This window comes from Anthonomus grandis, chromosome 1 (genome assembly GCF_022605725.1).
Source record: "Anthonomus grandis grandis chromosome 1, icAntGran1.3, whole genome shotgun sequence".
In the NCBI taxonomy this organism is placed as follows: Eukaryota; Metazoa; Arthropoda; class Insecta; order Coleoptera; family Curculionidae; genus Anthonomus; species Anthonomus grandis.
The window spans coordinates 38,662,096-38,732,332 of record NC_065546.1 but is presented as its reverse complement, the minus strand read 5'-3'; the positions used below and the strand labels follow the sequence as shown (position 1 = coordinate 38,732,332).

Genomic DNA, 70,237 nt, shown 5'->3' with positions numbered 1-70,237 from the left:
CACATCTCGTGAGAGTATTTTCTTTAAACCCAAAAATAGCTATAGAAACCCCTATCAGCGGCTTATTCTTATCACCTACATTACGAAAACACCGATTTATAACGAAATTCGACCAGAACAAGTGGAATTATAGCTCTTTGAAAATTCGGAAAAAAGTCAATTTTCGACCCCGTTTTTGAGCCCAAAAATGGGCCACAAAAATGCGAGATCTCAGCTAATATGGGAGCTACGACCTTGCGGATGGCCTCGTTGGATTCAGAAGGACGAAACTAAGACAAAACCGTTGGAATTTTTCCGATAGCTCCCATAGAAGCCGAGATATAGGCCTTCAAAGTTTGGGTTTTTTCAATTTTCGGGTATACCCCCCCCCGTATCGAATTTTTCACCAAAAATTGATTTTTTTCGAATTTAAATTAACTATACCAGTGGCTTGTTCCCATCACCTACAACACGAAAACACTGGGTTATAACGGAATTCGACCAGAACAAGTGGAATTATAGCTCTTTGAAAATTCGCAAAAAAGTCAATTTTCGACCCCGTTTTTGAGCCCAAAAATGGGCCACAAAAATGCGACATCTCAGCTAATATGGGAGCTACGACCTTGCGGATGGCCTCGTTGGATTCAGAAGAACGAAACTAAGACAAAGCCGTTGGAATTTTCCCGATAGCTCCCACAGAAGCCGAGATATAGGCCTTCAAAGTTTGGGTTTTTTTATTTTTCGGGTATACCCCCCCCCCGTATAGAATTTTTCACCAAAAATTGATTTTTTTCGAATTTGAATTAACTATACCAGTGGCTTGTTCCCATCACCTACAACACGAAAACACTGGGTTATAACGGAATTCGACCAGAACAAGTGGAATTATAGCTCTTTGAAAATTCGCAAAAAAGTCAATTTTCGACCCGGTTTTTGAGCCCAAAAATGGGCCACAAAAATGCGAGATCTCAGCTAATATGGGAGCTACGACCTTGCGGATGTCCTCGTTGGATTCAGAAGAACGAAACTAAGACAAAGCCGTTGGAATTTTCCCGATAGCTCCCACAGAAGCCGAGATATAGGCCTTCAAAGTTTGGGTTTTTTTATTTTTCGGGTATACCCCCCCCGTATCGAATTTTTCACCAAAAATTGATTTTTTTCGAATTTGAATTAACTATACCAGTGGCTTGTTCCCATCACCTACAACACGAAAACACTGGGTTATAACGGAATTCGACCAGAACAAGTGGAATTTTAGCTCTTTGAAAATTCGCAAAAAAGTCAATTTTCGACCCCGTTTTTGAGCCCAAAAATGGGCCACAAAAATGCGAGATCTCAGCTAATATGGGAGCTACGACCTTGCGGATGTCCTCGTTGGATTCAGAAGAACGAAACTAAGACAAAGCCGATGGAATTTTCCCGATAGCTCCCACAGAAGCCGAGATATAGGCCTTCAAAGTTTGGGTTTTTTTATTTTTCGGGTATACCCCCCCCGTATCGAATTTTTCACCAAAAATTGATTTTTTTCGAATTTGAATTAACTATACCAGCGGCTTGTTCCCATCACCTACAACACGAAAACACTGGGTTATAATGAATTTCGATAAAAACTAAGGGAATTATAGCACTTTGAAAATGCGAAAAATCGATTTTCTTTAAATCCAAAAATAGCTATAGAAACTTTGAAAATTCGCAAAAAAGTCAATTTTCGACCCCGTTTTTGAGCCCAAAAATGGGCCACAAAAATGCGAGATCTCAGCTAATATGGGAGCTACGACCTTGCGGATGGCCTCGTTGGATTCAGAAGAACGAAACTAAGACAAAGCCGTTGGAACTTTTCCGATAGCTTCCATAGAAGCCGAGATATAGGCCTTCAAAGTTTGGGTTTTTTCAATTTTCGGGTATACCCCCCCGTATCGAATTTTTCACCAAAAATTGATTTTTTTCGAATTTGAATTATCTATACCAGCGGCTTGTTCCCATCACCTACAACACGAAAACACTGGGTTATAATGAATTTCGATAAAAACTAAGGGAATTATAGCACTTTGAAAATGCGAAAAATCGAGTTTCTTTAAACCCAAAAATAGCTATAGAAACTTTGAAAATTCGCAAAAAAGTCAATTTTCGACCCCGTTTTTGAGCCCAAAAATGGGCCACAAAAATGCGAGATCTCAGCTAATATGGGAGCTACGACCTTGCGGATGGCCTCGTTGGATTCAGAAGAACGAAACTAAGACAAAGCCGTTGGAATTTTCCCGATAGCTTCCATAGAAGCCAAGATATAGGCCTTCAAAGTTTGGGTTTTTTCAATTTTCGGGTATACCCCCCCGTATCGAATTTTTCACCAAAAATTGATTTTTTTCGAATTTGAATTATCTATACCAGCGGCTTGTTCCCATCACCTACAACACGAAAACACTGGGTTATAATGAATTTCGATAAAAACTAAGGGAATTATAGCACTTTGAAAATGCGAAAAATCGATTTTCTTTAAACCCAAAAATAGCTATAGAAACCCCTATCAGCGGCTTATTTCCATCACCTACGTTACGAAAACACCGGGTTATAACGAAATTCGACCAGAACAAGTGGAATTATGGCTCTTTGAAAATTCGGAAAAAAGTCAATTTTCGACCCCGTTTTTGAGCCCAAAAATGGGCCACAAAAATGCGAGATCTCAGCTAATATAGTAGCTACGACCTTGCGGATGGCCTCGTTGGATTCAGAAGGACGAAACTAAGACAAAGCCGTTGGAATTTTACCGATAGCTCCCATAGAAGCCGAGATATAGGCCTTCAAAGTTTGGGTTTTTTCATTTTTCGGGTATACCCCCCCATATGGAATTTTTCACCAAAAATTGATTTTTTTCGAATTTAAATTAACTATACCAGCGGCTTGTTCCCATCACCTACAACACGAAAACACTGGGTTATAATGAATTTCGATAAAAACTAAGGGAATTATAGCACTTTGAAAATGCGAAATATCGATTTTCTTTAAACCCAAAAATAGCTATAGAAACCCCTATCAGCGGCTTATTTCCATAACCTACATTACGAAAACACCGGGTTATAACGTAATTCGACCAGAACAAGTGGAATTATAGCTCTTTGAAAATACGCAAAAAAGTCAATTTTCGACCCCGTTTTTGAGCCCAAAAATGGGCCACAAAAATGCGAGATCTCAGCTAATATGGGAGCTACGACCTTGCGGATGTCCTCGTTGGATTCAGAAGAACGAAACTAAGACAAAGCCGATGGAATTTTCCCGATAGCTCCCACAGAAGCCGAGATATAGGCCTTCAAAGTTTGGGTTTTTTCAATTTTCGGGTATACCCCCCCGTATCGAATTTTTCACCAAAAATTGATTTTTTTCGAATTTGAATTATCTATACCAGCGGCTTGTTCCCATCACCTACAACACGAAAACACTGGGTTATAATGAATTTCGATAAAAACTAAGGGAATTATAGCACTTTGAAAATGCGAAAAATCGAGTTTCTTTAAACCCAAAAATAGCTATAGAAACTTTGAAAATTCGCAAAAAAGTCAATTTTCGACCCCGTTTTTGAGCCCAAAAATGGGCCACAAAAATGCGAGATCTCAGCTAATATGGGAGCTACGACCTTGCGGATGGCCTCGTTGGATTCAGAAGAACGAAACTAAGACAAAGCCGTTGGAATTTTCCCGATAGCTTCCATAGAAGCCAAGATATAGGCCTTCAAAGTTTGGGTTTTTTCAATTTTCGGGTATACCCCCCCGTATCGAATTTTTCACCAAAAATTGATTTTTTTCGAATTTGAATTATCTATACCAGCGGCTTGTTCCCATCACCTACAACACGAAAACACTGGGTTATAATGAATTTCGATAAAAACTAAGGGAATTATAGCACTTTGAAAATGCGAAAAATCGATTTTCTTTAAACCCAAAAATAGCTATAGAAACCCCTATCAGCGGCTTATTTCCATCACCTACGTTACGAAAACACCGGGTTATAACGAAATTCGACCAGAACAAGTGGAATTATGGCTCTTTGAAAATTCGGAAAAAAGTCAATTTTCGACCCCGTTTTTGAGCCCAAAAATGGGCCACAAAAATGCGAGATCTCAGCTAATATAGTAGCTACGACCTTGCGGATGGCCTCGTTGGATTCAGAAGGACGAAACTAAGACAAAGCCGTTGGAATTTTACCGATAGCTCCCATAGAAGCCGAGATATAGGCCTTCAAAGTTTGGGTTTTTTCATTTTTCGGGTATACCCCCCCATATGGAATTTTTCACCAAAAATTGATTTTTTTCGAATTTAAATTAACTATACCAGCGGCTTGTTCCCATCACCTACAACACGAAAACACTGGGTTATAATGAATTTCGATAAAAACTAAGGGAATTATAGCACTTTGAAAATGCGAAATATCGATTTTCTTTAAACCCAAAAATAGCTATAGAAACCCCTATCAGCGGCTTATTTCCATAACCTACATTACGAAAACACCGGGTTATAACGTAATTCGACCAGAACAAGTGGAATTATAGCTCTTTGAAAATACGCAAAAAAGTCAATTTTCGACCCCGTTTTTGAGCCCAAAAATGGGCCACAAAAATGCAAGATCTCAGTTAATATGGGAGCTACAACCTTGCGGATGGCCTCGTTGGATTCAGAAGAATGAAACTAAGACAAAGCCGTTGGAATTTTCCCGATAGCTCCCATAGAAGCCGAGATATAGGCCTTTAAAGTTTGGGTTTTTTCATTTTTCGGGTATACCCCCCCGTATCGAATTTTTCACCAAAAATTGATTTTTTTCGAATTTGAATTAACTATACCAGCGGCTTGTTCCCATCACCTACAACACGAAAACACTGGGTTATAATGAATTTCGATAAAAACTAAGGGAATTATAGCACTTTGAAAATGCGAAAAATCGATTTTCTTTAAACCCAAAAATAGCTATAGAAACCCCTATCAGCGGCCTATTTCCATCACCTACATTACGAAAACACCGGGTTATAACGAAATTCGACCAGAACAAGTGGAATTATGGCTCTTTGAAAATTCGGAAAAAAGTCAATTTTCGACCCCGTTTTTGAGCCCAAAAATGGGCCACAAAAATGCGAGATCTCAGCTAATATGGGAGCTACGACCTTGCGGATGGCCTCGTTAGATTCAGAAGAACGAAACTAAGACAAAGCCGTTGGAATTTTCCCGATAGCTCCCATAGAAGCCGAGATATAGGCCTTCAAAGTTTGGGTTTTTTCATTTTTCGGGTATACCCCCCCGTATCGAATTTTTCACCAAAAATTGATTTTTTTCGAATTTGAATTAACTATACCAGCGGCTTGTTCCCATCACCTACAACACGAAAACACTGGGTTATAATGAATTTCGATAAAAACTAAGGGAATTATAGCACTTTGAAAATGCGAAAAATCGATTTCCTTTAAACCCAAAAATAGCTATAGAAACCCCTATCAGCGGCTTATTTCCATCACCTACATTACGAAAACACCGGATTATAACGGAATTCGACCAGAACAAGTGGAATTATAGCTCTTTGAAAATTCGGAAAAAAGTCAATTTTCGACCCCGTTTTTGAGCCCAAAAATGGGCCACAAAAATGCGAGATCTCAGCTAATATGGGAGCTACGACCTTGCGGATAGCCTCGTTGGATTCAGAAGGACGAAACTAAGACAAAACCGTTGGAATTTTCCCGATAGCTCCCACAGAAGCCGAGATATAGGCCTTCAAAGTTTGGGTTTTTTCATTTTTCGGGTATACCCCCCCGTATCGAATTTTTCACCAAAAATTGATTTTTTTCGAATTTGAACTAACTATACCAGCGGCTTGTTCCCATCACCTACAACACGAAAACACCGGGTTATAATGAGTTTTGAGAAAAACTAAGGGAATTATAGCACTTTGAAAATGCGAAATATCGATTTTCTTTAAACCCAAAAATAGCTATAGAAACCCCTATCAGCGGCTTATTCCCATCACCTATATTACGAAAACACCGATTTATAACGAAATTCGACCAGAACAAGTGGAATTATAGCTCTTTGAAAATTCGGAAAAAAGTCAATTTTCGACCTTGTTTTTGAGCCCAAAAATGGGCCACAAAAATGCGAGATCTCAGCTAATATGGGAGCTACGACCTTGCGGATGGCCTCGTTGGATTCAGAAGGACGAAACTAAGATAAAACCGTTGGAATTTTCCCGATAGCTCCCACAGAAGCCGAGATATAGGCCTTCAAAGTTTGGGTTTTATCATTTTTCGGGTATACCCCCCCGTATCGAATTTTTCACCAAAAATTGATTTTTTTCGAATTTGAACTAACTATACCAGCGGCTTGTTCCCATCACCTACAACACGAAAACACCGGGTTATAATGAGTTTCGAGAAAAACTAAGGGAATTATAGCACTTTGAAAATGCGAAATATCGATTTTCTTTAAACCCAAAAATAGCTATAGAAACCCCTATCAGCGGCTTATTCCCATCACCTATATTACGAAAACACCGATTTATAACGAAATTCGACCAGAACAAGTGGAATTATAGCTCTTTGAAAATTCGGAAAAAAGTCAATTTTCGACCCCGTTTTTGAGCCCAAAAATGGGCCACAAAAATGCGAGATCTCAGCTAATATGGGAGCTACGACCTTGCGGATGGTCTCGTTGGATTCAGAAGGACGAAACTAAGACAAAACCGTTGGAATTTTCCCGATAGCTCCCATAGAAGCCGAGATATAGGCCTTCAAAGTTTGGGTTTTTTCATTTTTCGGGTATACCCCCCCGTATCGAATTTTTCACCAAAAATTGATTTTTTTCGAATTTGAATTAACTATACCAGCGGCTTGTTCCCATCACCTACAACACGAAAACACCGGGTTATAATGAGTTTCGAGAAAAACTAAGGGAATTATAGCACTTTGAAAATGCGAAATATCGATTTTCTTTAAACCCAAAAATAGCTATAGAAACCCCTATAAGCGGCTTATTCCCGTCACCTATATTACGAAAACACCGATTTATAACGAAATTCGACCAGAACAAGTGGAATTATAGCTCTTTGAAAATTCGGAAAAAAGTCAATTTTCGACCCCGTTTTTGAGCCCAAAAATGGGCCACAAAAATGCGAGATCTCAGCTAATATGGGAGCTACGACCTTGCGGATGGTCTCGTTGGATTCAGAAGGACGAAACTAAGACAAAACCGTTGGAATTTTCCCGATAGCTCCCATAGAAGCCGAGATATAGGCCTTCAAAGTTTGGGTTTTTTCATTTTTCGGGTATACCCCCCCGTATCGAATTTTTCACCAAAAATTGATTTTTTTCGAATTTGAACTAACTATACCAGCGGCTTGTTCCCATCACCTATAACACGAAAACACCGGGTTATAATGAGTTTCGAGAAAAACTAAGGGAATTATAGCACTTTGAAAATGCGAAATATCGATTTTCTTTAAACCCAAAAATAGCTATAGAAACCCCTATCAGCGGCTTATTCCCATCACCTATATTACGAAAACACCGATTTATATCGAAATTCGACCAGAACAAGTGGAATTATAGCTCTTTGAAAATTCGGAAAAAAGTCAATTTTCGACCTTGTTTTTGAGCCCAAAAATGGGCCACAAAAATGCGAGATCTCAGCTAATATGGGAGCTACGACCTTGCGGATAGCCTCGTTGGATTCAGAAGGACGAAACTAAGACAAAACCGTTGGAATTTTCCCGATAGCTCCCATAGAAGCCGAGATATAGGCTTTCAAAGTTTGGGTTTTTTCATTTTTCGGGTATACGCCCCCGTATCGAATTTTTCACCAAAAATTGATTTTTTTCGAATTTGAACTAACTATACCAGCGGCTTGTTCCCATCACCTACAACACGAAAACACTGGGTTATAATGAGTTTCGAGAAAAACTAAGGGAATTATAGCACTTTGAAAATGCGAAATATCGATTTTCTTTAAACCCAAAAATAGCTATAGAAACCCCTATCAGCGGCTTATTCCCATCACCTACATTACGAAAACACCGATTTATAACGAAATTCGACCAGAACAAGTGGAATTATAGCTCTTTAAAAATTCGGAAAAAAGTCAATTTTGGACCCCGTTTTTGAGCCCAAAAATGGGCCACAAAAATGCGAGATCTCAGCTAATATGGGAGCTACGACCTTGCGGATGGCCTCGTTGGATTCAGAAGGACGAAACTAAGACAAAACCGTTGGAATTTTCCCGACAGCTCCCATAGAAGCCGAGATATAGGCCTTCAAAATTTGGGTTTTTTCATTTTTCAGGTATACCCCCCCGTATCGAATTTTTCACCAAAAATTGATTTTTTTCGAATTTGAACTAACTATACCAGCGGCTTGTTCCCATCACCTACAACACGAAAACACCGATTTATAACGAAATTCGACCAGAACAAGTGGAATTATAGCTCTTTGAAAATTCGGAAAAAAGTCAATTTTCGACCCCGTTTTTGAGCCCAAAAATGGGCCACAGAAATGCAAGATCTCAGCTAATATGGGAGCTACGACCTTGCGGATGGCCTCGTTGGATTCAGAAGGACGAAACTAATATAAAACCGTTGGAATTTTCCCGATAGCTCCCATAGAAGCCGAGATATAGGCTTTCAAAGTTTGGGTTTTTTCATTTTTCGGGTATACCCTCCGTATCGAATTTTTCACCAAAAATTGATTTTTTTCGAATTTGAATTAACTATACCAGCGGCTTGTTCCCATCACCTACAACACGAAAACACCGGGTTATAATGAGTTTCGAGAAAAACTAAGGGAATTATAGCACTTTGAATATGCGAAATATCGATTTTCTTTAAACCCAAAAATAGCTATAGAAACCCCTATCAGCGGCTTATTCCCATCACCTACATTACGAAAACACCGATTTATAACGAAATTCGACCAGAACAAGTGGAATTATAGCTCTTTGAAAATTCGGAAAAAAGTCAATTTTCGACCCCGTTTTTGAGCCCAAAAATGGGCCACAAAAATGCAAGATCTCAGCTAATATGGGAGCTACGACCTTGCGGATGGCCTCGTTGGATTCAGAAGGACGAAACTAATATAAAACCGTTGGAATTTTCCCGATAGCTCCCATAGAAGCCGAGATATAGGCTTTCAAAGTTTGGGTTTTTTCATTTTTCGGGTATACCCTCCGTATCGAATTTTTCACCAAAAATTGATTTTTTTCGAATTTGAATTAACTATACCAGCGGCTTGTTCCCATCACCTACAACACGAAAACACCGGGTTATAATGAGTTTCGAGAAAAACTAAGGGAATTATAGCACTTTGAATATGCGAAATATCGATTTTCTTTAAACCCAAAAATAGCTATAGAAACCCCTATCAGCGGCTTATTCCCATCACCTACATTACGAAAACACCGATTTATAACGAAATTCGACCAGAACAAGTGGAATTATAGCTCTTTGAAAATTCGGAAAAAAGTCAATTTTCGACCCCGTTTTTGAGCCCAAAAATGGGCCACAAAAATGCAAGATCTCAGCTAATATGGGAGCTACGACCTTGCGGATGGCCTCGTTGGATTCAGAAGGACGAAACTAATATAAAACCGTTGGAATTTTCCCGATAGCTCCCATAGAAGCCGAGATATAGGCTTTCAAAGTTTGGGTTTTTTCATTTTTCGGGTATACCCCCCCGTATCGAATTTTTCACCAAAAATTGATTTTTTTCGAATTTGAATTAACTATACCAGCGGCTTGTTCCCATCACCTACAACACGAAAACACCGGGTTATAATGAGTTTCGAGAAAAACTAAGGGAATTATAGCACTTTGAATATGCGAAATATCGATTTTCTTTAAACCCAAAAATAGCTATAGAAACCCCTATCAGCGGCTTATTCCCATCACCTACATTACGAAAACACCGATTTATAACGAAATTCGACCAGAACAAGTGGAATTATAGCTCTTTGAAAATTCGGAAAAAAGTCAATTTTCGACCCCGTTTTTGAGCCCAAAAATGGGCCACAAAAATGCAAGATCTCAGCTAATATGGGAGCTACGACCTTGCGGATGGCCTCGTTGGATTCAGAAGGACGAAACTAAGACAAAACCGTTGGAATTTTCCCGATAGCTCCCATAGAAGCCGAGATATAGGCCTTCAAAGTTTGGGTTTTTTCATTTTTCAGGTATACCCCCCCGTATCGAATTTTTCACCAAAAATTGATTTTTTTCGAATTTAAACTAACTATACCAGCGGCTTGTTCCCATCACCTACAACACGAAAACACCGGGTTATAATGAGTTTCGAGAAAAACTAAGGGAATTATAGCACTTTGAAAATGCGAAATATCGATTTTCTTTAAACCCCAAAATAGCTATAGAAACCCCTATCAGCGGCTTATTCCCATCACCTACATTACGAAAACACCGGGTTATAACGAAATTCGACCAGAACAAGTGGAATTATAGCTCTTTGAAAATTCGGAAAAAAGTCAATTTTGGACCCCGTTTTTGAGCCCAAAAATGGGCCACAAAAATGCGAGATCTCAGCTAATATGGGAGCTACGACCTTGCGGATGGCCTCGTTGGATTCAGAAGGACGAAACTAAGACAGAACCGTTGGAATTTTCCCGATAGCTCCCATAGAAGCCGAGATATAGGCTTTCAAAGTTTGGGTTTTTTCATTTTTCAGGTATACCCCCCCGTATCGAATTTTTCACCAAAAATTGACTTTTTTCGAATTTGAACTAACTATACCAGCGGCTTGTTCCCATCACCTACAACACGAAAACACCGGGTTATAATGAGTTTCGAGAAAAACTAAGGGAATTATAGCACTTTGAAAATGCGAAATATCGATTTTCTTTAAACCCAAAAATAGCTATAGAAACCCCTATCAGCGGCTTATTCCCATCACCTACATTACGAAAACACCGATTTATAACGAAATTCGACCAGAACAAGTGGAATTATAGCTCTTTGAAAATTCGGAAAAAAGTCAATTTTCGACCCCGTTTTTGAGCCCAAAAATGGGCCACAAAAATGCAAGATCTCAGCTAATATGGGAGCTACGACCTTGCGGATGGCCTCGTTGGATTCAGAAGGACGAAACTAAGACAAAACCGTTGGAATTTTCCCGATAGCTCCCATAGAAGCCGAGATATAGGCCTTCAAAGTTTGGGTTTTTTCATTTTTCGGGTATACCCCCCCGTATCGAATTTTTCACCAAAAATTGATTTTTTTCAAATTTGAATTAACTATACCAGCGGCTTGTTCCCATCACCTATAACACGAAAACACTGGGTTATAATGAATTTCGATAAAAACTAAGGGAATTATAGCACTTTGAAAATGCGAAAAATCGATTTTCTTTAAACCCAAAAATAGCTATAGAAACCCCTATCAGCGGCTTATTTCCATCACCTACATTACGAAAACACCGGGTTATAATGGAATTCGACCAGAACAAGTGGAATTATGGCTCTTTGAAATTTCGCAAAAAAGTCAATTTTCGACCCCGTTTTTGAGCCCAAAAATGGGCCACAAAAATGCAAGATCTCAGTTAATATGGGAGCTACGACCTTGCGGATGGCCTCGTTGGATTCAGAAGGACGAAACTAAGACAAGGCCGTTGGAATTTTTCCGATAGCTCCCATAGAAGCAGAGATATAGGCCTTCAAAGTTTGGGTTTTTTCATTTTTCGGGTATACCCCCCCGTATCGAATTTTTCACCAAAAATTGATTTTTTTCGAATTTGAATTAACTATACCAGCGGCTTGTTCCCATCACCTACAACACGAAAACACTGGGTTATAATAATTATAGCACTTTGAAAATGCGAAAAATCGATTTTCTTTAAACCCAAAAATAGCTATAGAAACCCCTATCAGCGACTTATTCTCATCACCTACAACACGAAAACACCGGGTTATAACGGAATTCGACCAGAACAAGTGGAATTATAGCTCTTTGAAAATTCGCAAAAAAGTCAATTTTCGACCCCGTTTTTGAGCCCAAAAATGGGCCACAAAAATGCGAGATCTCAGCTAATATGGGAGCTACGACCTTGCGGATGGCCTCGTTGGATTCAGAAGAACGAAACTAAGACAAAGCCGTTGGAATTTTCCCGATAGCTCCCATAGAAGCCGAGATATAGGCCTTCAAAGTTTGGGTTTTTTCATTTTTCGGGTATACCCCCCCGTATCGAATTTTTCACCAAAAATTGATTTTTTTCGAATTTTAATTAACTATACCAGCGGCTTGTTCCCATCACCTACAACACGAAAACACTGGGTTATAATGAATTTCGATAAAAACTAAGGGAATTATAGCAATTTGAAATTTCGCAAAAAAGTCAATTTTCGACCCCGTTTTTGAGCCCAAAAATGGGCCACAAAAATGCAAGATCTCAGTTAATATGGGAGCTACGGCCTTGCGGATGGCCTCGTTGGATTCAGAAGGACGAAGCTAAGACAAAGCCGTTGGAATTTTCCCGATAGCTCCCATAGAAGCCGAGATATAGGCCTTCAAAGTTTGGGTTTTTTCATTTTTCGGGTATACCCTTTCGTATCGAATTTTTCACCAAAAATTGATTTTTTTCGAATTTGAATTAACTATACCAGCGGCTTGTTCCCATCACCTACAACACGAAAACACTGGGTTATAATGAATTTCGATAAAAACTAAGGGAATTATAGCACTTTGAAAATGCGAAAAATCGATTTTCTTTAAACCCAAAAATAGCTATAGAAACCCCTATCAGCGACTTATTCTCATCACCTACATTACGAAAACAACGGGTTATAACGGAATTCGACCAGAACAAGTGGAATTATAGCTCTTTGAAAATTCGCAAAAAAGTCAATTTTTTACCCCGTTTTTGAGCCCAAAAATGGGCCACAAAAATGCGAGATCTCAGCTAATATGGGAGCTACGACCTTGCATATGGCCTCGTTGGATTCAGAAGGACGAAACTAAGACAAAGCCGTTGGAATTTTCCCGATAGCTCCCATAGAAGCCGAGATATAGGCCTTCAAAGTTTGGGTTTTTTCATTTTTCGGGTATACCCCCCCGTATCGAATTTTTCACCAAAAATTGATTTTTTTCGAATTTGAATTAACTATACCAGCGGCTTGTTCCCATCACCTACAACACGAAAACACTGGGTTATAATGAATTTTGATAAAAACTGAGGGAATTATAGCACTTTGAAAATGCGAAAAATCGATTTTCTTTAAACCCAAAAATAGCTATAGAAACCCCTATCAGCGACTTATTCTCATCACCTACATTACGAAAACAACGGGTTATAACGGAATTCGACCAGAACAAGTGGAATTATAGCTCTTTGAAAATTCGCAAAAAAGTCAATTTTTTACCCCGTTTTTGAGCCCAAAAATGGGCCACAAAAATGCGAGATCTCAGCTAATATGGGAGCTACGACCTTGCATATGGCCTCGTTGGATTCAGAAGGGCGAAAAACCCGAAACCCGGTGGATTCATGGATAACCGAATTCAAGAATTCGGAAAACTTTGGCAACTCGTACGCCCACCGGCGATGATTTTCATTGCAATAAGTACGTAGAAGACGAGACAATTCTCTCATGTACCTCTCGACAGGATTGGCCTGAGGATGGCGAACGGAACAGAACACCGCAGTTACCCCTAAGGGTAGAAGAGTATCCTTCCAAGATTTGGCGGTAAATTGAGTACCATGATCAGTCAAAATTTGTTGAACTACCCCATGCTTAGGAAAATATTCGAGCAGCAAGCGATTTAGGATAGCTCTAGTAGTGGCCTTTCTAAGAGGATACAATGTAATAAATTTAGAAAAAACGTCGACGATTACGCAAACATAAGTTACACCTCCTCGAGACCTCGGTAGCGGCCCATAAAGATCAAGAGAAATTAACTCATTAACTTTATTAGCGATGATTGATTGTAAAGGAGGCCTCGCCAGAATAGAAACTTTTGTTCTTTGACAGATGTCACATTTCTTCACAACGCTTTTAATTTCTTTATACATATTTTTCCACTATACATCCCACCGTAGCAATGTCCAAGTCTTATACACACCAAAATGCCCCAGAGTTTCATGATAATGCTGGATAAAAGCTTCCTGTAAAACTGATGGTATGCACAAAACGTACGGATCATCGAAAGCTTTACGGATGAACAACAGATCCCCATGCATTACGTATTGCTTAATTAAATTACCCTTTTGCAAGGATCTAATAATCTCACCGAAAACAGGATCACTCAATTGAAGTTTACTCAAATCTCTCAGTTGACTCGTAAATTCCCCAGAACAACAGAGGGAGGACATCAGTCTAAGTCGCTTGCTCGATGGAGTCGGTAACCTGGAATGAGGGTATCGAGACAAAGTATCTGCAATTATATTTTCAGAGCCCTTAACATAATGAATCGTATAATCAAACTCTTGCAGAGCAAGAGCCCATCGAGAAATTCGTGGAGTGAGCAGCCGACAAGACTGGATGTATACTAATGCTTTGTTATCTGTGAAAACCTGGAAATGCCTTCCCAAAAGGAATATCCTCCACTTATGTACTGCCCAAACGATAGCTAATACCTCTTTCTCACAAGAACTGTAATTTTTTTCTCTGTCTAGCAAAAGACGACTTGCATAAGCAATAACCTTTCTTTTGCCCTCGATATTTTGGAAAAGCTGTGCCCCCAATCCTACGTCACTGGCATCAGTTTGAACGCAATATTCAAAATCTTCGTGGGGATGATATAAGAGCACATAGTTGGTTTTTTGTTTTAATTTTAAAAACGAAATTTCTTGCTCTTCTTTCCAGTTCCACTTAGAGGACTTACGTAATAACTGCGTAAGTGGTTCTGCCAGTGTAGAAAATTGAGCGCAAAACGCTCTATCGAAATTACAGAGTCCCAAAAAAGACTGTACCTCTTTTTTATTATTTGGTCGCGGAAAAAATTCGATTGCCTCAACTCGATTTATCTGGCTTTATTCCTTCGGTGGTTAAAGTATATCCCAAAAACGATAAACATTCGGGTACAAAAGAACATTTCTTAAACTTAAGTGTAAACCCGGCGTTCGCTAATCTTTCAAAAATTTCGCTCAAATGTTCCATGTGTTCCTCAAAAGTCCTCGAAAAAACAAGAAGATCATCTAAGTAATTTACACAAAATTCCGCGCATGAATCCCCTATTACTTTTGAAATCGCTCTTGAAAAAGACCCTACGGCAGTACAAATACCAAAAGGTAAGACATTAAACACGTAAGTTTTATTTCCTACTAAAAACCCAGTATATTTTTTACTATTTTCAGATAAAGGAATTTGCCAATAACCCGCCGATAAATCCAAACAAGTTTTAAATTTCGCGCCAGAAAACAATTTTAAAATTTCATCTATAGGACGCGGCATTTCATGATCCTTCACCATATGTGTATTCAAATGGCGAGCATCCAAGCATACTCGGACATTCCCGTCAGATTTGACTACACAGCAGCGGACTCACGTAAGCGGTAGCGGCCCTCTCAATAATACCCCAGCTTACCATTTTATCGATTTCACGAAACACCGCTTCGCGATGCGCCATTGGTATCGGGTACTGTTTAATTTTAAACGGGGTTTCATCAAATAATTTTATTTCGTGTGTATAAAAGTTTGTTCTACCGGGGATATCCGAAAATATGTGTTTAAATTTATTTAAAATATTATTCAGGCTTTTGTGTGTCGAAAATATAATTCAAAGAATCTATGAACTCGGTATTGAAAGAAATGTTTCTTTCACTAATAACAACATTGTTATCTTTAAAACTATTTTTGCGTACAGCGACCGGTCGAATATTTAACAATTCTCTTGGCACTAGTTATATGTATAATTTTGACGACCTGTATATTTAAATATGCTTATTAATTAATTATTTATCTTATGCTTTATATTCAATTTATTATGCTTTGTAATCACTTTAAGCTTATATATTCTCATGTAACCTATTGTTAAACAACTCTTTGCTCGTATGTCTTGTAAGTCGGTCACACCCTGTCATAATAAAAGTTTTTTAAAACACCCTCGTGTTGGAAACTTATTTAACTGGCGCAGTCGGTAGGATCGGGGCAGTTTTGGCAATAAAAATTCACGTCATCGAGACGATTATTGCTTCAGAACGTGAGTTTCAACTCTTCAGCACCGAGACGAACTCCTGGCAGCTGTGGTTGGCAAGCAAGCAGCAGAGTGTTCACCCGATAGGAAGAAGACCGAAAAGTACCAAACGGTAAGTGCCCAATTCCTATCAACCCTTTTCATTTTCTCCGTTTGAGCAGGTGAAAAGTTCTGTTAATTTCTCCGATTGAGCAATTAATAGTCTAGTATTAAGTTTTATTTTATTTTTATTGATTTTATAAATTGGAAACGATATATTCCAAATCGATATTGAATTGCACATTTTATTTAGCATATTTAAATTTTGACGATTTTAATTTGAATTTTAGATTTAAGATATAATAGTTAAAGAAAACATTTCTAGTCAAAATAATATTTTATGAATACTAATTTTGAAGATATTGATAGTTTAATCAATACATTTTCACAAACATTAAGATTAAATCAAGAAACTATAAGTGAAAGTATTGAAACATCAAATCAATTCACAATGCCTGAAACAAATGCTTCAAGTAATGTTAATTATACTTTATTAAAAATGTATGTAGACACTATTCTACCATACAACGGAAATCCAAATACCTTAAATAGCTTTATTTCCGCCGCTGATTTCTTATTTGCAACTTATGGAAATGAAAATGACGTAGTATTAAAAAATTATTTGATACGCACGATTCGCATGAAGTTAATTGAAAGAGCTCAAATTCTAGTAGGTTGTAGATTAGAACTAGTAACATGGCTTCAAATTAAAAACGCTTTATTTGACTGTTTTGGCGACAAAAGAAACTTAGAGTGTTTAGAACAGGATCTTTTTATGGCAACCCCTTATAAAAATGAACCTTCTTTACAATTTGGAAAACGTTTACAAGTTTTAAGAAGTTTATTAGCACAAAAAATCAATGGTTACCCATCTACTCAAATGGATGAAGGTACCAAATTAATTCATTTAAGACAATATGATAACGTATGCTTAAGAACCTTTATACGCGGACTACCAAATCCTTTACAAAGTATAATTCGACTCAAAAGTCCAGACTGTATAGAAAATGCTATGACAATGATTGTAGAAGAAGAAAATTTCCAATATACCCAAAATTTAATTAGACCGACACCTATTCATAACAAACAACAACCCCAACAAAAACCAAATCATAATCATACTAGACAACAGTACCAACCCAATAATATTAATTATCATAGATCAAATAATCAAAACTATAATCCAAATTATAACCCTAATTATAACAATTACAATCCAAACCCAAATAATTATAGTAACCAACAATATCTAAACCAAATACACAATAATCAAAGATTTAATACTAATCCTGAATTTCCTAGAGGCCCAGTAGATATTAGACCTCGACAATTACCTCAAAGACCATTACCAACAAATAGACAAGTTTTTGGCCCTCCTCAAAATGTATTTAAACCTACAGGAGCAATTCCTAAAAATCAACCAGAACCTATGTCTACAAGGACAAGTTATACTATGCCTTCTCAAAAGAGTTTTCAAAACAAAAATAATAACAATAACAATCAAAATCATTTCAGACAAACAGGTCCAAGAAACTTTATATCTGAAGAACTATACCAATTTGAAAATAAACGAGAAATTAATCCTAACGAAGAAGAATATTATGCTGATAATATTCAAAATGACTATTATTCTGATAATATGTCTAATCAAGATCAATATTATTCTGGTAATAATGATCAAGAACATAATAACCACTATGAAACATATAATTGTAACGATAATCCCGAATACGACCCCAATTATGATTATTCATCATTTAATGATTTAACATTAAATGAAAATCATAATGAGAATGAAAATTTTCAGATAACCAGCCTTTCAGAAATTCACAAATGATTTTCGATATGAATGTAGAAACAATTAATAGCCTACCATACTTACAAATAAAACAACCCCCTATTAAACTTTTAATTGATACAGGATGTTCTCATTCTCTACTAAGACCATCAATCGCAGAAAAACACTATCCAGACAAAATATATCAATTTTCCTCTACCTTAAAAACTGGCGTAGGAGAGAAAGAAATTTTATTTAAAGCTGATATTCCAGCTTTTCCCGAATTTAAAACAAATAAAAATATTTCATTTATCTTATACGACTTTCATAATTATTTCGATGGTATATTAGGATTAAATGACTTAAAGAACTTTGGGTTTAATATAGATTTAATTAACGAAAGACTAATCAGCAAAAATAATTCATTAACCTTATTTTATCGACAACCCGAGCGTGAGAAATATAAAATTACTGTTAATGCATACGAAGTATTAAGTGCCAAGATTCCAGTAGCACATGATGACATGGATATAATTTTACCAGAGACAACAATAGGTAACTTATACTTTCCTGAGACACTAACAACAGCACGACATGGATTCGCACGCGTTGACATTTTTAATTATACTGATAAGAATATTCAAATTGAGTTAAATGAACCACTTAGAGGTCATATTTTACCTAATTTCCATAAAGAAAATTTTGAATTTTTTCATATAGAAGATTTGAAAAATAAACCTTATAATGTAAATAAATCGATACCTAATTTTGATATAAATAATTTAATCCGACATGAACATCTTAACCCTGAAGAAAAAAGTAAACTTTTTAAAATAATAAAAGAATTTTCAGATATTTTTCACAAAGAAAATGACAAATTAACCTTTACTAATAAAATAAAGCACGAGATTAAAACCACCGACGAAATCCCCATACATACAAAGTCTTATAGATACCCCTTTATACATAAACAAGAAGTACAAAGACAAATAAATAAAATGTTAGACGACGGTATTATTAGACCAAGCTCAAGCCCATGGAGTAGTCCAATTTGGATTGTTAGTAAAAAATTAGACTCCAGCGGAAAACAAAAATGGAGAATAGTAAACGACTACCGAAATGTAAATTCCAAAACTATAGACGATCGTTACCCTTTACCCAATATTAACGATATCTTAGATAAATTAGGACGGTGTACTTATTTCTCAACAATTGATCTATCATCCGGCTTTCATCAAATAGAAATGTCTCCTAATTCAATTGAAAAAACCGCTTTTACAGTAGAAAATGGACACTACGAATATGTTCGAATGCCATTTGGTTTAAAAAACCAAAACGCCGGCAACCTTTCAAAGAATAATGGATAATATTCTAAGAGATATACAAGGAAAGTTTTGCTTAGTTTATATGGACGACATTATCGTGTTCTCTACAAGCCTTGAAGAACACATAAAACACCTAAAATACGTTTTCGAAAAACTTAGAGACGCAAAATTAAAAATTCAAATAGACAAATCCGAATTCCTTAGAATCGAAGTAGAATTTTTAGGACACGTAATAACTAGAAATGGCATAAAACCAAACCCCAAGAAAATTGACGCAATACAAAAATTTCCAATTCCAAAAACAGCAAAAGAAATAAAATCTTTTCTAGGATTGCTAGGTTATTACCGAAGATTTATAAAAGGATTCGCTAAATTAACTAAACCATTTACAAAATGTCTAAAAAAGGGAGCTACAATAAATTTGACACCAGAATACGTTGAAGCTTTTAATATATGTAAAAACATACTATGCAACGACCCAATACTTCAATATCCTAACTTTGAGAAACCATTCTTACTTACGACAGATGCTTCCAATGTTGCTATAGGAGCTGTACTTAGCCAAGGAACAATAGGCTCAGATCTACCTATTGCTTACACATCTAGGACACTAAACCCCGCAGAACTTAATTATTCAACAATAGAAAAGGAACTCCTTGCTATTGTTTGGGCAACTAAATACTTTCGACCATATCTTTTTGGAAGAAAATTTACTATCATCACTGACCACAAACCTTTACAATATTTATTTAATATGAAAGAACCAAATTCACGTCTCGTAAGATGGAGACTTAAATTAGAGGAATTTGACTATGATGTAAAATATAAAAAGGGAACCCAAAATACTAACGCAGACGCACTATCCCGCATAGAGATTAATGTAATAGAAAATCAATCACTTTCAGGAAACCCTGGCGATATCTCAGATGATATAAATCAATACCTATCTAATGAATCAGAAGATGTAACAATTGAAGAACTAGATCAATTAGAAAATATATTTGACCCAACCAAAAAGAAAATCCACATAATATCAGACATTCAAATTAGACCCCCATTTAACCTTCAAAATATTCAAAATACTCAAAATATTCAAAATCAACAATCTGATGGAAATACAGTCCATTCAGCAAATGAAGATCCGATACTAAATATACCTACAACAGAGAACTGTTTGAACACTTACACAAATCAAATCATTATTACACAAAAATCCAATGAAAAATTTAACGTTTTAAAAACTATTCATTTTAATAATAAAAATAGGTATCACTTAACATTAACAAATAATTATGAACAAGAAATTATAAAATTCTTTAAAGAATATGTAAATCCAAAAGTAGTACATTGTATCTACATTATGAAATCGGAAATTAATGATTTAGATTATAAAATAAGTGTAATACTACCCAATACGTTTAGACATAATTCTTATAAACTTATCATGACAAAATTATTTTTAAATGATATAATAAATAAAGATATGCAATTAAAACTAATAACTAACCACCATGAGAAAACTTGTCATAGAGGAATAAACGAATGCTTGATGTCCCTAAAAACATTATATTACTGGCCAAATATGAAGAATGATTTGACAGAATATATTAATAATTGCGAAATTTGTCAGCAAGCTAAATACGATCGACATCCACCTAAAATTAAATTTGCTTTGACACCTACACCCTCTGAACCTTTAGAATCTATTCACATAGACACCTTTCAAATTTGTAACACAAAATTTCTTACAATAATAGATGTATTTTCTAGATATACTCAAGCATACCCATTAGAACCAAGTTGCACAGCAACTATTGTGCTAGATAATTTATGTACTTTTATTAGTCATCACGGTTTACCACAACAAATTACTTGCGATAATGGTACCGAATTCAAAACATCACTAATGATTGATTTTTGCAAATTACATAATATAAAAATACACTTTACCACCCCCGGTAATTCAAACAGTAATAGCCCTGTTGAAAGAGTCCATTCAACCCTTATAGATTTATTTAGAGTCTTAAAACTAAAAGAACCCAATGCCTCTACCAAGCAACTTATGTTATACGCAGTAATAGGCTATAATCTTGCATATCATAGTGTTACAAAACAGAGACCATTTGACATCATCAATGGCCGTGTAAAATCTTTAGACCCCTTCGATTTAACTGATGAAATAATTCTCAATAAATACATTACTGATCGAAGAGAACGCCTAAAAATAATATATGACAATATATTTAAAACATCCCTAAATACTAAAATAAAACAAAACCAAAAACAAAATGAAAAACGTGAAAACCCCGTTGACATTCCCTCTGGTAGTAAAATTTATGTAAATGACAAACAAGCTCATAGATCAAAAGATAAACCTAGAAAGAAAATAGAAATTGTAAAGAAAGATATCGGAACTAAAGTAATTTCAAATAAAAAGAAAGTCATACATAAATCACAGATTCAAAAACCTAAAAGACTTTCTTTTCCGCAGGAAAATGAACCCCCTGATGATGACATATATCGCACTACTGATAACTGCACCGACACAACAGATGACGGATCAGACTAAGAACGACTTATCAGTCACCCCTATAAATACGCCCTTACTCCCATTCCACCTTGGTAATGCACGAGTAATAGAAAATAAGCATACATTTATAAATTTTATAGACTTAGAGCCCTTATTGTTAGAACTTAATAATTTAGAAAACGCTTATAATATTTTAGATGCTTCTTGCAATAATACCAATATAATCAATTTAATGTTAATGCATCATATAAATACTTTTAATTTGCTTACGCACGCAAAATATTTAATTAATGAAATAAAAATTAAATTAAATAATATCAAACCGCATAGAACGAAACGTGGACTATTAAACGTTGTAGGAAAAACCTCAAAATAGTTATTTGGTACTCTGGACTCAGATGATGGAGAGCGCTACGAAAAAGCTATTCAAGAATTACGTAATAATCAAAATACTTATAAAAAGGAATTAAATTTACAAATGTCTTTAACTAAAGAATTAATCAATAATTACAACAATACTATAAGCATATTAAATAAAAATCAAAAATCTTTACAGGCACATGTTAATCAATTTGAAAATCAAATGAACAAAACAATAACAGATATTTCAATACTCCTAAAATTACAAAATACTATAAACCATATAGTTATTAACTGTCAAAGTTTTATAACAATTTTAGATAACATTGAAGATGCAATCTCATTTGCAAAATTAAATACCCTGCACAGCACAATACTGTCAGCTTCTCAACTAGAACTAATAGTTTCAAATTTATCTACCCTTTATGGTACCGATAAAATATTAATGTTAGAGGACCTTAATTACTATTATCAATTAGCAGGACTACAAGTCAGCTTTTCAAAAAATAAAATAATTTTTGCAATTCATTTTCCAATATTCGTAAAAGAATCATTTGAATTGTTTCACCTGTTCTCAGTTCCTATAAACCAATCCTTAATTGTACCCAAATCACCCTACCTTTTGATGGGCACTTATTCACAACAATACCAAGATGAAGCTTGTCCCAAGATTGAAAACCTCTACATATGCCGAGATGCTTTAAATCCAGAACTCAATGATTGTGTTACTACCCTCATCAAGAAAGCTGAGATGACGAAATGCCAACTACTCAATGTAAATGTAACCACACCAATTATACGCCCTATTACCAATCAACATATTTTGGTAATACCTACTTCTACGAAGATTAAAATCCAGAAGCTGTGCCAGAATAAAGAAATCCTCTTCGTGACAGAACCAAGCCTAATTTCTATACCTTATAATTGTGGTATTAGTCTACTTGGATCCAAATTAATGAACAAGGAAGACACTGTGGAAAGCAGCCCTTTCTATCTACCAAAAATTAATTTCGACAATATTGAATTTAAACTTCACTCCGATGCTATTCAACTAGATTCCATTGATTTCAACCATGTCCAAAGACTACAAGAACAAGCTAAACTACTGAAGACCATTCCGGAAGATGACGACCCAGTCCACCCTATTACTTGGAGTTTCGCTACTACCCTTGGTTTATTGCTAATTGTTTTTACTATTGCCTTTGCAGTATACGAACTCCTAATTAAGAAGAAAGAAGAAAAAGAAGAAGAAGCTAACAACCCTACCAATGGTAAACCCGAAAACAGCCCTTCATCCCTGTTGTTTTCGTCTTAGGCGGGAGGAGTTATATGTATAATTTTGACGACCTGTATATTTAAATATGCTTATTAATTAATTATTTATCTTATGCTTTATATTCAATTTATTATGCTTTGTAATCACTTTAAGCTTATATATTCTCATGTAACCTATTGTTAAACAACTCTTTGCTCGTATGTCTTGTAAGTCGGTCACACCCTGTCATAATAAAAGTTTTTTAAAACACCCTCGTGTTGGAAACTTATTTAACTCACTTCATACTCGTGTTGAACGTTTATCTCTGGAATGTTAATCTCTTGTTTATCAATATACACCGAAATTAAATTATCTTTTAAGTTTATTTTAGCGTTTACTATACGTAAAAAATCTGCACCCAAAATAATAGGATATAATAAATTTGAAATTAGTAAAAATTCATGAATAAACATGTTCTTATCCAAAACTAAAAATTCCACAAGTAATTGCTGAGTTACCCGCTTTTCATTACTTTTAAAAGCCCCAGTAATCTTTACACCCGTTACTGAAAAAGATAGTATTTGATTTTGCAGATTTCCGAGTTGTTCGTAAACTTCTCCAGATAAACACGAACATTCTGATCCCGTATCAATAAGCGCTGGAAAATTAAAATGGAAAATTTTAAGAGAAATCACTGGAGAACGTGTGTCTAAAACTGAGTGTTCAAAATCACATTCATACAACAATTCATCAATGGGATTATTATTATTATAATTACAATTCATGGCCCCTTTTAATTTTATCTGCTCTGCCTCCGGGCGGAAAGACAGAGATCTTTCTAGTTTTCCTGCGTCTCTTCCAAAATATCTTGGTGGAGACCTATGGTCGCGGTCCGGACATTTTGTTTAGGCCCATGTTTATTAAAATTACCACTTAGAAATGGTGGTCTTTCCGACTTTTCACTCCTTTGAGGCATATTTGATTGATATGAGTAGCGACAGTTTCCACCAGCTGAACCATAAGTATTATTACTATTATTATAATTTGAGCTAAAACAATCGGCCTGTTGTAGCCTTGCTAATGCATCCGAAAAATTATTTATGCCCACTAAAAGGGACGAAATATGAGGTGGAAAATGCCTGGCTATAATGCAAATCAGTGAAATTTCGGAAAAAGCCGGTTGTAAGTGTTTTGCCATTGCTATATACTTAGTAAAATGCTCGGAATATGAACCACCCTCATAACGCGCAGCTTTTATTTGAAAGGTCACGTCCAACTGTCTTGTCTCATTCCAAAAAAAATTAACAAAAGCTGTCTTAAAACTATAAAAATCAATAAATGTTGTAAGAAAAGACTCAGCCCAAGACTTTGTCTTTCCTATAAATTTCTTAACTAGTAAAAAACTAATTTGGTTAAATAGTACCTGATATGCTCTACATACAAATTCAATTTGGTTTACAAAATCAATAGGATGAATGCTACCGTTATTATCGAAATCTCCTACACTACTAAAAATATCTGAATTTAATATGTTATGGATATTTTGTAACGGTGGTTGATGAATAAAATTACATTGATTAGTAGCTGGACCCATCGTTGATAAAAATGGTTGGCTGTTAAATCCCTGATAATAGTTTGGAGAGGGGTTACCTGTAGCAGACGCTATAATCGGTGTTCCTGGGGGTTCCGGGCATGGCGGCAACCCTCTTGCTGCGGCTGTTTGTCCATTATTTCTACGGATTGCGCCCGTTTTCGCACTCGCTCTCGTAGAGGTGTTTATTTGGCCTGCTCCTGTAGATGCGTTGTCTTCTGGACTCGCCCCCGAAGCGACTGTCGGTAATGGTCCTGTCGTATTCCTCTCTTCGATTAAAAAGTTCCTAGATCCATCCATGTTTGATGGTCTTCGAGATCTTAAGTTCCTCGGTGAATGAACTACTGGAGGTCGTGGATTACCCATAGACGTGGATTCTTTGTCCCAGTTGGGCAGCCAAGTTGTAATGGGATTTTTAGTCCCGGGGGTTCGTAGGTCAAAGAAACCACTAATGTCGGGAAATCTCAGTTTATTTACCTCAATTACGGACTTAGTTTTAACACCTTTTAATAATAAAATAGATAGTATAAATTACTAGCCCAGAAACAGGACAGTTGTAACCTTACCTTTTAATAATAAAAGCACTGACCCGGATTAAAACCCTTTAACGGAATCACGGAGTCAAAGGCGCCACACTTCTTTATTAAATGGTGACAAACGAAGTAATAATCATAAGAATACTCCGAGCAGAAATGTAGGGTTTAAAGAATGTCATACATTTCCACAAATAAAGAAAATATTTAAGACGCCCGATATTCTAATAGAACAAACTATAGCAAAGTAGAGGTCGTTCCGCTACACCGGTATTTTTTGTGGAGAGCTTTATTGCAATTATTACATCTTTTTGTTTTTAAACTAAAGCGTTTCATTTGTGGCTCGTGTACGATAGGTTGCCAGGATTGCCTTATTGCTTTCCCATCTGGCGCAAAAATTTCAATTTTAAAACAACCGCTTAAATCACAACATTTGATCCGACTAGTGCGGTCTGTGTTGATATAAATCGTGATTACTTCCTTAACAGCCAAATAGGCGATTTCAAAGTCAACCTGACATTTGACATACTATACATGGTATTCAGAAAAAGTAAAAAAAAAAAACTTTTCGTATACGTTGGGTTGCCTACCCACCTGCCGCAAAGGATCCAATTTTAAAACAGCCCTATCTCCGTATGGGGGCTTTTCCGGACATGGGTTCCTATGCTCAAAATACTTGCCTATGGCGTCCCTACCTACCCCCAAAATTTTTGCCAAAGTTACCGTGGTCACCCTGTATAAGGAGCCGCGTTGCCGCTGGCAGTCAGTTGACAGTTCAGTCTAAGTTTGGTTCGGAATATTGGCGCGAGATTTAAATCGGACCTAAATAGTAATAAAAAATACGGTAAAAACAAATATTTCTAGTAGTACTAAATCGTGCTTAGTAGTTTGTTTTAGTAAGTATATAAGTAAATCAGTTGACTATTTTCGTGCTTCGTTTTTTTTTAATTCACACCTAATGAAACATGCAAAACAGTTTGGCTATTCCACGGAACTATAAGCAGGTGAACCTTCAATATATAGATTATTATTGTTTTAGTAATATGTGTTACTTAATTAATTGTATTAATATATTACTTCTTATTTCTAGTCTTTGTAATAATTAAAAATGACTTTCTTATTAATATAGGCCTATAAAGGTTTAAAATTACTTGAGTACCTATTTTGTACAAAATTATATTGTTTGAGGTAAAAAAAAATTTTTGGAGAATAAAATGAGAAATTATAGAAAGATTGGTTCTTCCTATAGTTTTTCATATTCCTAGCATTCGTTGACCTACTTACTACAAAAAATGAAAAATTTTCCCATGATAGTCTTCCTCAAGTTAATGATCAGATCAAAATCTGATTCCGAAAAAATTCTGCACAACCCTATCAGCAAGGCTTAAGAATTGTATAAATCATTTGCTTTTAAATTTTGTGTCTCTTTTAAAATTTTTGAAAATCCCAACAGCTTTTGGTACTAGTTTTATCACTTTATCCACCTCAAATTGTCTATATTTATAACATCTTTTGTGTAGAATAAGCCAGTGGCGGCTCGTGACAGTTCAGGGAGGTAGGGCCAAACCTTGATCTAATTTTATCATGACCGAACGAGTGATCAAAATTACTACATTTTATTATCAAAATTATAACGCAATAAGTTTTCTATTTTTTTTTGTAGATAAAAATATACATTTAAAAAAAAAAACATAAAATTTGAAATTTAAGGAAATGAACTTACCAAAACTACGTGGAAATGTCAATACTTCAGGTCACAGGCAACATACAGTTTTCCATATTTACAGTAAGGTACACAAATAAGTAATTTTATTGTTTTTAATAACTGAAAAAAATCAGTAACTCAAAAAAAGTATATAATATAATAGTCAATTAAACTGAATTGTTTTACTTAAAGAACACGATATATAAAGTCCATTCTTCGTTCTTTTTTGTTAGCAAATTTGTCGATTACTTTATTATTAAAGTCCTTAATTGAATTAACAAATTGCTTCTCTGCGGATAACATACCTAGCGCACTGAGTCTTTCCTCTTTTATTGTGTTTCTAAGAAAAGTTTTAATTCTTTTTAACATTGAAAAACACCTTTCTGCTTCCGATGTCGTCATAGGCATGGTTGCTAGGGCACTTAATAATTGTATGGTCTCCTCAAAGGTACATTTTAAGCAGTCTTCGTTTAATAACACCAAGAGTGTCACAGCTCCAGATCCTGAAATTGAGTTTAATTCCTCTCTTTCATATAAAACTTGCAATTCTGTTTTAAGCCTATTTTTATTTAAAAAAGAAAATTCTCTACATGTTTCTTCTAGGTACTTTTCTGGAAAACATTCTCTATACACGGAAAATTGTATATGTGCAAATAAATTTGTAGCCACTAAGTGTCCAGTGAAATTAAATCTTAATTTTATTTGCACCAAAATTGCATCACAGATTTCTAAAGCTGTTTGCTTCTTAGTATTTTCTACTATAGAGGTACGCAATCTCTTTGATTGTGGTTCTCCTTCACCTTGTGATGTTGTATTTATTTCAATTTCCTGAATAATTTGGTCCATATTATCCCTAATAAGTTGTATTGCTCTTTCAAAGTTGTGTAAGTCTTGTTTTATTTTTACCGAATCCGTACATTCTTTTTGTAACTGATTAAAAATTTCTTCTACATGAGGCATAACTTTATGGAAAATTGATAGCCAGAAAACAAAATTTTTACTTTGCAATTTCAACTTATTTCCACTGGCTTAATTAACGGAGGTATTATCTCGTGATGTTGTTTCGATAATTTCCATTACAGTAATTAAATCTTGTCTATTTTCATAAACAGTATTTATTCCTCTTGATTGGAAATTCCAGCGAGTTTGAGATGAGCGCGGTAATCTTTTCTCAATAACTTCATCCAATATTTTGGTTCTTTGAGGAGAAACAGAAAAAAAGGAACATAAACCAGTCAAGTTTGCAAAAAAAATTCGAGTCTTGGAATTAATGGAAGTCGCACTGGCCATTATTAAATTTACTTGATGTGCATAGCAGTGAATATAATTAGCCAAAGGGTATTTTACTTTAATTTTTGCTTGTACTCCATTCAAACATCCACTCATAACCGATGCTCCATCATAACTTTGCGCAATTAATTTATTGGGGTGATCTTTAAATAAAGGGTCCAAAACTTGAAGTATGCACTGGGAGATTGATTCAGCATCATGGTCTTTTGGATTGTAAAAATTCCAGAATCTTTCAACAGGCTTACCAGCATGCAAGTATCTAAAAACAATTACGAGTTGAAACTCACAAGCAACGTCAGTGGTTTCGTCGGCGATAACAGCCACAAATGGAGAGTTCCCTATTTCTTCTGTCACCTCTTCATGATATACATCTAACATACACTCTAGAAGCTCATTTTGTATTATTTTGGATGTCCCTTTAAAAACTGTTGATTTTTGAATATGATCCTTAAGCGTTTTGTCTAATTCTGAGCTAAAATTAATTAATTCCCGAAATATTCCTTTATTTTCGGATGTCTCTTTTTCATTGTGGCCTCTGAGAGCCAACTCAAATGCACCACGAAAACGAATGCAATTTATAATTTGATTTAACACATATCTATTTTTTTCAATTTGTTTATTTTTTTCAATAAGTTGGCTCCGGTATGCCGAGTTTAACTGAGTTTTTATATTAAATTTACCAAGCATAGAAAAATTGAAAATATTGTTCATGTGTACCTTGGATTTTTCATGTGTTTTTATTTTCTCCCATACGTGAACAAGATCATCTGTTCCTCTTCGAGACCAGGATTCCTCTCCTCCAAATAAAACACACATAAAGCAAAATAGCTTATTAGACGTATCACACCCGCACACCCAAATATTTTTGGCATAAATATTCCTATTAAATTTACGCGAACGCCCTTTTTGTCCACCTTGAGTTTTTTCTATATTTAAATCGGGCAACGGTCGCCCTAACTCCTTTATTTCTACTTTTTGTTCCAATGATAAAGTGGATAATGGATTTGCTTTTAAAAAACTAATTTTATTCATTGTTTTTAACGGAACCGCGAACGCCCGATGAATAATCAAAAAAAACAATATCACGCACGCTTCGCTAGAAAAGATTCTATTGGTTTGGAGCCCGGCCCAAAATTATTTAATTTGCCATAGCTTTACCACATTGTTTCAAGGACATTTGCTGTGATTATTCGATGTAACACGCATCGATACGGGGCCTGGCACGACAACTACGTCTTCGATTCGCATTAGCGAAATTTGCGGAATCTTGCCAGTGGCGGCTCGCGCCCTGTAATCTAAGGTAAGCGACATATTATTATAACAGTGCGCACACCGAGTAGCCCGAGCTCCCCCTCCCCCCGATTTTTCGGGATTTAAAAAAAAATTATGGTGCCACGGCCACTTTTCATTAATAATTTACTGAAATTAAGAAAAAAATAACGTTTTCGAAATCTTAAAAAAAAAATTACCTAAAAATAATATATTTTTTTAAATTTAGATTTCAACCAACAAAAAAAAATGCGGAAACAAAAAAAAACAAAATGAAACACACCTTTACAAAGTTGTATGAATTTAAATTATGATCGTAATTTTTGTGTTATATCCATATTTCATTTAATTTCACTAAATCCTTAGATTGTATTGTATATTGTATCATATATTATCCTTATTGTATACACTACCTACTGTTATTGACAGATACCTACTATAAGATGCAAAGATGCAGTCAATATTCTTCTATATTATAAACAAATACAAATAAATTAATTTTTATTAACGATTTAATTTTTGTACAAATAAATTATCTTTTTTACTTACCAAAAATGCATGGTTATTTAATTATGCACCTTATATACCTTAGCTTATGTAGTTTTCTTCTTTTTAATACTATTTCTAAAAAAGATTAAAGTTGAATACTACTTAACTAAAAGATATCATAATATTCTTATACTTAACATAGATTTTGTTTTTAATTTTTGATTTTTAAATTTTTTTTTTGTTTTTTTATTTTTAATTTTTTTTTTGTTTTTTTTAAGGTTTTTATTTTAGTTGTAAAACAACTAATTTTTATAAATAAGGTTTATTCTTCTGTCCTTTAAAAGTGCAAACCTACTTATTATTAAATCTGTAAAATTATCACATCCCTGTAAAGAGCAAAAGAGTTCCTTTTCGATGGAAATTAAAGCAAGTGATGATAAGCGCTCATTACCTATTTTATTTCGGGAATATGTTTTTATGCGTTTAAGGCATGAAAAATGTCTTCCAACTGATGTACTTGTGATTGGTATTGTAGCAATAAGCGTAAAAAGTGTAAAAGCTTGGGGAAATATTTCTTTAAGACCATTATCTATAAAATGTTTTAAAATCGACTCTACATTTAATGTTGTTAGTTCTTCATCGTGAAAAATTACACTTAACTCATTAATTAGTTGCTGTTTGTCAAAAATATTTTTATAAAGGTTGGTGACACTTGTAACTAAAGAAGTTGGAAAATTTTTCTTATACTCTTGGAACTTAGAAGAATCAACCAATGCAAAATAAGTTAACTGCGATAGATCTGCAAACCAAACATTATTTGCGTATGACTATTTGCGTCGAAATATTATCAATAATCTCATAAAATAAAATTCGCAAAGAAGACTTTTCATCCCCTTTGATAGTGTTTGATAATTTTATTCTTTTTGATGGTGTAGGATTATCTACGCTATCTATCATATCGCCTGAAATTCTAATTTTTGCCTCTTCAAAAAATTGTTCGAAGGTTAATTCATTCCGCAAGGACTGTAGACCCTCTTTTGTTAAAAATACCTGTTTTTGACAATAAGCTATATCTAAAGACTTTTTTTGCAAAATACTAAATAGTGGATCCGTAATATCAAATACATTTTTGTAAGTCGTGGTTAAAAAAGAAAATTCTAAACCTTTCACAAATCTAAGATATCCCTTTGCCCCGTTATTTGACTCGGATGATGAAGATTGATCGTCAATAATTGTTTCAAAAACTTTTTTTAGGTCATTCCATTTTGAATCTAAAAGATGAACGATTTTTGAACGTGAAGCCCATCTGGTATCTACAGCAGTCGGTATCCTTTTCCAACTATAGAGTCCAAAATTAATGTTCACTTTGCAGATTGATGGAAGAAGCCGGGAATTGAAGTTGCGCTCGCAAAAAAAATTAGGCAATTTTTAATAGTTTTTGCTCCATTCTGTAGAACTAAGTTTAATCGGTGCGCACTGCAATGTGTAAATAAAGCTAATGGAGCATCGTCTTTAATTTTTTTTTGCAAACCATTTAACGAACCAGCCATTACGCTAGCGCCATCATAACATTGACCAACTAAATTTTTCTTATAATCGAAAGGACTTAAAACAGAAACAATTAATTCCTACATAGCGTCTGCCGTTCTATATTGACTTACATCAAAAAATCCCAAAAATCTCTCTTTAATGTCACCAGATTGGTGACAGTTTACATATCTGACCGAAATAGCGCATTGTGATTTTTCTAAAATGTCAGTAGTGTCATTAACTTGTCTAGAAAAAAATAATGCTTCTTTTATTTCTTTACGTATTGTCTCCAAAAGGTGTTCAGAGATACAACCTATTATATCGTTTTGAATAGTCTTAGACAAACCAGAAAAATTATTGCCTATTTTTTTTAAATGTTTTGCATTTCGATGTCACGTTTAATTAACAAGTTAAATGTTTCACGAAAATTGCCAGGATTTTTCATTGTGGCCTCTAAAAGATAATTCTTGTTTTGCAAGATGACAAGTGACATCAATCAAATAGCTCAATAAATTTCTATTTTTTCTTACATCCTTGTTATAGGATTTTAAAAACAAAGAATACTGTATTTTTAATGCATCCTGTATAGTGCTACTATTTTTTTGCAAGCGCTTTAGACTAAGGAAGCTACTCATATGCTCCTTTGACGATTCATATTTTTTTAAGCTAGCTGACAGATTTTTTAAATCGCAAAAACCCTGAGACACCCAAACATTATTTCTATTACCTCCTAAAAGTATACAAGGCCAACAAAACAAACTTTGTTTAAAATAACTACCACATAACCATTGATGGGTTTCGAACCACTGGGTCTTAAAGGATCGCGAGAATGCTTGGCCTTGCTTTTTGTCAGGTTTTAAAATTGAAAGGGGGGGTGTAGGGCGACCAATAGAAATTATTTCCCTACGATCATTTTCATTTAGACGGGAAAATGGGGTTTCTTGTAAAGAACAAATTACATCATGCACAGGGGTTTCGGCGAGATTATTGGCCATTCTAAAAAAAATAGTAAAAGGATCAAACAACTAGGGTAGGTATGCACCTCTACTTCTACAAAAATTACCTACTTTCTACTCTATATTATAATATTCTCAAAAATATACAACCCCTTAATAGGTACCTCTACTACCTCTACAAACTTTAATAGCACAATTATTATTCTAATATACTTATACTTATCTTACATAAACCAAATTCAAAATTCAATGGAGAAGCAACCATACGACGTACGACAGCAGAAAAATCGTTCAAAGCTGAAAGAAACGGAAGAAACAGGCCACAAACCGTTAATGAATAAAAACAAAACCCCCCCAAGAAAAATCTGGAATTATTTTCCTCCTATCATATTATTAGTATTAGTACCATCACCATCTTTATTGCTCCTATGTAGTTTTAAATAAGTGCAACAAAGTCGCCACAGCACAAAATCCCGCCCCACCATTGATTTTCCATTGAACGAGGGCTCATCTCATCCGTGCTTTAATTATCATACTGAAACTCACCCAATTGTACTAAAAATTAAATACGTTATAAAAATCGTAGTCATTGCTTGAACATTTACAACAACAAACCTAGACTGCCATGAAAAATGTAAATTTTTAATATTTTTTACATTTAAGTAAGAAAACAGAATTTGTATTGCGTGCTAAATTTTTTTCCACTTGTGCTAGATTTAGTACAATCGTACTCTAAAATCACCAGCCCTTTCCCTTTTATCGATCGACGAACGAGCGCTTCGAGCGAATTGACGAAGACGGTCGAAGGCGCCCGAATTGTCCGCCTAAGGCCGGGTATACACGATCCGGTATGAACGGTCCGGCGAAAACGGTCCGGCGCCGGATCGTCACGACAACACATAGGTTTTAATAGAAGACGATACATGGATGCGTCAATGCCGGATCGACGGATCAGCGCCGCAGCTTGCTGCGGCAAGACCGCGCGCCGGATAACCGGATCATTCTGGGCAACACACGTACTTCAATGTATCGCGATATACGTTCCGGTTGTAACGCGCGTTTTTAGTTATTTTCACCCAAATTATTACATTATATATCTTGTTTTAACACAGTCAACAATTCGCCAAATGATTTTTTAGACATTCTGTAATAATTAAAAAACTTATTATGATACTGCCGAATATTTGTATGAAATTTGTCGATTTTTTTCTACACCACTTTCAAAATATGGATGTCTTCAATGTTTTCACGTTATACTGACTCTCGCAAAAAATCTTTTGCTTCAAGACCACAAATAATTCTTGATGAAGAATCTTGCAATGAAAACATTATTTCCCGATGAAAGTCTCGAAGCAATCAAATTTTTGATTTTTTTTTAATACCTATCCGTTTTTAACGCAGTGTGTATCGCGTATATCCTATGCGGTAGAAACGCATCCGTTTCTACCGCATCCGTTGAAACCGGATCGTGTATACCCGCACTAACAGTGTACTTTTTGTCGCATAGAATAATGAATAATGTTGTTTCACGCCGGCCGCTGTAAGTTTTGTATAGGCGATTGCCGCCGTAGAGACCATTAAATACAGGCGGTTGGAAATATCGCCTTCCCATATATAATATCGTATTCATTTGATTTTATGAGGCGAGTCGCTTTAGACTAGCTCAGGTTTCACGTAAAGTGGCGATAGATGCATGCGTATTAACATTAGACTAGGAGGTTTATCAGATATTTTTATATTACATTAAAAATAATGATTATATTATATAAATTATAATGGTCATTTTTTTTCAAATTTACAAGTGAATTTTATAAGGTAGGTGGCGCCTACCTTGCCTACCCTGACGAGCCGCCGCTGAATCTTGCACTGGCTGCGTTCCAGTATTTAATTTTATAATTGGTATTAAATATTAATATACAGATATTTTTTTGGACTGAAGTAAAATTTAAAAAATAAATAATTTTTTTTATTTTCAACGTTTATTAGGTAGAGCCATGGCACTGTGGCTCTACCCCAAAAGCCGCCACTGGAATAAGCTCAGATTTAGTAGTTTATTTTAAATCACTTGCACTATCACTTTTATTTTTTAATTATTTGCTACAGTTTTTAGGTGTGAAGAATAAAACCAAAACTAAAAGAAAAAGCCTTATAGTGTCGAACAAAACTATGGAAAATTCCCAAATCTTCAACACATATATATATCACAATCGGCCTTAATATTTCGTTATCAGCCGTAACGATAAGGCCCATTAACAATAAAAATAATAGAAATATCAAAAGCTCATAAAAGACTGAATATATCCTTGCACTTCGGGACCCCCATACATCCCGTCGCATTATCAGTTTTACTCGATTGTTGTAACTTTGAATAAAAAAAAAGAAAGAAAATAGGTTTTTATTTCGTTATTATTAACATTAGCGCAATCTATAATATGGTGGAGGTTAATGATCTTTCTTATCGTCAAACAAAAAAGAAATAATGCAAGTTTATCTCGTTTGGACAGCGGCACCCTGTAGTTCCTCATTCTATAAATTAATAGAAATATATAAATAGAATTTAAATATATTGAACAAGTACGTGGAGGTAGGAAGTACGTGGAGTAGAAGTGTTTATTTCATTTAAAAAATTATATTTATATAAATAAAGAAAAAATATATATGATTGTTGGCCTAGACAGTCTTAAATAGACAGTCTTAAACAGACTTGAAAACAATTAGAAAAGATCTTCGAATGAAAACATTACTGCCTCAAAAATTACATATAAAAATTTCTGGCTAAACTGCTTAGAAAATTTAAAATATTTGTCGTCCAGGCAGTTTTAGAAAATACTTTAAAATTTAATAATACGTCAACTGCCTTATATTAAAATAACATTATATTTTTTTCAGGCAGCGTAAAAATAATTGAAGACTTTAGAATTTTAAAAAATTACTAAATTAAACATTAACCTTAAAAAGGAGAAACAAATAAATTAAAGGTTTAACTAAGATTACCATATATTTCTCCAGGGTGAAGTGTTATTATACAAAGCAAAATAATAGGCGAGGGGTCCTGTTTACTTGACAATCTTTATTTCAAAAATCCCGACGCGTTTCGGTTGTTAAACCATTGTCAAAAGAAAACTATGTAAGTAAAATATAAAAGAGTGTTATTAAATTAATAAATTAATTAAAAACATAGCAAAACATGATATTATCACCAAATGTCCATAAAAAGATTAAAAATGGAACACATATAACATTACAATACATTATTCTAAAAACATCTCATCACACTGTACATTTTGCATTGTTTAAAGGTTTAACTGCCTAGTACTTCAAGCACTATTACTATTAAAATAATAATGTAAAATTAATTGCTAGTTGCCTGGATCTGTTAATATTATTTTGCTTATTTCGGGCAGTTAAACAGAATAAAAAAAGACTTTTAAAATAAATTATGAGACTTTCATATTAATTTATAATTCAGCGGCCTGACAGCTGAATTAAAAATTAATTTGTTACATTACAAATTAATTACATTACGTTACATTACGTTACAAATTAATTACAGTTCTTTCAATTGCCAGGAATAAATAAAATACCATTTAAAATTGCAGGGAGAAATTGAAGTAGAAATTAATTCTTAGGTTTTTTATATTTTTTTAAATAATTTTTTTAATTTTTTTAAAATAGTCTTCTGAAATATTAGGCAGTTGAATCGCAAGTTTTTTTTTCAACTGACAGTTGAAGTAGCAACTCATATTAAACTATTTTCTAATTTTTTCAACTGCCTGGAATTAATAAAATATTATTTTAAAATGGTCGGGTAGTTAAAGCAGTTCAATTCTTTTAAAGTTTTTATTACGGCGATCACAACTACCTGAATTAAATTAAACATTATTTTAAAATTCCAGGCAGTTAAATTATAAGCCTTTTTTTAATTGATAGTTTAAGTAGTAATTCATTTTAAACTATTTTTTAATTTTTTTGAATTGTCTGACTTAAAAAATCGTGTTCTAAGGCAGTAGATTTTAAAAAAAACTTCTAAAATAATATTTTATTTTTATGTAGTTCAAAAAAGTATATAAAATTAATTGCTAGTTGCCTGGAACTGTTATTATTATTTTGTTTATTTCGGGCAGTTGAACAGAATAAGCAAAGTCTTTTAAAATAAATAATGAGACTTTCATATTAATTTATAATTCAACGGCCTGACATAAAGAAATCGTATTCTAAAATTCCAGGCAGCAGAATTAAAAATTAATTTTAAAGTCTCATAATTCTTATTTCAATTGCATAAAATATACAGGGTGTTTCAGAACTATGAGAACAAATTCTAGGGGTTGTTCAGCGCAATAGTAGAATCCATTTCAGTATAGGAACCCATGTTCGGAAATGTACCACTACGGCCCTAAGACACGTTTAAATTTAGAAAAAATATTAATTACCTAAATAGGATCTGATGCATTTATTTTTACCTTTTGTATATGATACCATCACAACAATTGTTCAAAATGTCTTCCTCCAACCTCAATACACTGATTTAAACGCCGCACATGATTTCGGCGGACTACACTAAAAATTTGATCCTCGTTTTGAATTATTTCAAATGCTGCTGTTATTGGTCCAATTAAGTCTAGCTCTGATTCTACTGGAGTTTCGTAGACTAAAGACTTTACATGTCCCCACAAGAAAAAATCGAGCGACGTTAAATCGGGTGACCTAGGAGGCCAAGAAACTACTCCACCTCTGACAATCCAACGGTATCCAAACCGCTGAGCCAAATTCTCGCGTACTTATACAGCAAAGTGAGCCGCCGTTCCATCATGCTGAAACCACATTTGCTGTCTAACGTTTAGTGGAACATTTTCAAGGAGTTCTGGGAGAACTTCCTTCAAGAAACGCAGATAAATAGGTCCTGTTAACCGTTCCGGTAGAAGGTATGGCCCAATTAAATAATCATTAACAATGCCTGCCCATACGTTGACAGACCAACAATTCTGATGTTTTTTTGGAAAAATTGCAAAAGGATTTTCTTCGTCCCAAAAATGGCTATTCGTATTATTAAAAATACCGTCTCTTGTGAAAGAGGCTTCATCGGTCCACAAAACATATCGTAAAAAATTTGGTTGTGCAATGATGTGATCCAGAAGCCATCGACAAAATTGAACTCTAGGATGATGATCGGCTGCAGTCATACCTTGAACGTTCTGGAAGTGGTAAGGATGGAGTTGTTGCTCGTGTAGTACCCGCCAGACAGAAGCGGTACTCGTATTCATATTCTTAGCGACGTCACGTGTGCTATTTGATGGTTCATCGGCAACTCGCTGAAGCACCTCTTCTTCAAAGTCGACCGTTCTTACGGTTCGAGCAACACCAGTATCATGCATCTTGGTCTTAAACATGCCTGTCTCAGCGAGCCGCCGATGAACCGCAATAAACTTTTTGTATCCAGGATGCTGTCGTTCGGGATAACGTTCATGATACAACCGCTATGCTGCTCGTGCATTGCAGTTTGTTACTCCGTATGCCAAATGCATATCCGCCAATTCTTGATTGGTAAAGTTTTCCATTAGCAATAAATGTTTAAAAATTGTAAGCTATAAAATTTTTAAACATGACATTGAGAATTGACATTGATAAGCGTTGATTTTAAACAATTGTTGTTATGGTATCATGTACAAAAGGTAAAAATAAATGCAGCAGATCCTATTTAGGTAATTAATATTTTTTCTAAATTTAAACGCGTCTTAGGGCCGTAGTGGAACATTTCCGAACATGGAATGGAACATGGAACATGGATTCTTCTGTTGCACTGAACAATACCCAGAAGTTTGATCCCATAGTTCTAAAACACCCTGTATCGAATATTATTTTAAAAATCTAAGCACTTAAACTACAACGAATTTGAAAGTCTTTTCTCATTTTGTTTAACTACCTAAAATAAAAATATTATATTAACATGTCGAGGTAGCTGACCTAGAAATTAATTTTACAGTTCTTTTAACTGCCAGGAAGAAATAAAATACTATTTAAGATTGCAGGGAGAAATTGAAGTAGAAATTAATTCTTAAGTTTTTTATTTTTTTTTAATAGCCTGGGATAAATAAAGTAGTTTTTTGAAATATTAGGCAGTTGAATTACAAGTTTTTTTTTCAACTGACAGTTGAAGTAGCAACTCGTATTAAACAATTTTCTAATTTTTTTAACTGCCTGGAATATCAATCAATCAATCAATCATAAATCTATTGTCAAAAAATTACAAAATTTTGTAGGCAAGGCTAATAAAAACAAAACAAAACAAAACACACAAAATAAAAAAATACAAACAAAATAAATACATGCAAAACTGTACCAAAACAATGTACATCACAATAGTCAATAACAGTAAATTAATTAAATACAGAATGAAAGTGCAATTTATTTACTAAAAAAAAACTAATATATTCTCTATTTTAAGATATAAAAAGAGCCAGTGTGTGTGTGATACCCAAAAAGTTATCCTAGAAAAAAATCCTCCACTGCGTACAAGGCTTTTTCCAGAAAGTACGCCTTCAAAGCATTATGAAGTCGAGGAAAAGAAGATTTAATTTCCAAAGGCAAATGATTATGCATCTTTTTGGCTCTGTATAAAATAGAGCTTTTTACTAACTCGGACCGAGGGGTTTGCAGATAAAGATCATGTGCACTGCGTTGCGAAGTGAATAATTGTGAGACGGCCTACTTGGCATTTCTGACTTATGTTTGCGTATGAAGCAAATAGATTCAAATATGAATAAAGAGGGAAGAGTAAGTATCTTATATTTTTTAAAGATTTCTTGACAGTGAGCTCTGCTATTAAGTCCAAGCAGATACCAAACTGCTCTCTTTCGGATTTTAAAGATGCGCTCAAATTGAGTCACACTGCATGTGCCCCAGAATGGAAGTGCCTAACGTAGATGTGACTCAAAAAGGGCATAATAAACTGTTCTTGATGCTTGAAAACTTTATTCCCTGGAAACTGATCTTAAGGCAAAAGATGCTGAACTTAATTTTTTATATAAGGCATTAATATGTAAGTCCCATTTTAGGGAGTAGTCAACATTAAGTCCCAAGAACTTCACAGATTCAAGATTAGAATCGCACCACGATTTAATGGTAATTAAGTCATTAGAAATAGTAGCATGTAGTGCCCTAGCATCCGGATTGCTCCATGTAAAGCTAGTATAGTCAGCAAAAAGACAGATTTTGCCACTGATGTTAAGATTGGCCATGTCATTTATAAAGATCAGAAACAAAATAGGGCCCAGGATTGAACCTTGAGGTACCCCACATTCTATTGGTTTTCAAGAAGACTTCATCGTATCAACCTTTACAAGCTGATTTCTGTAACTGAGATACGATTTAAACCACTCAAGGGGCGTTCCTCTGAACCCATAGTGATTCAATTTGTCAGATAAGATGTTATGGTTTACACAATCAAAAGCCTTGGAGAAATCACAAAAAATTGTTGAATGATTATTATTTATACTGGTGTAAACACTATTAAAGAGAGAAAACATAGCATCATTTGTGCACTTGTTACTCAAGAATCCAAATTCGTGAGGAGTAAGAATTTTATATTTAAATAGAAACGATGAGAGCCTTTTTTTAATCAATCGTTCAATGATCTTTGATAAAGTGGGAAGGAGTGCGATTGGGCGATAGTTTGAAGCTTGTTGTTTATCTCCTTTCTTATGCAAAGGAATAATTATTGCAGTCTTAAGGCAGGTAGGAAAGACTCCATTTTGGAATGACTTGTTAATTAAGTTTGTTAGATGGAATTTGGTTGGAATTTGTTAGGTGCAATTTGGCAGAATGGAAAACATTTTGAGAGTTAGCCCATCTGTATGAGATGATGATTCGTTTTTTATTTCATTTATTGTAGTTTGAAGCTCTGTTGTTACAATGGGGGTAAAAAAGAATCTGTGTAAATTTTCATTTGGGAGATATGAACGAGGATCGTGAGAAGGTGTTATGGTAGCCATTAGATTTTTAGCTACATTAACAAAGTAGTGATTAAGGTCCTCAGGTGAAGTAGGGATAGTGCTAGATGAAGAAGTCTTATTTCTTAATTCATTTACAATAGACCATGTTTCTTTGACAACATTACTTGATTCGATCATCCTTTTATAATAAATATCTTTTGCAGCTTTTATAGTCTTACGGTACATTTTTCTATAAAGCTTGACATAATTGTAATGAGCGCATGTTTTTTGCAGAAACACGTAAGCCTTTAGTGGTCCATGGCTTATGATGTTTAATTTTGATAGGTCTAAGAGGAAACGACTTATCTGCAATACTTGATAAACACTTTATAAAACTAGAAAATTCACTATCTATATCGTCAGAAAGAAAATCCCAATCAGCCGTTTGGCATAAGTTCTTGAATTGTAAGAAATTATTTTTGCCAAAAACACGGCCTAATTTATGTAACGTGTTTTTGCCTTTAGAATTTATGGAAAATTTAGTTAATGCAGCTTCATGATCAGAAAATCCGGAATTAAAAACCGTACAATCTACGAATTCAGGAGCAAAATATGACACGACATAGTCGATGGTACTAGAACTATTTCTAGTTATTCTGGTAGGAAAGTTGATATGCATTACTATATCCATTGAGACGAAAATAGAGTGAAGAGATTCTTGAGCATCACACACACTGGAAAAATCAATATTAAGGTCGCCACACAAAATTAATTTACCTTTTAAGGGCAAGGATTCTAGCAAGCTTAGTAGTTTTTGAAGGAAAGTCTGTAAGTCAGCGTCAGGTGTTCTATATACACAAATAATATAGAGGTCGTATGTATTATGGTAAACTATGGAAAATTCAAATACTTTTTCTGATAAAAAGTTATCAAACTTAGTTACCGGTGAAAAATCGTTGTTTATAGACATAATCATAGTGCCCCCATGAGATAAATTAGTTCTATTAAATCTTGCTATTGTAGTGTAATTTTGAACAAAAACAGGTTCGTCTATGTTTAGCCAGTGTTCGGTTATAGCAACTATTTCTGGAAAATTTAGCTCTTCTAATAAAAAAAATAATTCATTAGTTTTGTGTCTTCAGGACTGAATATTAGGAAGAAATACGCTAAGCTTGCTATCATCCGATTTATCAGAGGGTGCTTGATCCTCTGGTCGCGTCATGTGGAAAAATAATAAGATTGGCTTTCTCGTATTTTTTGAAGCCTTAAAATTTTTTCTGAAGAAAAGAAGGATCCAAAAGCGGAGAGGTCTTTCTCCACTTCGGCTGCACCAATTCCATAGATGTCGTGGAAACGGATATACAAGCGTCGTAGGGAGTCTATGTTAGTAGGTAGTCCCTCCGAAGCTAGCATTTGCTTGACACTGGTCTTGGTGTGGCCTTCGAGACAGACGTTGGAAGGCTGGTCATAGAGGTATGCCAAGTAGAGCCTAAGAGTTTTTAAGATGGTGGGGTCTCTCAGTCTAGCCAACAGGTACTGTCCATTTTTCGCATCAGATTTTTGGGATACTGGAGGAGTCATCGGGTCCATATTATGCAGTACATCATCATCGTTGGCCTTCTCCACAAGTTTGAAACACATCTCGTGAGAGTCAAATGACTTAGATGCAGCTATCGCATCTTTATCTGAACCAATTTTAAAGCATATTGAGCTGATTTGAGACAGTTTGGGAGTTAAAATTAAAATTCCAGGCAGTTAAATTATAAGCCTTTTTTGAATTGATAGTTAAAGTGGTAATTAATTTTAAACATTTTTTTTATTTTTTTTCTATTGCCTGGGAATTTTTCAAATATTTTTTCATATTCCAAGCGGTTTAACTAGAATTTTTTAAATTTAATCTATTCGAATTTGTTTCAACGAATTCACTAATAAATAAAAAATTAATTAAATTTATCCCTAATAAGTGACCTTGATTGAATTTGTAATTTAAGTACTTCGCATTTAAAATTATATTAGAATTTATTCCACGCAACTGAAATAAGATTTACGAGACTTTAAAATTAATTTGTAATTTATCTCTTTGGGATAAATAAAATATTATTTTTAAATTTACTTCCAGGCAGTTAAAGTGACCGTCATAAAAATAGAAAGGACAACTAATTGAAAATTATAATCGGCTACTTGAGACTGTCTGAAATTTAAAATTATTTCGTATATTCTAGACAGTTAAGAAAATAGAAAAGACTTTAAAATTAATAATAAAATACACAAAACAAAAAATGTATAGCAAAATATTGAAAATGTATAACATTTAATTATTTTTTTAAATTGTAATGTTGTATGTAATTTTAAGATATATAAATACTATAAAATAAATAATTTATCCCATAGTCAAATACACTAACAGAGTAAAATGTTTTTCAAGATTACTGTTCTTCTAGTACTCTTATCATTTTACACACATATAAAAAAAATATTATTATTACGCTACGTTACGCCACTGGTGACGCCAAGAAGCCAAGTTAATCGACAGTAATTATGATTCCCGATACATTGTATAGTACGGGTTTGTTCGCCTGCAGTGTGGGTCAAACTCAAAAATTAATGACATTTCTGTGAAATTTTAAAACATATTTTTTTTTTCATTTTTGAGGGGGTGTGTTCGGAATTTCGGAGGGCGAATAAGTGGAAAAATGATTGTAAATAGTTTTCAGGTCGTAACTGTTGGCTTAGTTTTAGTTATAGGTAAGTGGTTTTAAATAGTTAGCCCCTGTACCTCTTTCACATTTGTGTTACATAAAAAAGCGGGAAACATAGAAAAAGTATTTAATAAAAAAATCAATTAAACTTCTACACCCTGTATAATTCCTTATATTATCAAATTTTTGTAAGTCGACTTTCTAAAACATGCTGTAGATATTTATCTTAGATATTTCTATAAATAATTAATAGGCCAAATTTTGATTCAAATATTATGCTTTGTCGCCAGTAATTAACGAATAAATAATATTTTTTATAAACAATTTAATAAGAATAATTGTTACAGGTATAGAATTATGTGGGGCTTGCGAAAATGGACAAATGAAACAGGGTTGCTTAATAAGAAATTTGGTTTGTTCGTGTGGATTCGGATGCGTCTCGGACTACCGGTATAATAATATGCAGGATTGTCAAGCTGCTCTAAGAGGTAAAAAATCGCAATTTTACCGAATAAATTGCAAAAAAGGTCTGCATAAAATAAAAAATACGCTAAGAAAAATTAGTAAATTTTATTAATGAATCAATCCTTTTAAAACAAAATTTTAAAGAATAATAATTTCTTGACAATTAGTAATTTTTGTCGACTAAATTTTCAACAAGAGTTAAAAATCTGTTATATATTTTGTTATATTTTCGATTTCCTGATCATGTAAATATCTAGAAAAACAAACATTAATGTATGAAAAAATAAATATTCGTTAAATTTTATATATTATTATTAATTTATTTGACAAATATTATTATAATTTTAATAAACTATTACAACAATCAATTTTTTTTATTACAGGATTTAATTGCTAAAATCATTTTCCGAATGTATATGTTTATCATAAAATTAAATGTCATTAATACATAAATGACTTTATTATCCAATTCCCTTTATTCATTATATTCTTAAAACAAAATTTTAAAAACAAAGCAAGAAAATAATCAATTTGATGCATTTTTAGGATATTTTTTATCAAAGCGTGGCTAGAATTATATTCAAAGCTTTTTTAAATTTAAGGTATTTTATTCATTAAATATAATATATGACAACATTATACTTTTTTTAATTAATTTATTCGATAATTGTATACGTACAAAGTTTTGTAATTATTAATTTTTTTAAGATTTTGTTCATGAAAATTTATTTTTAAATAAATAAATTTTAGATCAAAAAAAATCAAGAAAAAAATTGATGTTATTACATACATTTTCTAAAAATATTTTTTCGCTAAACTCTATTACATTAAGCAATGAATTTTCCTTTTATTTCAGAACTTAATCGTTAAATTTCTTGCGCCAATTAATTTTCTGATAATTGATTCACGAGATTTGTAGAATCATTTGTATAATCCTATTTTTTTGCAATTTTCAGAAAATTTCTTGCGCCAATTAATTTTCTGATAATTGATTCACGAGATTTGTAGAATCATTTGTATAATCCTATTTTTTTGCAATTTTCCAGCAAAGTTTTCTATTTGTTAATTTTTTTCAAAAATTTGTTTATGAGAAAAATTAAATAGTTTTTGTGAACTCTAAAAGTCAAAATATTATTAAAAAATATCTTTAAAAATAGTTAAAGAGTTAAAAAATAAAGTGCCTAAAACATATTAAAAAAAAAATAAAAACAAAAGTTTGTGTATTTGCAATTTATGAATAAATAAAATTTTATAATAATAGAGAATTTATTATATAATAAAAAAATAATTATAAATAAATAAATTTTATAAAACTCCCGAATTGACGATCCCAATATTTTCGATTTGTTTGTCATATAAAATAGTTAATTATAATAATCATAATTCTTGTAGCATTATACTAAATAAATGCATTATTATTATTATTATTATTATTATTATTATTATTATTATTATTATTATTATTATTATTATTATTATTATTATTATTATAAATACAGTGTGGTGACTTTAACTGGAATAAATTTAGTTAAAACTAATCAAATTTTATCTCGCAAAATTCCTGAGACCCGTCGATTTTTGTTTATTTTTTTTCACATTTCAAACCCGAAAACAAATGGGTCACTCTGTATAATTAATGAACAAAAAAACTAAAAAAGGCATTTTAATTTAATCAATAATTTTTCTAAATAAAAATACTAAAGATGAGAAAAATGTTAAAACAATGAGAATTAAATACTTATTAGCTAAACTCTATAAATTCATCTATTACACAAATATAATTAATATTTAACAAAATATTAAACTAAACAATCAATTATCTTTTTATTCCGGAATTTATTCGTTAAAATTCTTACTTCAGTGTACGTGTTTGTCATTACAAGCAATTGAACCTAAATCACTCTATTATCCAAAATTTGTGATTGATTTAAGAATAACCAAATTTGTAGTAAAACGGTTAAGTTGATGCTTTTTCAGGATATTCTTTAGCTACGCATGACCAAAGTTACATTCTAAGATTATTTTTTAACCATTAAATTTATATGACAACCTTATATTTTCTCTAATATCCATTTTATTCATTATTTGTATATATACAGGGTACCCGGAAGCTAGATGCAATCCTTTAAGGGGGTGATAGCTGACTTAATTTCAAACATTTTAAGCTAAATATGTGTAGGTCGAAATTTGTTTATAAATTTTTTATGGCAATTTTTGCATTTTTCTCAAGAAATATCAAAATTTCACACTTAAACGGTAATAGAGCGCAAGTTACAATTAGTATCGGAGTTTCAAAGTTTATTTTGTTTTGTCTAATGAGTATTAATAAAAATACGATGAATTCCAAGCTTCTGTGTAAACTCATAGAAAAAATAGAGACATTGAAACGCCCTTTATTTTTAGATATCACTCATGCCGATGCCTGGCCAATTCTCAGAATTATGGCCTCTTTTGTGCGGCAGGTCATGCGAACAAAAATTATTAGACTGAGACCTCTCATAAGCCTACTAAGCATTAGAGCCCCGATTGTGGGGTTATTTTAGGTTTTAATGTTAAATAAAACACAATTTTGTTTAAACTATTTATTGTTCATGTTCAAAATGCAATCCATTATTTCTAATACAGGCACGAGCTCTTTTTGTTACTTTGGTGGTGGTTACTCTATATCTTCTTTCATCCTGTCAAATGCTTTATTTATTTTGCGAATTAACTCTTCTCTTGTTCTTATTTCGGTGGTGTATACAAGCTCCTTTGCCCGGGCCCATATGAAAAAATCCAACGGAGTTAGGTCAGGCGATCGAGGAGGCCAAGGAAAGGTCCCGCCTCTACCGATCTAACAGTCCGGAAAACAGTCGTCTAAGTAATTCCTGACAGCCAAGGACCAATGCGCTGGACAACCATCTTGCTGAAAGATTATTGGTCTTTCTCGTTCCAATAATCCAGCTTCGTCTAGAAGAACGGGGATATCATTTTGTAGAAACTCTAAATAGTTGGCACCATTTAAATTCTCTGGTAGAAAATGTGGCCCAATAATAGTCCTGCCTATTACTCCGGCCCACACATTGACCGAAAATCTGTTCTAAAATGATTTTTGTTTTTTCCAGTGCGGATTTGCATCTTTGGCAGCCCATTCGTGGAGGTTGTGGAAGTTGGTATTACCCTCCCTGGAAAAATTGGACTCGTCTGTCCACAAGATACTTCTTAAGAATAACGGGTCTTGATGTCCATGTTCAATAAAAAGCGGCAGAACTGAATTCGTCTTGCAGGGTCTTCTTCTTGTAAGCCCTGCAGCCCCGTACCATGAAAGGGATACTGTCCATCTTTCTTCATGGTCGTCCGCACCTTCCATCTAGAAAGGCCAAGGTCTTCAGCTACTTTTCTCACGCTTGCAGTAGGGTCTGCGGTAAAAGCTTCCAGTATTTGCTCGTCAATCTCTACATTATTATGGCCAGGGTTGACTCCACGTGCCGGATTATTCCCAATGTCAACTTCAGTAAGATGGCAAAAGGTGTTTTGAAACACACTGAAGTTTGGTAACCTCTGATCTGGATAACGTTCCTGGTACAAGCGTCGTGCCAAAGCTCCATTACCGTTAGCGCGTCCATATGTGAAGACAATGTCAGCGTACTCTTGGTTGGTAAATTCCATTTTACAATACTGTTTAATGAAACGAGCAGAAACTCGATTTAAAAAACAGTGGATGCAGTCAGTACAAAGTTGATGATCTTACAAAATTAGAGGCGAGAGTGAAACTAAACAACAAGAGGCTAAAATCACACGTTTTTATTTACGAAGCGAGTACCTAACTTGTAACCCCCACCCCAAAGTACCAACTGGGTACCCCTTACCCTACAGTATCTACTATTAGGTACCTCTGCTTAATTTTGTTTTTATTACTTTTTATTTACCTGAACTGTCCCATAATAGAAAACCAATCCAGTAAGTTTAGTTTACATGACCTGCTGCACAAAAGAGGCCATAATTCTGAGAATTGGCCAGGCATCGGCATGAGTGATATCCAAAAATAAAGGGCGTTTCAATGTCTCTATTTTTTCTATAAGTTTACACAGAAGCTTGGAATTGATCGTATTTTTATTAATACACATTAGAAAAAACAAAATAAACTTTGAAACTCCGATACTAATTGTAACTTGCGCTCTATTGCCGTTTAAGTGTAAAATTTTGGTATTTCTTGAGAAAAATGCAAAAATTGCCATAAAAAATTTATAAGCAAATTTCGACCTACACATATTTAGCTTAAAATGTTTGAAATTAAGTCAGCTACCATCCCCTTAAAGGATTGCATCTAGCTTCCGGACACCCTGTATATATATGCTTATTATATCATCAAACAGGCATAAATCACTCTTTTATCCAAATTTTGAAATTAATTTTCAATTAATATTCGTAAAATTCTTATAGCTAAAATTACAAGAAAATTATCAAATTGATGCTTTTTTGGTATATTTTTTTATCTAAACATGACTAAAATAAAAGTCAAAGCTTTTTTCTTAATTTAATGGATTTTATTCATTAAATATCTTAACAGACATAAATCGCTCTATTATCCAAAATGTATGATTGATTTTTTGAAAATGCATTCGTTAAATTCTTATAAACAAAATTGCAAGGAAACGTTCCAATCTGATGCCTTTTTAGGATATTTTTATCTAAGCACGACTAAAATTAAATTCAAAGCTGTTTTAATTTAAAGTGATTTTATTGAACAAATTAAAACTGTATGACAACCGTATAATTTTTGTTGCATTTTTCCAGTTTATTTATTCATTAAATGTATATGTTCAAGTTTTGTACTATTTTATTTTTTCAAGATTTTTATGAGAATTTAAGAAATATATTTTAGAATTGAAAAAAAATTAAGGTAAACAAATATTTTTTGTTGAACACTAAGAGTGCAGATATTATTGAAGTCCTTAAAAAATATAAATAAAATTATATTTCTGAATGCATATCTTTAATTTGTTGGCCATATAGGAAAATATCCAGAAAAACGCATATATTAAATACATTAATTGCATAATTTTATTACATTAATTTAACAGAAAAAGGAAAACAATTACAAGCCATATATTTTTGAAGATTTTATATTCAGTGTATTTACCAATTAGATAAATATAAGGTTTTGTAATTGATAATTTTTTCCAGATTTTGTTCAAGAAAAAATGTTAACGATTAAATTTTATAAAAAAAAAAGAATTTTCTTTTTATTATGAAGTTTGTTATATCTATATACACCAAATGGACATAATAATGGAGTCTAATATCCAAAATTAATAGGCCTAAACAATATTTGAAGCTTTTGTTATTTGAAGGGATTCGATTCATTAAGTTCAAAGCAGCTCATTAAATTTGAGCAAATAAATTTTAGAATAAAACCGAAGATAGACAGATATTCTTTTGTGAGCCTTTAAAATCACGATATTATTAAAAAATATCTTTAAAAATAGTTAAAGATATTATTTTAATTAATGAGTAAATAAAAATTAAAAAACTTAAATCGGATCAATTTCATGAATAAAGTATGTAAAATTTATAAAATCCTTTGAAACAATGTTTGACATTATTAATTTAATGAATAAATTAATTATAGATATTCATCATAATAAAAATAAAAATTTTCTTTTAAATTTCAAGCACTCGTGTGTCAATGTAGCTAATAATTATTCGAAACAGCAACACATTGAGTATTTGAGGAGCAACTTTTCAAAACGCATTTTAGACAAAATTGAGCTTGAAGCGGATTTGCAAATTAATTATTGTATTCTACAATCCTGTAAAAATGAAACGTTTCAAACGGCATTATGTCACTGTATAATCGACGTGCAAAGTATAGGGTTCACATCAAAATGCATTTTGTCCACAGATGTAGTCGAATCAAAACGCATTATGTTATTTCGCCACTAGAAGGCGCTGCCTCGAACAAAACAGCTGATATATAAAGCTAGTCTTGTTAGTTATAACCTGCAATTCAGTAAGTTTCTGCAGTGGAACAGGTGTATATTGTCCAGTTACATTTTTTAAATAAAATATTTAGGAACTAGAAAGTGTAGGTGCTAAAGTGCGTTATAATGGAAAACCTCGATAACAGTGTTATTGTGGGCAACTATAATTGAGGGTCAAGGAAAAGGCAACGACAAAAGACAAAAACGGAAATGGATTATGAGAAGAGGTAAGTATTGCTCGTTTGTTACAATAAAAAATATTCACACCTACACTTATTTTTTATAGATATCAAGACCCTGACCCTTTGTTGCTTAATTTTCAACCACCCTGCCTCCACACAGAAGGAAAATTTAACTGACTCAGTATTTCAAGAAGCATCCTAGAAAAAGGAAAGAGAAAAGTTTTTTATAAACCAGACAGAAAGGAGCAAGATAAAAGACTGTCCTTTTTAAAGAATGTTGCTCAACCAAAACGCAACCGAGTTCATGGTGAGGTGAGAAAAAACAAGCCACATCGCGTTGCAGTTAAATATTTCTTGATATCTGCAGAAAAACAAAGACTACCTGTATGCTCCAAGTTTTTTGCTAAATTGTTTGGGGTCGGTCAGTGGGGTCGTCAAGTGCAAACAATTCCCAAAGTCAGTATTGGTGAGGCTTTCTATTCCAGACAAATTTCATTTTACTTTTTTTGTGTGACTGATGTTGCAACTAAAAACCTACATTTTTATGTCTGGAACGAGACACAAACTGTAAGAGGTGCTCAAGAAATTTGTTCAGCTTTGATAGACTTTTTAGAAAAAGTACATATTAAAGATTCGGTAACGCAAATTAGGCTTTTTGCGGACGGCTGCGCAGGCCAAAACAAAAACCAACACGTCATCCATGCCTTAACATACTGGCTACATAAAAAGTCCCTAAGAAACATGAAACAGATAGTAATATATTTCCCAGTTCGCGGCCACTCCTATTTACCTGCTGACAGGGTATTCGGTCGAGTTGAGAAACATCTACGAAAAACTGAAGAAGAGGTGTGAGCCCCATAGCTTATATCAAAATTTACCAACAATACGGAATTGTCAGGGTTTTAGGCGAAGACTGGTTCCTTAAAAACTACAAAGATCTCAGAGAAATACTGAAAAAAATTGATGGAATTAGTGACATGAAAAGAATATTTTTACAAAAAATTATAAAAAACAGCTACGTTAATATTAAGATAAAACTTGAGCCCACCTATATGTTTGACGACGCTTCGAAGCACTCAATGGCAATAACAAAACGAGGCCAAACTTTGATAAGGGATATGCAGGATCGCTGTAACATACCACTGGTAAATAACATCAAAGAAGAAAAGAAAACTGATGTGCGAAAGCTGCTTTGTGCAAGATTTGGACAAGACTGGGAATTTAAAGTCCCGCTTTCTTCTCTTTTTTGATCATGCCTTAAACACCACGACGGAACCAGAAGCTGAAATTCCCGATCCTGCAGATGATGAAGGTGAAGAAAATCTTATGTGCGACTGCCTCGAAGAAGACCCTAACCAGGAACAAATTTGATTTTTTTTTAAGTGGACTTTGTATGTTATTAACATTAGTATTATTTTGTAAGTTTGCGTTTTTCGAAGAAATTAAACAAAAAAAAAAAAAACATATTCCTGGTACTTAGTTGACATTTTATCCTTAAAGTTGAATAATTTCACTACCAACACCAGTTTTTTGTAAAACGAATAAATTGGAACAAACAGCATTACGTCCAATTTTGAACGAAACAAAACGAATTTTATACATTGTTACGAATCAACACGCATTAAGTCCAAACATTTTTTCGATTTTTCCAGATTTTCTAATAAATATTGATTTAACTGAGATAACTTAATGGGTTTTTATGTTAATTTCTATCAAAACAACTTCATGTTGTAAAAATATATAGCAGGGTTTAAAAGAAAATCGTTTTTCGTCAATACCTAAAAAAGTATTTTTTGGACAAAATGCGATTTGAAAAGTTGCTCCTTATTTTTTAAATTTTAGGGTCATGAGAATTTAACGAATGAATTTTGAAAATCTATAAGCTATAAAGAAATTCTCTTGTAAACGCTAAAAGTCAAGATATTATTTAAAAATATCTTTGAGTTAAGGTATAATATCCCTGAAAACTATTTAGAAAAATGAGAAAACCAAAGTTTGTGCACATAATCAATGAATAAATTAACTAAAAAAAATACAAATGTAAATCAACTAAATTTCCTAAATAAATTCTGTAAAATATTAATGAATCTTTTGGAATAAAGTAAATTATACGATAATAATTGAATGAATACATTTTTTAAAAGAAAATTTAGTCTTTTAAGTTTAAGTCATTTATGTAGCAACTAAATCCTAAACAACACATTGGATTTTTTCAATTTTTTTATCATTATAACTAAATTATCAGGAAAACAGTCACAAGTTATTAATCAAAGGGTTATGTATTGCCATCCTTGGACAAATTTTCAACAAAACTCTATTAACGATTAAACCAAAAACGGAAAAGTAATAATATAATCAATATCAATACAGGGTGATTTGTAAGTTGATACTTTTTTTTTAACTGTGTATAGAACTCGGTAAAATAAACATTTTTTTCAAATAACTTTATTCAAAAAAATAAAAAATTGCATTGCCAAAATGTTATAAAATGAGTCCAATACGGTCCTCTCTAATTTAAATAAGTTGTTCAAAGTTGTCACCATTAACTTCAACACAACTTTGCTCGACGTAACCACTGTTCCGTAACGGCACGCAATAGAGAAATCGGTTTTTGTCTAACTGTTGCCGCAGCCTGTTCAATGTTAGTTCTTCTTGTGTGTCGATAGGCGTCTTGAAAACTAAACTTTTCATATACCCCCACAAAAAAAAGTCACATGGATTTAGGTCTGGCGACCTTGGTGGCCATGCGACTGGTCCATTTCGGCCAATCCACCGATTTGGGTAACTTATATCCAAAAATTCGCTCACTTCTCGTCTAAAATGGGCAGGTGCTCCATCCTGCAGGAGCCACATAGCTTGGCTGATATTCAGTAGCACGTCTTCTAAAGCCGGCCGCACACCTAAGTCAAAGTCAAAATATACTTTATTTGCTAAGTTTACAAACTTATGCTTAAAGCTTCCTAATCCTAGAATTTATAATACAAGTATTTATTTGGTTATACAGGACAAAAACAGAATACAGAATCGATTTTGATTGTACATAGAAGCATATTTTATATAAACAAAGAAAAAACCAAATAATTTTAAATATTAAAATGAATCGTTAAAATACTCTTCAATGCTGTAGTAAGCTTTTGGTAAGATTAATTTCTTTAGTTCTCTCCTAAACTTTTTAAGGTCTGTAACAGTCCTAATCGAAAAAGGAACATGATTAAATATTTTACGACTAATAAATATAAGAGAGTTTCTCGTAAGTGAGGAGGTGGGGATTGGAACAGATAAGTTGCCCACTTGATGAGTATTATGACTGGTGCAGGATGGTGGACTTACGGACTTATGTATGAGTGTTGCAGTTTCCAATATAAAGAGTGAGAAAACTGTTAAAATTCTTTCAGCTACAAAAAGAGGTTTACAAGAGACTCTCAGACCAACACCACACAGATACCTTAATGTTTTTTTCTGAATAGTAAAAATTATGTTAAGGAGTTCCTTGGAGCACAAACCCCAAAATGGCAACCCATAACGGATATGAGAGTCTATTAAGGCGAAATAAACTGAACGAGCAAACAACCCCCCCAACTCATGCCTGGCAACCCTGACTGCAAAACAACCAGAAGAAAGTTTAGCAGCGAGGCCCAAAACGTGGTTGTCAAACCTTAAACTCTCATCAATGAAGAGGCCGAGAAATCGACAATAATCCCTACCATGTAGTGGGCTCTGCTCATCAAACAAAAAACCTTCTACATTACACTTAAAGCCCAGAACAAAAGTCTTATCAACATTGAATACAAGCTGATTGCAGATGCACCACTCTTTAATTTTGTGAAGGTCCTCTACTATGAGAGATCTGACTACTTTTTGATCTTTGTTATGCCACAGAATTGTAGTATCATCGGCAAACTGAACCACTAGTCCATGCAGTGATAGAGAGCTTAAGTCATTAACGTATAATAAAAACAAAATAGGACCCAACACTAACCTTTGAGGTACACTACATTTAAGATGTGCTATCCCTGACGAAAATCCAGATGCAACCACCCTCTGTGTGCGGCCAGACAGGTATGACTTCAACCACCCCAAAGCCACTCCCGTAAATCCATAAAAATCAAGCTTTGACAGCAGTATTCCATGATCCACACAATCAAAGGCCTTGGACAGATCACAGAACACCGCTGCTGCAGCCTCCTTGGAGTTCATAGATAGATACACACTCTCCAAGAATCTGAAAATGGCATCCTGCGTGCCCTTAGATGACTGAAATCCATACTGATTAGGGGACAGCACATTGTATTTGGTCAAAAAAGAGACAATTCTCTTTTTTGCAAGCCGCTCAAGAACCTTGGAGAGGGTAGACAAAATTGATATGGGACGGAAGTTAGAGGGTCGGTCCAAGCTACCACCCTTATGAAGAGGGATAATCATAGCTTCCTTTAAACAGGATGGGAACTCGCCCTGAAGAAATGACTGATTGATTGCCCAAACCAAAGCACCCAAAGCGCTCGCAGGCAGAAGTAACAGCAGACGTGAAGAGATACCATCGGAACCCGAAGACCTATGATTCTTCAAGCACTGAATTGTTTCAAGGACCTCGGTGGCATCTACAGGGTGGAAAAAGAATGGCTGGTTGATAGCATTCCGATTAAGATACTGCAATGGATCGCCGTCACTGGGAACTGCTTCCAGTAACTTCTCAGCAATATTAGAAAAATAGTCATTGAAATCATCGGGCCCCAAGTCCGATTCAACCAACCGCCGACGAGAAGACTGCCTACATTCGTTAATGATTAACCAACTTTCTCAAGCTCATTGTAATACAGTTCCTTTCTGACTTTTATCAGATGCCTATAAATTTTCCGATAATCCTAAAAATAAGACCTGATGAATTGATTGTCAATAGACTTGCTAAGCATCGCAAATTTTGGGCAGATGTTTTTAGTCCCGCGGTGATCCATGGTTTTCGTCTCTTGGATTTAAGTCTAACCAAGGGAAAGCAGATATTTATTTTATCACGTAATGTATAATAAAAGGAAGAAAATGGTTGTGGAGCAGCCCGAATTGCATTCCAGTTAACAGACGAAATGGATTGAGAAAATAAATTCAAATTGTTCCCGCTAAACACTCTCCCAATGCGGCGGCCAGATTTGTTTTTAAAGTCTTTAAAGTCACCAGGGAATTGGACATACACCCCCTCGTGATCCGATATACCCACTGAGTGCACTGAACAGGTAACACCAATAAGTTACAAAGGTGGCGCCACATTTGTCTTTCGACATAATTTCGTTCAACATTTTGTACATTTGCCACAAATGAGGTACAAGCACGCACATTAGGGCTTAGTTCTGTTCCGCATTTGTACCCATGTCGTCGTCTTCTGATGACGATGATTTTATGATGTGGCAATTATTAAGTCAAAACCGAAGAAAACGTCGTTACTGGGTTTATCCCTATAATAATGGTTGTTCCAAAAAGGGAAATTTTGAAGTATTAAAGCAATGATTAAATCATGATGATGAATTTCAAGCTTACTATAGAATGTTACCTGCAAAGTGTGGTCATATAAGATTTCTCTACTTCCTGAATAAATAAAATCGTTTGTGTAATATGGTCCTTCATTTTTATTTCAAAACGTGACACGACACGCCGCATCAAATATCGGACAGGCTGATTATCCGGGGAGTAAACATAAATGCGGTGTGGCTTCAAATGCCGTTTGGTAGCAAATGCATCTTAGGTGTGTGGATCGAAATTAAGTAACACGCGCGAGTTAAATACTGTCCGATACATTTGTAGAAAAGCATTTGTGGCGCAACATTTGTATCGTAGGTGTGCGGCCTGCTTAACAGAACAGGCAGATTATTTTGCAAAAAGTCCAAATAAACATCGCCCGTCAAACGGTCTGGTAAGATAAATGGTCCAACAAGTATCCCATTCACAATTCCTGCCCACACATTAGCAGAAAAGCGGTGTTGAAAATTGGTTCTGCGAATTGCATGGGGATTATCAACAGACCAAACATGCGTATTTCGAAAATTGTTAATTCCGTTTCGGGTGATTGTTGCCTCGTCCATGGCTAAAATTTTGTTCGAAAATCATTTTCATGTTGTTGTAGGAACCATTCACAAAACTAAACTCTGCGAGGGAAGTCTTCAGGCAGTAGCGCTTGGACACGTTAAACGTGAAAGGGATTAAATTGATTCTCGCGCAATGTTGTCCATACTTTTGTTTGACCTGCCCTGCAACAACTCGTGTACTTGTTGTTGGATCTTCTTCGATGAGATTTAAAATTTGTTCTTCCCTATGAACATTTTCAGGTCTCCTTCTTCATCCCGCATGCCCTCCACGATGTTCCCGTAAAACGCCAGTATCCCTAGCCCGTTCAATAAGATTTATGAAACTTCTGGGTGTAGGATGATTCCGCAAAGGAAAGCGGTCTGCGTATAATACCGAAGCAGCAGCAGCACTTTGAAGACACTCTCCATAAATAAGCAACATATCCACAAGTTCATTGTTTTCATAACGATGTGCCATTTTTAGGATTTGCAAATTTAAAATTAACAACAATAAACCAAAAGTGTCTAGGACTAACTGATCGGTACAATGCGTGATCGATAATAGAAAAATTCGAGCAAAAACTAACCATAAACAGACGATGAAAAACAAACCCATTATCACTTTTTTTATTCTGTATGTCCCTTGTTTTTGAGTGTATCGAAAAAAGTTATTTGAAAAAATGTATATTTTACCGAGCTCTATACACAGTTAAAAAAAAAGTATAAACTTAAAAATCACCCTGTATATTAAATTTAAGCTTAAAATAGTAAAAAAAATTAATGGCATCTAACAAATAAATTAAGAGAAAAAAGTCAATAAAGAAATGTTTAATAATGTTCATGAATCGAAAAAATTTCACAGAAATGTTACTTTTTTGAACTTTAGTCATAATATTGAATGAAAAATAGATAATTAGCAAATTTTACTATTTAATAAATACTTAATTGCCCTGAAAAAATCATAAATTAAAAGTAAATAGAAATTTTAATTTAACCAACCTTTAAAAAAAGAAAATTTTGATGATGGTACGCGTTTAATGAATGAACAAGTTTATTGCAATAGAAAATAAATATCTAAAAATAATAAAAAAAGGTAATATTTTGAACTTTTATTTAATGAATAAATCAGTTAAGAAAAATAAATCGTTTTCTACAGGAATTTTAAAATAATTTATAGTGGAAAACCATCCATTAGAAAATATATAAATGACTTTCATATAAAAATTTTTTAAATAATATATTATTTGATTTAGAGCCCTAAACATATTGGGAGACAAATAGAATTTTAACGAACAATTTTAAAAATTACAAAAATATATTAACAAATGAGGACTGCATCCTGAATATACAAAAATTGACAAGATTGCTCCTAATGCCATCAAAAATGTTCTGGTCTCAAAATTGATAAAGCAATCTTGAAATAGAGGAACTGCTCTTTTTTTGTTGAAAATCTAAGAATTTTACCCTTTAGGAAAAAAGAAGGACATATGCAAAGTACAAATTCCATGTTTACACGGTGGTACGTGCATCCAAGTCTCCCAAGACCCCGGATACAAATGTCGCTGCGAGGGAAGCGGATATTACGGAGCCAGATGTCATAGGCGTAAGTCCCAATAAAACTTGTCTGTTATATGACTAAACATTTACGATAATTTGGCCAGGCCGTCTTCGGACTGGGTCAAAGATCAATTAGGTTTTAATGAATAAAGTAGGTTAACAGTCTTGTAAGATAAACTGCTCGACTAAGGATACCATGATGTTTTTTTTCTTTTTTAGCTTGTCCAATCTCGGGAGCCGGGCGAATAGGAGACAGAAATTTCCCTTATGAGTGCATAGAAATATAAGTTCTACTTTTTTTGTAACTTTTTGTTTAGTTCCTGTGTGTGTTCAAGTAAAGTTTTCGTAACTAATAATGAGTTTCATTTCCCTTGTTTTACAAACTAAAATTACAAATATGGGCAAGTATTAACTTTTGTCAAAATACTTTAGCCCACTGGTCATCACACAGTTTTCCAGGTAGGGGCCAGATACTATAGATAAGATATCAAAGCTCTAAAATGAAATTTGAACTTTAGGCCTGTTATAAATGTACAGATCTTAAAAGAAGGCTAAAACCCATTCCGGCGGTTGATAAAAAATTCAAATCAAAATAGTCATTGGTCCAATTTAGAATACTGATTTCCTAAATTATGTAACGTCTGTGTTTAATAAAAAAACGTGTATTAAACTTATTCAAATACAAAACAAAACTAAATATGTAATTCTGAGAATAATTTAGTAATATATTGGCATATAAAATTAGGTATACAGGGTCCTGCAAATACTCTTAATTTTTTTTTGGGAACTGATAGCAGATGTTTGGAAAACATGTTGAAATATACAGGGTGATTTAGAAAAGGGTGGCGATATCGATGGCATTTTTTTAAAATGGAGTGCCATTCTTTTTATTTCATTTTTGGGACAGTTTTAGGGTACTTAGAAGGGTAAGTCCGGGATAGTTGGCTCACTTTTTTAAAAAATGACATAAAATGAAATGAAAACCCAAAAGTTAATCAAACCAAAGAAAAGAGATTTAACATAAGCATTTATTCCAGTTAACGTCAAAAGTAACATTTAAAGAAAAACTAAAAAATCTAACTCTACAAACAGTTTTAAAAAAATAAGCTGAATGGGCCAACTCTCCTAGGTGCTATGGGTTAGTTGGCTCACCCATACTGGATGAGACGGCCCATTAAAAAAACTTAATTTAACATCGCTTTTTTGATAAAATTTTTCTACATAGGTCACAAAGATTCAAATATTTAGAGCAGCTTTCATGGAACCACCTTGTGCAGTGAATACATTGAATCCGGTCATCAGTTTTAGTTGTGAGTTTGTATATCTCGCCACATCCAAGGCATTCTGTAGAATTGTCTTCTTGTGAGCAATCCTCAGATTCGGAAACATAGTCGTCTGATGTGTCAGTATCTTAGAACATTGAAAGCCTTTCAATGTTCTAAGGTCAGTATCTATGGATGAGTCGTCTTTATTTAATTTAAGTTTTTTCGCTCTTGATTTTTGGGTGGTTAGGTTTAATTTATTTTTCCCTTTTATGTTTTTAGTTTGTTCCTTTACACATGAATCATTTGACCCATCATCATTATTTTTTGTTTTTGCTTGTTTATAATCGTCGTATTTTTTTTAATTTCTTTTTTTCTTTTCTTTGTCCTTCTTACGCACGTTAGCCAATTTTTGTTTTTGAATATTTTCCGGAGATGTTAGGATGCAAGCTACCTGTTTTGCTCTTTTTTGTGCATTTTCAATATTAGCTGATGTGCTTGGAACAGGCGAAAATTTGTTTAACAGTGTTCCGGGTGTGTCCTGATTTTGATCTTCATCACGTTCCGATGGTATGTTATTCAAGCCTGACGTTGACGTGGATGGTATTGCTTGTTCTTGTTTTGGCATTTGATTTTCATCATTATTAGCTCTATTTGCATCATTATTAACTGTTGCCGTAGTATCTAAAAATGTTTTTTTATAAATAAATAAAGAATACGTTTGTTAGAGGGACTTACCCAAATTTATCATTTCCTCTTCAGATCCCAAATATGCGTACTCTGGTATGGCTGAAGGATTAAAGGGACAAACAACTGTTGACCTAAAAGCAGATACAGCATTCTCAACTGTCGCAGCTTTTGACCACGCCTTAGATAGCAGCTGGCCAAATTGTAACCGGTTAATTTTCCTAGTTGGATTTGTTCTAATAAATGTGTTGCAAGCATTATTAAAGAAAGCTTTAAGGCTCTTAAAAAAACATCTATCTAAAGGTTGGAGAAACTGTGTGGTATGACTAGGCAGGCAAAGAGGAATAACACCATGTTCATCAGCGTATTCAAGCATCTCTGATGAGCTGCAATGGCCAGCATGCCCATCCAGTAAAAGTAGAACTTTTTTACGTGGTATAAATTGATTTTTTAGCCAAGCAAACATTATATCAATGTTAATATAAGCTGATTTTTCATTCATATAAACAGTGGAGCCAGGGGGCATTCCATCTTCAAACTCAGCTTTTTTATTTTTCCCCTTGAATATACAAGTAGGTGGTATGTAATAACCTTCTGCATTGCAACATCATATTACTGTTATGGTTTCTCCCTTCTCTGAAGCAGTAATTGCAGCAACATTTTTTGAGCCTTTTGTAGCAATAACATAACCAGGTTTATTATTTAATTGTAAGCCCGTTTCGTCCATATTAAATATGTAACCAGCTTTGTTCATTATTTCTCCTTTGATTAATGTGGTTTCAAGTAAATTAAAATACACAGAAGTATCTGTCTTATTCATTCGTTTACAACGGGCTAGTTGTAAACGAATGAACACACCCTTTCAGCTTTTCTAACACTTAGGTCGGGGTTTCGTTTTAAAAACATAGTTAACCAATCATACCCAGCCAGTTTTTTCTCTCTATTAAATGTGTGTTTAATTTTCAACTACTCTGCCAAGTTAAATGCCATTGCTCTGACGCATTCACGAGTTGGTGCAAATCCATGTTTCTGTAATTTCTGGATATGTAGCTTAATTTTTTTCTAATTTTCGATACCAAGAACACAAGGTGGACCAAAAGCTCGTTTCTGGAAATCATTGTTTTTGAAGCGCCTGCGAAATGTTGGTGGTGGAATATTGTTAAAATTACGGCATGCCTCTCTGATACCCATAACACCATTTCTGACAGCTTCTGCAGCATTGACTAAATCTTCTTCAGTCCAGTTTCCTCTTTGCACTAAACCTTTTCTAATGTAGTCAGTCGGCATGACTAAAAAATACATTTATATACTTTGGATGTCTAAATTGTACAGGGTGATTCAAAAGTAAGCAGCATCCTTTCAGGAGCGTAATCCTTGTATAAAAATAAGGCAAAAAGTTCATATTAATATGGGTTCGAAATTGCTTCCTAAGGTAGCTACGTCCCTTTGAATAGGACCCCTTGAAGATAATTTTTTCTCTACAACTTTAAAACCCTTTAGAATTAAATTTTGAAAATTGGTGTACTGCATAAACATTTCGTTGTGAATAAGATTCCAAATTCAAATTTTTTAAATTTTATTCAGGTGCGTCACATGCGGGGGTTGGTAAGGGTAAAACATCCCTTTTTCTTTTACTTTTTAGGTTATTGTGATTTTGTTTGAAAATTATAAAATTTTAGAGTCTTATACGTAAAAAAGTTACTCTTAGTTCAATTCGATAGAGCGTACCATTTACGAGAAAAGCGACTTTAAAAATGTTCTGATTGCGTATGCTTATTGATGAAAATTAATTCGCATTACGATCGACAAAAAAGACACTTTTAACTCACATTTTATTTAACAATTTATAGAAAGTGTTCAAAATTATTACCATTCGCGTCACGGCAAGCTCTTAATCTTTTTATTAGATTATGGTGCACACGTGGTAGAATTCTTGGATTGTTTTTAATTGTCTGAAATCCTTCCTCTATTCTTTGCCTGAGAACATCAATATTGGGTATAGGGCGGGAATAAACTAGTTGTTTTAGGTGTCCCCATAAATAAAAATCAAGGGGGTTTAGGTCAGGAGACCGTGGTGGCCATGGGACTGGACCCCCACGACCTATCCAGTGGTTTTGATAGGCATTATTTAAATGTTATCTAGCGAGAATGCTAAAATGTGAGGGAGCACCATCGTGCATAAACCACATTTGTGCTCGGAATTGAAGTGGTAGGTTTTTGAAATATTTGTGGTAATTCATTCTGTAAAAAAATTGTGTAAATTTGCCCATTAAGTCATTGCGGCATAAATACAGGTCCCTTTAAATGCTTATCGATTATTCCCGCCCACACATTTAAACTAAACTGCTGCTGATGTGCCTTCTGTACCGTAGCATGGGGATTCTCATCCGTCCATAGGTGGTTGTTGTGGAAATTGAAAATTCCGTTTCTTGTAAAGCCGGCCTCGTCAGTAAATAAAATTTTCTTCTCAAAATTTTCAAAAGCAACGGTTTTCTTCTAGCCAATTACAGAAGTGTACACGAGGAAGGAAATCTCGCTCTTCCAAAGCCTGAACCCGTTGAATATGATAAGGGTAGAGTAACAGATCGTGCAAAATTCTCCATACGGTTGACTGAGAGGACCCTTCTTGATTTGCGATGATGCGAGTGCTCAATGATGGATCTTCTTCAATACCATCTAGCACGCGTTCTTCTAATGCTAGGGTTTTGGCATTTCTTGGTCGCCCAACAACTTCCTGTCTTTGAAATGTTCCTTAAGCAAAATTTAAGTAGATATTATGCGATATTACTCACATTTTTGAATTTACCTGTTTCCCTTAAATTACGATCTACTCTTGCGAAAACCGTACGGTGTGGCACTCGTCGATTAGGAAATGCCTCATGATACAATCGTCTTGCTTCAACACAATTACCAAATGCTCTTCCAAACATAATGTGAATATTAGCTTGTTCTTGATACGTAAAATCCATGTTTGCTTTTTAAACTTAGAAACACAAAGTACCAAACTCAACAAAGGCAATGCCCTTCTTAATAATAGTAAATAGTAATTTGTAAAACACTCTATGAAACTAATTTTACTTTGGCAAAGTAAATTGTATTTTACAATGACATTTATCAGTCATTTAAATGCCAAAAACCAAAAAACAACCGCCAACTTCGTTTTAAATGCGTATCCAGTAATTTTATTATGTATTAAACATACGCAATCAGAAAATTTTCAAAGTCGATTTTCTCGTAAATGGTACGCTCTATCGAATTGAATTAAGAGTACCTTTTTTACGTATAAGACTCTAAAATTTTATAATTTTCAAACAAGATCACAATAACCTAAAGAGTAAAAGAAAAAGGGATGTTTTATCCTTACCAACCCCCGCATGTGACGCACCTGAATAAAATTTAAAAAATTTGAATTTGGAATCTTATTCAAAACGAAATGTTACTGCAGTACACCAATTTTCAAAATTTAATTCTAAAGGGTTTTAAAGTTGTAGAGAAAAAATTATCTTTAAGGGGTCCTATTCAAAGAGGCGTAGCTACCTTAGGAAGCAATTTCGAACCCATATTAATATGAACTTTTTGCCTTATTTTCATACAAGGATTACGCCCCTGAAAGGATGCCGCTTACTTTTGAATCACCCTGTATACTTAAATGCCAATTTTAGACTTAGATTTTTGTAAGGATTAAATAAAAAAAATATTTTTGTTTTCCGGGATAGATGGCCCATGGGCCAACTAACCCATTTAGTAGTTGGGCCATCTATCCCAAAAGTCAGGGTGTGAGATAGCCCACTAAATATTTCCTAAGATTTATTAAATTTTAGAGGTAAGGGTGCATTAACATAACCTCAAAAATGCACAAACCCAAAAGGAGTAACAAAAACTTGAAAAAAAAAACAAAATTTTCAGAAAAAAACTATACATTACTTTTAAGGTTAAATATTTTGATTGCTTGTAAAATATTTTTTTATCAAAATTTACCTTAAAGCACAGAAACAAATATAGCCTTAAAGTGTAGAAAAAAACCGCAAACCTGGATCACGATATATACAGCACGTTGAATAGGATATGTCTAAAGCAACAGTGCCGTAAATCAAATATATTTAGGAAATATTAGAAAGAGCCATCTCACCCGGCGGGCCATCTCTCCCGGAATTACCCTATATGTGCTTAATATGGCTATTTTGTCATACGCAGTTTGACTGCAATAACTTTTTTAAGTAAAAAAAGTTATAAAATAAATTTAATATCAATATTGTGTTTGCGTCAAAGTTGCTTTCTGTCATGTACAGAGCATTCGTAGTTACCATTCAAAGCTTCTTTTCTCGCTTTTTTCAAATGAAACACTCTGTATATTTTTTATGCATATAATAAATAATTAATAAATGAAAAGTTTTTATTACCTAAACATATTAGCTATCTTTAGTCGTTAAATTTTCATGATAATAATTAAACAATCATATTAAAAATATAAATCGTTTTAGTATTATTACATCAAGTGTTCAATAGGTCCTCCGTTTTATTCAAAACAAAATTAATACGGTCCTAAAAACTTCTTTCTATTTCATGTAACATTTGTGGAGTTACTTGAAAAAACGCATGTCGTATTCTCTGATGCACGTCTACTGCCTTTCTAGGTGGATTTCTATAAACAACTTTTATAAAACCCCATAAGAAAAAATCTAATTTTGTTAAGTCAGGCGGTCTGGCTGGCCAATTAATAGGTCCATTCCTTCAAATTCACATTCAAATGTTTAGTGTTATTTCGAGAGAAATGTGCAGGAGTTCCATCCTGTTCAAACCACATTCGGTTTCTAGTAGTTAATGGAACATTCGCAAGTAATATAGGCAGTTGGTGCAGTGCTTTCAATAATTTTACCCTACACATCTATGTTGGTAAGACCATCTATGTTGGTGGTCAATCTGTCGCATGAAATGGGGCCAATGGCTGTTTTCGGATGAATAATAGTGAAAATTATGTCTATTTACTGATCCATTTTTATCAAATGTTGCCTCATCTGTAAATAGAACATATAGTTAAAAAAACATAGGGTCGTTTTGCAATTTATTTCTGCTCCAAGTACAAAATTCAAGTCAGTTTTGTGTATCCGTATCTAAAAGTGCTTAAAGTTCATGAGTGGTAAGGATGAAAATTGTTTCTTTTTAAAATTCGTTGCACTAATCTTTTAATGAGTTACTTATTTTATTGGGTATTACGTCACTTATAGCAAATATCAATTTAGAAATTACGAGGTCTGGCTATTAAATAACGAGACTGCGTGCCTTGAGGGCGCCATAGACGGGTGGGGAAAAAAACGAGTGGTGCGTTGGGTATCTAGATATCTTGTCTATGCACGTACCAAAACACGTTTTCGTCACTATTATAGTATTCGTGCAGTAGCGGTTTGAAACGAACGTGTTTTTTTCTCGTGCCGAAAACCTTGTGTGACGAAAAACAAGAGCAACGCATCAATCTTAAATTTCTTGTTAAATTGAAAAAAACTCCTACTGAGTGCTATAAATTGTTGCAAGAGGCCTATGGGGAAAATTCTCTCTCTCGTGCGCGTGTTTTTGAGTGGTGTAAGCGCTTTAGTGAGGGCCGAGAGAGCGCTGAAGATGACCAGCGCTCAGGTCGCCCTGTCACTGTTTCAACTCCGGAAACAGTGACTAAAATTAACCAAATTGTGCGTGCAGATCGTCGAATGAGCACTTGGATTATTGCCGAGGCTGTAAACGCCGATAAAGAAACGGTTAGAAAAAATTTACACGGGGAATTACACATGACAAAAGTCTGTGCGAAGTTGGTGCCAAAAAACCTGACTCTTGACCAAAACTTCTTGCGTCAACAGGTCTGCTCAGATTTCCTTGAAAGGTTAGAAAAAGATCCCGGACTGATGAAAAACATTATTACTTACGACGAAACGTAGATGTTTCAATACGATGTTGAGACCAAGCGGCAATCGATGCATTGGAAGACGCCTGAATCGCCCAGAATAAAAAAAGCAAGGATGTCCAAATCAAAATTCAAGGCAATGTTGATCGTTTTTTTCGACATTAACGGTATCGTGATGACTGAATGGGTTCCAGAGGGTCAGACAGTCAACCTTACTATTTGTCAGTTTTGGCAACACTGCGAGAACGAGTTCCTAAGAAACGGCCTGAGTTGTGAAAAAACATCTCGTGGATTTTGCACCAGCACAATGCACCTGCCCATAACGCGCTATCTGTGAAGCAGTATCACAAAACATAACCCATCGGGGGATTATGTTTTGTGAGCAGTATTTGGCCGGTAAGCGCACTCCAGTGCTCGAACACGCGCCGTATTCGCCAGATCTGGCCCCGTGTCAATATTTTTTGTTTCCGAAGATAAAATCTGCTTTGAAAGGGACCCGATTTGAGTCGATGGCAAGGGCGTTGATAAGGAGGGGGTACTGAGGGTAATTACCCCCCCAAGAATAAAAAATAAAAAATAAAATTTTCCTTTATATTACCTAGAACCTAGAAAAAAATCAGTAAAAACCCATTTCCCTGCACTTAAACTGAAATAGCAATAGAATATATACCAAAAAAATGTTAAAACATTAGTTTAAAATTTTTTTTTCAAAAAAATCAACCCCGTAGAGCCATCTATAAGTTTATCACATAATTTCAGCTCTTCGATTCGATAGCCTGTCGAGGGCGAGACGCAGAAACGCAAGACCGATACTTTAGAGGTGTCAGGTGTCAGGTATGGAATATGGAATGGATTTGGTTTTCATTTTTTACCTTCCGGTGTGAGCCTCTCGTCAAAGATGCACTCATTCAACATCTAATACCCCCCTAATGTTCTTCTATTTATCATTGTTCTATGCTTGCATCGAACGGCCAAGGCTGGGTGGCGTTTAAATTTCGCTATTAGTGGAAATGCGGGAATGCGGGGAATCACCCAACGCCAATGTGGCCAATCATAATATAATTGTATCAATCGTGCGTTTGCTCTTGTATTTATTTACGAATTTTATAAGTAATTTGCGATTTTTAGTTAGTAATTTCCAATTTGAATATTATCTAATTAGTTTTTGTTGTAATTGTTGTGTTTTTGGTGTTACTTTGTTGATTGTTGTGTTTATTGTTTTTTAAAAAGTAAGAATTAATTGACTTTGTTACATAGCTACCCAGTGCCAGTGCAATACTATTACTTAATTTAGCAGCATCAGCGGTTCATCCAGGTAAGAAACGAATTTGTTATTATTTTTTTGTTAATTTTAATCCGTTTAACACAAGTTACAGAATATAAATTAAAGTTACATTTTTGTCTATCCATTATAGTAAAATGTAAAAGGTTGTCACAAAATAATATATTATTTAAGACGTATCCACATATTGATTTATTATTTATTGAAACAAAAACAGGCAGTTTTTCAAATAGCAGTTTTTCTACCGTAAAAAAGTGCGTGCTAAATCATTTCAATATGCATTATATACAGAGTGAGCATTGTGAATTTTAATTTTTTTGCGTGTTAGTGCATTTAAATAATTTCTTTGTTTTTTAAACAGTTTTTCCCAATAATTAAAAATTTTAAATAAAATTAAAAAGTTTATTCATTGCATATTTTTTCTATGTATTAAAAAATATATAAAAAAAACTTTTTAACATGACTCTTATATTTGCTTTACTTTTATATTATGCATTTACAACCAATTTTTTGGTTACAGCGCAACAAAATGAATAAACGTCCTAGTCAAAAAACATTAGACTTTTTTGTAAAAAAAAGCAAGAGTTTCTGAAACTAAAGATGATGCACAGTCCACGCCTATGAATCCTGAACCAAGCTTTGCCAGTTCCAGTCGTAGTGATAATGTGCAGGCGCCCAATAATCCTCAAAGTCATGCACATGAAAGTGAAACAACTGTGTTGAACGTCAATACCGAACGTGAATCTGAAACTTCAGGAACTGTTGATATAGGAAAATACATTAATAAAACTGGCATATCAGAATTTGAGAAACATAACGCTTTAACAAATGCTTTTGTGCCTGGAAAAAATTTTAAGTATGCCTTTTCAGTTCACAAAAAATACAACAAGGAAGTAAAATGTTATCTTTCTCACAATCATTTTCTTTCCCACATATGGTTAAGTTTTTCCATTAGTTTAAATGGTATTCTTTACAAATACTGCGTTCTATTTGCCAAATTTGGTGGAATCCATACGGCAACTCCTCTCCAAAAATTTGTCACAGTTCTTTTGCAAAAATATTCGAAGCTTTTTGGAAAAGATCGTCATGGTGATTTGCTAAATCATAAAAATTCAAAATATCACGCAGAAGCTGTTATTTTGGCAGATAATTTCAATTAAACGTACAATAATCCAACACAACAAGTAATAAATATTTTAGATCATAAACGTATTGAGCAGATCAACGAGAATAGACAAAAACTAAGAGCGATATTAGGTACCATTGAACTATTAGGAAGACAAAATATACCTTTCAGAGGACATGCCATACAATCAGACATAACAGATGTGTCAGAGATAAATGAGGGCAATTTTAGGGAAATTTTGCGCTATCGAATAAATTCATGTGGTGACGATTTAATACTTAAGAATCACTTTGAGTCAGCATCTGCTAGAAAAAAATATATAAGCAATACCACTCAAAACGAACTCATAAAATGCTATGGAGATGAAATTGTAAGTTCCATCGTGGAAAAAATTAACAAATCCAATTTTTATAGTATAATGTTCGATGAAACAACGGATTTATCCAAAATATCTCAGATGTCACTGATAGTAAGGTATTTGGATGAAGACCAACGCCCTAAAGAAAATTTCTGGTTTTTTGGATTGTCATGAAGAACATTATGACAATTACACTAAGGAACCTCTTCTCACGGGACAAATTTTGGGACAAACGGTTTTATCCTTTATGAAAAAAATTGGACTAATTCTAGATAATTGTGTCGGTATTAGCACAGACACTTGTAGTGTTATGATGTCTGAGCAAAAGGGGGCAGTATCAGAATTACAAAAGTCTTTAAAAAACTCGTTTAAGTGTCCTTGTTATAGCCACAATTTAAATTTGTCGATTCCAAAATCAAGTAATGTACAAGATATAAGAAATTGTGTAGGTATTATAAAAGAAGTTATTAACTTTTTTAAAGCGTTTCCAAAAAGACATAAAGTTCTTGAATTTGTTAACAATAAATCTTTGTAAAACTAGATGGGCTGAACGCCATGAATCAGTTTTAAGATTTCAACTATGTTTTGAAAAAGTAGTTAATTCATTAGATCTTATTTCAGAGTGGAATGATAAATAAATTTCATCTAAAGCCCGTACTTTGCTTGATTCCCTGTTAACTACTAGATTTATAATATCATTACATTGTTTATCATATTTTTTAGGTTTAACAATCGGATTAAGTAAACTGTTACAAAGCAAAGTCATTGATAAAAGTCGGGCGGAGGCTTTAGTAAATAAGGTAATCGCGGTTTTAAGTGAAAAAAGAGAAAATGCAGAGTTGTGTTTTTCAAGTATCTACAAAGAAGTAGAAAGATTGCATGAAAAGTTGCAATTATCTATAACGTTGCCCAGACTTAATTCCAGGCAAACTAATCGTTCGAATATTCCCTTCTCAAATCCCCAAGAATATTTTAAACGGAGTATATTTATACCCTTATTAGACAATGTAATAAATGATTTACAATTTCGATTTGATAAAATGTTATTTAATGTACTTGAATTTAATTATTTAATTCCGGCCACGTTTTCATCTAGTATAGAAAACGAAAATAATGTTCTTGAAGCTTTTAAAATAAATTTAGCAGATTATTTGTGTAAATTTCAAAGCGACAGTAAAGAATTAATATATTTACTCATAAATTCAGAACTAGACTTATGGATTAAAAAATGGAAAAATAAAGAAAACTTACCCGACTCTGCGTTTTCAGCATTAGATGCATGTGATAAAAACGTGTTTCCAAATATTTATAATGCGTTATATTTAATATGTGTTTTACCAGTATCAGTTGCAACAGCAGAGCGCAGTTTTTCAACCCTTAAAAGGCTTGGCTTCGTGCTTCAATGGGTCAAGAAAGACTAGTTGGCTTGGCGTTAATGCACATACATAGAGATTTAAAAATAGACAACGAAAAAGTTTTAAATCGTTTCATTAAAATGAAAAACAGACATTTAGATTTTATTATTTAATGTTATTAGTTTTGTTCTTTCTTCTGTCGTTCTTGTTTTTTGTTTGTTAGTTAAATTTTTTATGCTGTTCGTTTGTATCATTTCAGGCATAGATTATGTTTAAAAATAAATATTAACAGATTCTTTAAGAGTTTTAATATTTGTAATTATTAATTCATACACTATTCATAAACTGGTAAGTAAAAATTGCACAATGGCAATCTATTTTTAATTTTAAATGTATTTTTTTAGGTTATTTAAGGCTAAATTTTGGGCGTGGTACCCAAAAATTTCGCCGAGCTTTCTCTCGCCGAGCTCTCTCTTTCGGCGAGCTCTTTCTTGTTCCCAATATTTATTTTTTATCCCTCCCCCCCCCAGCAAAAAAAATTATCAACGCCCTTGGTCGATGGAAGCGGTAAAGCAAAAAACGGCAGAGCTCCTAAAAGCCCTCACCAAAGAAGTCTTCCAGCACTGCTTCGATCAATGGAAAAAACGTATGGAAAG

The 70,237-nt window shown here is 33.9% G+C and overlaps 1 protein-coding gene and 1 long non-coding RNA gene across 6 annotated transcripts in view; one reads left to right on the top strand and one right to left on the bottom strand.

Moving 5' to 3' along the window:
* Window positions 1–11,414, bottom strand: part of LOC126740338 (uncharacterized) — an 18,555-nt gene extending 7,141 nt beyond the window's left edge. The window contains exons 1-4 of one of the 5 annotated variants that reach the window (XR_007661869.1): window positions 10,758–11,414; window positions 7,656–7,863; window positions 6,138–6,643; window positions 76–233 (exon numbers count right to left, since the gene is read on the bottom strand). This is a non-coding gene — a long non-coding RNA (uncharacterized LOC126740338). Of the gene's footprint in view, window positions 1–75; window positions 234–5,979; window positions 6,644–6,991; window positions 7,358–7,655; window positions 7,864–10,251; window positions 10,340–10,391 lie in introns of those variants that run through there. The other 4 variants (XR_007661876.1, XR_007661873.1, XR_007661871.1 and 1 more) reach the window with 4 other exon arrangements.
* A 31,835-nt stretch (window positions 11,415–43,249) lies between these two features.
* Window positions 43,250–57,977, top strand: LOC126741087 (protein crumbs homolog 1-like). Its single transcript, XM_050447406.1, has 4 exons — window positions 43,250–43,450; window positions 43,752–43,892; window positions 57,536–57,667; window positions 57,841–57,977. Exons 1-4 carry the CDS (start codon window positions 43,399–43,401, stop codon window positions 57,906–57,908), a joined length of 393 nt encoding a protein of 130 aa, XP_050303363.1. The 5' UTR covers window positions 43,250–43,398; the 3' UTR covers window positions 57,909–57,977.
* The last annotated feature ends 12,260 nt before the right edge of the window (window positions 57,978–70,237 follow it).

Coding starts and splice junctions, on each gene's coding strand:
- LOC126741087 (XM_050447406.1), top strand. CDS start 43,399: ATGATTGTAAATAGTTTTCAGGTCGTAACTGTTGGCTTAGTTTTAGTT. Junction 43,451..43,751: donor TGGCTTAGTTTTAGTTATAG/GTAAGTGGTTTT, acceptor TAATTGTTACAG/GTATAGAATTATGTGGGGCT. Junction 43,893..57,535: donor TTGTCAAGCTGCTCTAAGAG/GTAAAAAATCGC, acceptor TTTACCCTTTAG/GAAAAAAGAAGGACATATGC.